General features: G+C 37.9%; 1 protein-coding gene across 1 annotated transcript; it reads right to left on the minus strand.

Moving 5' to 3' along the window:
- Positions 1-2,470: 2,470 nt before the first annotated feature.
- On the minus strand, positions 2,471-46,145 carry hs3st1l1 (heparan sulfate (glucosamine) 3-O-sulfotransferase 1-like1). The gene is made up of 2 exons (XM_053502447.1): positions 45,906-46,145; positions 2,471-3,958 (listed from the first exon to the last, which is right to left on the minus strand). Exon 2 carries the CDS (start codon positions 3,751-3,753, stop codon positions 2,824-2,826), a length of 930 nt encoding a protein of 309 aa, XP_053358422.1. The 5' UTR covers positions 3,754-3,958; positions 45,906-46,145; the 3' UTR covers positions 2,471-2,823.
- Between the last annotated feature and the right edge of the window lie 25,944 nt (positions 46,146-72,089).

Below are 72,089 nucleotides of genomic sequence, written 5' to 3' on the forward strand. Positions count from 1 at the left end.
CTGCCTCCTGGGATACAGGATAAAGAGGTATAGACGGTGAGCAAGATAATAACTGATGGTTGGCTGCAATAACCTATGGTTTCAAGACATTAATCATTTCTGTACAAGAAAGTTGCACTGCTGAGGGCCCAATTTTTCTTGCAACCTACACACAAGGCATTTGGCAAACGCACTTAACCAAAGCAATTTATATTTTCATCTCATGACATATCTGAGCAGTTGAGGGTTAAGGTCCTGGCTCAAGGGCCCAACATTGGCAACTTGGTAAAAGTGGGATTTGAACCTGAGACCTTCTGAACCGTAGTCTAAAACCTTAACCACTGAGCTACCCCTGACCCCATTATGGGCAATTTGAAAACACCAATCGGCCTCCAGCACAATAAAGTGCTGGCATAAACCAAGACGTTGAGTGAGGAAGTCATCCCAATGTCACATGCTAATACTAGCTAGATGTCATAATCTCTTGACTGTATGACCTTACGTAACACCCAGAATCTACCGCAGAGACAAATACTTTAACATTTGGATTTAAATATGCAAATAGTTAAGAGACTTTAAATAGGTAATTACTGCAGGGATGATTAATATGTTTCACCTGGCAACTATTCTTTTAACCCTGACTGATGTAGTGAGACTGATTTCTTTAACAACCACATCAAAGACGTTTTTCTATGGTCATGTACAAGATGTTACTATGTTTCAGAGGGGTTAAAGTATTGGTCTACATTATTTACTTTTAGGCATTTGGCAGACGCCCTTATCCAAAGTGACATTATTATCTAATTACATACCTGAGAAGTTGAGGGTTAAGGGCCTTGCTCAAGGGCCCAACAGTGGAAACATTGGAAGTGGGGTTTGGGGTCTTGTCTTGTCTTTGCTAGCCAGCTAACTAGACCTCTTAGTTAGCTAGTTTAGCTTCTCTGTTAATTTATGTTGTAAGTTTACGTTGCATGTAGCACCTTGGTCCTGGAGGAACGTTGTTTCATTTCACTGTGTACTAACTGTATATGGTTAAAGTGACAATAAAGCCTACTTGAAGCCTACACTAAAGTATTGGCCTACACCAAAAAGAAAACCTTGATTTAGTAAGGCTAAATTAGAAAAAAAAGCTTAAATTCACTAGGGGGCATAAAGATTGGAAAGAAATCCATGTGGAAGAACAGTGGAAGAAAGGAAGGGCATAAAGAGATATTGTAGCAGTGCATAAGGTCGTCAAAACAATACCATTTCTAATCAGAAACTTTTAGTGTGTGATTTATTATTATTATTATTATTATTATTATTATTAATTCTTTTTTTTTTCATTTTGGCCATGCATTGAATCTTGATAAGCTTAGCCAGTCTCTACTACTAGTTTTAAACAAACTGCACTGGAAGAATGAGTAGAGCATAAAAGTGCACTTGTTCATTCAGATGTGTAAATTGCTGCAGATTACAGACCTAGATTTAAAAAAAAAAAAAAAAAAAAAAAAACAGAGCAGGAATATTTTTCCTCAAAAATGTACCATGTACAGAGTGTAAATGTTGACTGCAAACTAGCAAATGGTAGTCATGACTCAAATATCTAAAAGCTTTTCCTGACCTTGGTAAATCACTGTAGCTGCAAAGATTATACAATGGCAATTTAGCATTGATATAATAATTAATAACTCTGTACTTGATCACTAGCAGGGTGCACTTGGTCTACAGAACATAATGCGCAATGTGACAATGCACAGAAAGGTAGAACTCTGATGCATACTAGGATATAAGAATTTAGTGGCATATAACATAATGGTGGTAAATGGTGTGTACCTCCATGTATAAAATATTCCCTGGATCTGAGATATGAGAGATACGGTGTTGTAGCAAATGTCTGTCATGTGACAGCCTGCTCTCCTGAGTCGACAAGCCCACAGAGCTAGAAATAGCTTGCACCATTAACACACACTTTAACTATGATGGTTACACTACACTAAAATCCCTTTTCACTCATGATAAAAAAGGGATGATCAAGATGTGTTTTTTTTTTTAACACATTCATGACACCCACAAATCCTTACATATGGAAGGTTTTTTTTTGACATTTTGAGATTTCACTTCGTTGAATCAGTCCTTTACATGTACGTGTGATTTTGGTGTTAATATTATATTTTTACTTACTAGTGCTTAAAAAATAGGTTTCTTAATATCATATAGCAACAAGCTAGGTTTGTTGCTTATCGAGTGCAGCAAGCACAGCTGTGCTGACTCTTATGATTCATATTTTGAGGCTGCAGGCACTGACTTCCACGTCTCAGCCTATTAAGGGTTCCTGTTCCTCTAAAGCATTGCTCCAGGCTACCTGTTTTGCAGAATAATTTTCATCTCCTACCCCTGGTACTTTTCAAAGTCTACCGTACCTTGTCTCTATCTCTGTCTTTTACACACACGCACACACACACGCATGCAGATAGGTATCTAAATAAACAAAATGAGAGAACACTGGATATCCAATTTCCAATTTTGGAAACAATACCATTTATTATCAAGTACAAGAATATCAAATAAAGAAAAAAAGGCCCATGAGTTCACAAAATTGTTTGCTCCCTTCAGTATCTTGCTTATGGTATAGCTGATCAAAGCTCTGGGACACTCCCACTGTGTATATTCATTTATAAATATTTTCTTAATGATTACAATTTTATCATTGCAAAGTTATTCTGCAGTCGCAATACGAGTTCAAAGGCTTCCATCTGCACTCTTGCTCATCATTACTGTTAATCAGCCAATAAATTTATTAGCTGGCAAGGAACCTTTACTACTGGCAAAGAACCTAGGAACAGGCTGAGCTATTCCCCTGCACTAGCCCCAGTTAAAAGTGCGTCCAACCAGCTGGTAGAAATTGTGGTTGTGCTGGCGGAAGTAGGAGCGAAGCTGCTCCAGGACAGTGCTGTTCACAAGAGGGTGGGGTCGCCCTTTGGACTCATGCAGGCACCTTTCTCTGCCATCGCTGCGGATGCAGTAGAAGCCCTTGGTCTGGTTGAAGTAGAAGTTGGAAGCCACTATCCGTGGCGGCAGCTCCAGGAAATGCTCCACCTTCTGCAGCTCTGACAAGGGGTTATGAATCAGCATGTCTCCATCCACAATGTGAATCTGGTCCAGTGGGAAGTGCAGGAGCCAGTTCCTCATATACACATCATAGAGACTACGCTGGATGGCCTTGTATCGGGTGTTAAGGGCCCCGTTCCGGACCAGCATGTCCTCTATGGCATGCACAGGCTTGTGGCTCTCCAGCCGGTTGAAATACACCTGCGTGTAATCTGAGATGACTCTCTCAACTGGGTCTCTCAAGATGAGCAGGAGCTTAATCGAGGAGTTCATGGCACAAATACGAGCTGGAGCTGAAGCCGAGGTGAAGTAGCCTGGCGTCTTCTCGATGGTGATCTGGTGAGGGTATGAATACGGCATGAGGTCACGGTACCACTCTAGGCCCTTGGCATAGTTTTCATCCCAGTCAAAGAAGTGAACTTCAGTAGCTGCAGCTGCAACTTCAGGGTGAATGTCAAGCATTTCCAGAAGAGCACGTGTGCCACCTTTACGGACCCCAATAATGATGCTGTGAGGGAGGTGCTTACTGGTGCCAGGTGGGGGCACCAGGGATGGCGTGACTGTCTCATTAACCAGATATCCAGGGCCTGAGGTTGGCACACTGGGCCACATCTGGATAAACTCTGGAGGGGCAGCATATGTCTGTAGGACCAGGAGGAACACAGATCCCAGCAAGGCAGCCATGGACAGGGAGAGCAGCAGGGAGAAAGGCAGCCAACAGATGGGAATGGTAATTGGTGGCGTTGTAGCAGTGCACTGGGGAAAATTCTCACGGAGATCACAGAGCCAGGGCACAGTCAGGCTGGCAGCATGGAGTGGCACTCATGGCAGGCCATCTTGGGTGGGCAGGAGAAAGAGGAGAATGGGTAACCTCTGGTCTGCAAGAAATCTGCAGTAAGACAAAAAAAATGGAAGAATACATTAGAGATACATTTTTGATCTTGTACACAAGGCCATCAGACTGGTATTTTTAAGAGTTATCTTCAAGATAAGAGAAGCACAAGTTCCATGGGAAGCATACAAAAGCCTTCCTTCATGTTTTTTCCCGTAAGAAAATATTTGGCTTCAATATACTGGAGCAGTTACAATCAGTTCCTGATAGAAAACGCCAGTGACAAAACATGGCATACTTCCAGAGCCACAAGACCAAAGCACCCCAGATGACATTACCATTTCTTTCAGATCAATACACTTTACATTTGTCCTGAAAGACATCTAAAAAAAACAGTTTTAAATAAAAGGGAAAACATGCAACCCTGTGCTCTAACCGGAGAAAACCTTTTTTTCACCTTCATTTTTTAACTTGCTCACTTAAAGAGGAATTTTATTCAGCTCGGTTCAAAACAGGGCAACATCAAAGCCTGAACTGTGGCCGAACGAAGAGAAAAAGAAAGACAGAAGTGTAGGAGAAAAAGCGTGCTGGAAGGAAATGCCTACTCGCTGGTTTAACAATCTCGAATTTGCATGTAAATATATGGATTTACCACATCTGCTTTTTATGCTTCACCAAATCCCGGACTGTGAAAAATGCAACAGTTATTCTGTTTAGACTAAACAGTCAGCACCTCCAAGTCAAAATATTCCCCTAGTTAAAGGTCACTTTCACGGTATTTTTTACTTCACACTCAAAGCTGATTAAACCCCACAGCTCCAGTGCACACTAATACTGAGCAGCTTTGTTTTCCCAGAGAAATGTCTTGATTTCAACTCTGAGCAGGAGCAGCAGGCTGTCTCAGTCATAGACATACCAGATGTTCCGTTCCTACTTTCATCAGTTTTTCGTGTGCTGGATCATTACATCCCGACTCAAATAAACCAACAATTAAGTTAATTATCTGTTCAATGGCATGCACGCTTCTTTTGAAGAGGCTGGATGCTTCACCGCCTTAAGCATGTCTTTCAGTCCTCCGCTATTGACACCTGCCTCTGCCTGGGTTACACTCAGCTGCGTCTGAGGAGGAGGACTGGAGAGATGTGTGAGGAGAGGAAGACTGTGATGCTGGGGTGATGCGCCATGACATGGATGCCTGCCTGTCAGTGTTAGAACAGCCAAGGAGTTGCCACTGCCAGTACTAACAGCCAAAAGTGGTTTAATACAGTTCATCATGGCTCTGTACACTTATCTGTCTCCAGACACTTCTTTCAGGCTGTACTATTTGTCACTCATAAAATGATATGGGAAGTGTGCTTGCATACGCACAGGAGCGAGCTATGAATCAGGAGATTAATTGCAGGTCTAGTCTTGCTGATATCAGTGTGAACTACAGCTAAACCACCAGTTAATAGTCTCTCGTTTTGATATATATGGTTATGTCACATCTGCTCCCAAAGAACATAATTAGCTAATCATTTTTGTCTTTTTACCATAACGCAACCAGGCCAGCGAATTAAAAGATATTAAGCTTAATAAATCCTGGTATCTGTTACTACAGATGGTCTAAGTGGTGCGTAAGATTGAGTAATGAATTAGCAAAGGTGTGTGTGTTAGTTGACAGCATGTACACTGAGAAAAGAGGAAAAACAGCAGATTTTTAATATTAAGTGGTTCCAGTGAAAAAAGAGATATATTCATATGGAGTGGACTTGGATTGATTTTCGTTCAATTTAATGTACAAAATTTCATAATTAGTATTTATCTTATGAATTAACGCATGCATTTTTCATTTTAAATAAAACACATACAGAACCAACATTTGTGATTAAAAAAAAAAATTACAGTATATGACCGTTAAAAAAGGTTCATAGATTGAATATAATTATTTAAACCATTTGGTAAATAAATGTGTAATTCATGAATACAAAAAAAAGAGGCATACCTCATTAAAATTGAAATTTTATTGTTATTTATTTATCCATAGCAATGTTTTCTTATCACAGTTATGTAGCTAGATTTTATAAATTCAGTTGGTCCAAATTCCAAAATCGCTTCCTATTCCCTAGGTATAATTCCCAATAAATGGGGACCGCATAATGGTGATGTAGAACAATCACAGTAAAACGGTGACTCTCATAAGTGCTTATTGCAAATGATTAACTAATTAAATGGGTTATCACTTTCATGGCGTATACTTTGATAGTTAATTAAAACACTGGTACATGATTAAAAATACAGTCCATATTGAAACTACTGGAACGGTAAGATTAATTATTTTGTTTTGTTTTTTTTTTCAGTAGAAATTACAGCTCAAACCCAAATTCTAAGACCATCGTCAGAATAAAAAAAAAAAAAAATTCTGATACATACTGTGTAAATGTGTTAGACAACTTGTTATCTTTAGTGGCAGACCAGCTTATTTTAGGTTAGCTAAGGTAGTGGGACAAATAGTATATTAAAGTAAATTACATTCCATATAAGGTAACATATCACTTGCTTGGTGACCGAATGACATCACCAAACTTTTTTTATTGCTTTAATGAGGCTTTTCCTGGCCTGTACTGCAGCATCTAAGATGTCTGTTGTCTGTTTTAGGTGTTTCTGCCTGTTGATTGTTTCCTTTTCATTAGGTGAACTAGATACACAGTTGGGTTAAGGTCAAAAGAGCCTCTGACTTATTCTTTTAATGAAGTCATGAGGTACACCATCAATAAAGATTAGTGAGCCCATTTCAGTAGCAGCCAAGCAAGGCTAAGCCATCGCACTATGCTTGATCAATGACCTCTTATGTTTAGGATCAATCTTGAGCAGATCCTTCTTTCTTCCTTCTTCATACTTTGACCTTTCCATCACTTTATCTGCTAAAGCACAGGATTGCCATGAACTGAAAGTAGTTGGAACATCAGTGTCACTGTCTTTATTCAAGCAAGTTTTACATCACTGTGAGATGAAATGCTGCTGTCCGAGAAAGAAACCTGGGATCCAAAACCGTTACCTTTAAGCTGGACTAAACTTTTTAGCTGACCACATTGACAAAGTCTTCTGATCATAAGTATGTTTGGAGGAATAATGGTTTACAACTTTAGCAGCTGTTAAGCATGGTGGTGGTAGCATCGTGCTTTGGGGCTGTTTGGACAAACTTTAATGTTTCACACATATCAAAGCTTTTTGTGAAATGGATAATGCGGGCAAACTTCTCTATTTGTGCACCATGCTTAGAACTTAGTATAAATTTAACACCAAGAAGAATTCTGCTGAAAAGAGTGCTTAAACATCCAACCTGAAATCAGAAGCTTGTTAATTGTTTCGAAAAGCATCTACTAAAGGTGATACTTGCTGTTGGACATTCAACCAAATATAATCTGTGCTGCATAAACGTATATATATACTTGACCCCCTATATGCATAATTTCTACTCTGAAAACTGGGAAAACCCTAAATGAATTACAACTTGTGCCCCAAATTCTTTGTGCTTTCTTCTGTTGAAGATACATTTTTGTACAATCGTTCTACCCTAGAAAAACAATCGCTCAAAGAAATCATTGCAAGCCCAATGTGACAGTCATGTTCATGATAAGTGTGATTCAGTGTGTGGAAAAAAACATAAGAATAGGTCTTGTTGTTCTTATACTTCACAGAGGGCACTGTACATAAAGAGACATAGTGTTTTTTCTTTAAGAGTAATAAGATTTTTATTATGAAATTTTAATGGCATCAAGCAGTCATCTTGTAAATCACATCTGCCATTAAAAACTCCTAAGATCCAACAAGCATAAAGAACTGATTATCACACTGTGTTGGAATTAAATAGAGACGCTTAGAGATTCCCACCTCTACTAGAAAAGAGCCAAATTAGGCCTCATCGAGAGACTGTTGGCATAAAACATTATTAATTCAGTCATGTAGTCAATTTACTCTCACGGTAACTTTAGAAGAAGAAGTAGAAGAAGAGAATATTAATGTCTGCACAACAGTTTATAGAACATTATTTAGGAGGAACATAGAGAAATTATAATAACGCACTGCTGAACAATGTACCGAAAATAACCATAGAATCATAAATAAAACACAATATAGAAATATCTGAAGAACATCAATTTTGTTTCCTACCAAGAACTTCAGTAATGACCAACTAAAACAGGCTCCTGGGAGCTCACACCTCACCGATCCTTCCCTGCCTCTCATCACTTATGCTCATAACGATACAGTCTCTCTTTTTTCTCCTCCTGTTTTTCCTAAATGATTGCTGTAGTTTATCTGTCGCTATACGAACAGAGAGTAAAGAACAAAACCATCCTTCTCACCAACCGAGGCTGCTATAAACTGTGTTCTCATAAACCCACGAGCCGGCGAGTTAAGCTAGACGGTCCCTTTTTGACCCTTTCTTTAACTTTTTTTTAAAATCGTAACATTTTGTCCTTCTGGCCTCTTTTTTATTCTCTCTCTGCCTCTTCCCATCATTTCTGATCAACATCTGCCCTTCACTTCAGAAGAATTTTATGCACATTTACTTCTTCAGCTGTCTTCACTTAAGTTGACTTTACCGGGGCACTCAAAGTGCACTCACATGCTTAATGCCATCATTTTCAAAATAACCCCACTCCTCAAGTTCTTATTATTCTTTAGTCCCTCAGCTTTCAGCATACTCACAAACATCATTTCTTATAATAATTTTAGCATTCACAAGTATAATGGGGGGAAAAAAATCAAGTTTGTCTATTAAAATGTACATTACAAATGCTTATATCAGACTGAAGATATAAAATGTTACTTTGGCATGGGGTGGTGGTGGTGGGGTGGAAGAGTGCACTTAAAAATGCGATAGCAGTTGAAAAGGGTTGGCCTTATCAAAAAATTTAGGTTTTGAAAGACCCTATAATCTCTAGCCATGTCCCTGTTATACAATGCGCGGAAACAGAGAAAGAAGAGCCGAGCCAAGGTTGGTCATTATCACAGGCGTAATTTACACAGACATCCACATAATGGCGACAAAGAACAATAGCTCTATCCAGACAAGATAATATTCTCTGTTTGACTGCTGTAATAAAATTTTTACACGTTTGCATTCATGATAAAAATCCTAGTCCAGACAGCAATGAATTGGGTGCTGGTTCACACATGGCCATGTTGATTTCTATGCATTAGCAATTTAATATAAAAAATATTACCAAATCATTTACTGTACAATCACACTGTATCTACTTATCAGCATCTAATATTTGTGGATGAAACTAGTAAATTTGTCTAATTTACTCAGTAAAACCTGATGGATACTGCAGCTGAATGTGGAAAAGCAGACAAAACTAACGTGGATAGATTTGAGATAGATGGGATAAGAGATTGAGGTGGTCGACATCTTCATCTTCCTAGGATCAATTGAGAACTCGGACACAGCATCCACACAAGAGAGAAACAGAAGAACAGAAACGGGAAAGTCGTCTGTGAAGTCGTGACTGTGTATTCCAGTCAAAAGATATATCAGTAGAGACTGAAATAGGACTTGATTATCACAGTAGTGACATATGGCGAAAGATTCTATGCATCCTGTGGACAGCAAGACGATAAGTCAGTTATTGAAGAGATTAAGCCACCATCAAGTCACTGAAAGCACACAAAATGAAGATGAAACTTGCATGTTTTGAACATATAACAAGGAGAGAATGATCACTAGAGAAGGATATCATGATCAGGACGATGGACTGATCAAGATGATGAGGAAGACATGCAACAAGATGCATTGACCTCAACCATGAACATGAACCTGACCTTTCTTCTCCAAAAAGATTGTTTTACATGATCGCAAAAATCGCGGGGCGCTGGTATCTTAGTGCGGTAAAGCTCAGTCATTTGAAGGTCGGAGGTTTAAGCCACAGCTCTGCTAGGTTCCTGCTGTTGGACAACTGAACAAGGCCTTTGTCTGCTCTGGGAGAGGGGGCTACAAAATGGCTAATCCCATGCTTTGCCTACTAACATAAGAATAAAGACTTTCACTGTGCAATAATCTATAAGTGACAAATTCGCCATTGAACCAATGACCACTAAGTAGCTACACATTTTCCCATTAAAATGTTTTTCTAAAAATGTAACACAAAAGTTTGTACTTTTTTTTTACATCCTTTTATTTTTGTCTTTTTTTCACTTATTAAAATGTCATGATCAAATATTTTTTTCTACATGCAAAACATACTCAGTGACTCTCACATTCATTAGTTTTATGCCCTTAAATTCTGCATAAACACTCAGACAACTTCATGATGCAGTGCACACTTAAACAGAACATCTAAGCCTCACTCCTTATCGCTTCACTGCTTCCTCTAGCTGGTCACCTCAAGTTCAAGCCCTTGACAAAAGCGTACAATGTGACTAATGAAGCTTCACCACCTACTCATCAGTGATAACACTCTTTCTCTCCCTGTTCCTTGGTGCACTTGCCACACAAAATCCAGTACATGCCTAAAAATAAAGCTCATGTTCACTAGCAGCACAATTTACAAAAACAAAATGAGCTCGATGACAGATTTTTGGATATTAATCCATGCATACTAAATAAGAAAAAAAGCAATATATTTATGAAGTATAATCTATGTACAAAACTAGTTTTCTAATGTCTAGATGTTCAACACTTTTCACTATTGATCTGTTGCTGGAAATATCCTTAGGCAAAATCTTTATCTTGTTCTCTTTACAATTTGTAGATGACATGTTTTTAGCAATGCTCCAAATAAATACAGTCTACAGATGCTAATTTTATATATGCTTCCTGACTGGAACTTGAATTTAAAGAAAGAAAGCATTTCCACATGAACAATGTGATGAGAACTCACTGAATTGGGACAAACAGCTTTGTGGAAACCACACTACAAGAAATTACATAAGAAAAAAAAAATATGTTTAATGTGTCTAATTAAAGCAAATCATTGTCGTCTGCTATGTAGTATAAAGATTGGACATTGGCGCAATGGAAAAAGGGTCACATGGTGTGATGAGTTCAGACTGACCCAGGGTAAGAAGGGAAAGTGCGTAAGAGATGGATTCATCATCAATTACGACCTCAATACAACCCTCTTAATGAAGTGTTAGAATCTGGGGTTGCTTTAGTTGGTATTGTTTAGGCTAAGCAACTCTGATCTTCAAACCCAAGATGATTAATGTTTGGTGCAAATGGCATGGTTGGAAAGGAGGGAAAATATTTCTGGAAACATTTAAAAAGAAGTCATAAAGCGAGACCACTGTTCCCAAACACATCTGCATTTCTGCTTACGCTTTGCATGAATCCCCATTACCTCGGGTAATTACTTTTTCCTACTTTAGGGGGGAAAAAAATTATAAGTAGGAATTTGAAACCCCAATTGAATTACACCCGTCAACACTGCCAGACAAAAGGTGTGCATGAGTGTGTTTGATTAGGTATAAGGGCTTATGAGGCAGGTGTGAAAACATGCTGCGCTTAAACACTAGTTTTAATCACGGCTTATTCTCTTGGGAGGAAGTTTATAGCTGTAGCACCACCTGGTGGGTGTTGGTGTAAACTTTACCCATCATATAAACCGGTGTACCCATGTTACCACTTCACTGGGCAAAATCGACAGTTCATCCATGCTCATATAATCCTATTCAATCCTATTCAGTTTTTTTTTGTCACCACTGAGTAATCCTAATAAAGGTAGTAATCGCTTCCTGGAAAAACATAAAACATTACAGGTGTGTCGGGCTTGGACTGTATTATAATGATAATCACTGTGTGCTTCAGGTTCTGTATATTTGCACACTTATCATTGTTAGCCTTGACAAAGAACATTATAAAAAAACTTCAGCACTGACGCTGAGTGCTGTTTAATGGCTCCTGGACAAAACAGGATAGCTCTGGGAAGAAGAAATGTTGAGCAAGGCAGAAGGCCAGCTCTTTGTTTTGGCTATAAAAAGCATGTAACAGTTGGTGGCAATGAGAAAAAGATTGAAATTGAACTACTCATGGAGTGTGTGAGTAAAGAAATATCCTACATAATACATAATAACAGATTTACATAAGATAAAGACACAAAAATTATAATGTAAAGTTTAATACTAATATTCTGTTTGCTGCTACAGATTATTAACACGTGGTATTGAGAACTTGCTATAGATCATTTTTAATTAAGGCCACAAACATCTTCTAAACTAGGATAATTAGCTCTCCCTTAACGTTAGGTTAATGTAATAATTTAGATAACGTACACGATTAAAATGCTCAGTACACTCTGCAAATCAGTGAAAAATCGAGTTCTGTGTCAGCACAATATAGTATATGACCATCATTAGAATCACAACCTAGGAAGCAAGCCAATTAGGAATCAGAGGAGTAGTTGATGCTTCAGTGTGCCCTTGTTGACTTTCATCGGATCAATTATCTCAACATTTAAAATACTATTAACCTAACTGGCACAAAACAATACTCAAAACAAAAGTCTTCAGTCTGGGCTGCGGTTGCCATGGACACCACCTGAAATGACTTGCTCTTTTTTAGCGATTTGCCCGATCCCAAAAAACTAAGAGGTTCTGGGAGAAGATTTTGACACTAAATGTTACAGCATGTGTGGGAGTAAGAAAGCAAGAAAGAAAGGTGTTTGGACACCTGTGATTGTATCTGCTCTGATTCACACCCGCTCTGCATGACGTATTCACGCACCCTATTGTTCTCAGCCATGCTCAGAATCCAGTGACCCAGATATCAGCGAACACTCACGACTGGCCACTTCTATTAGTTATTTAGAGAATGTGATAAATAAAAAATGCTTGTGTGTGTGGGGGGGAGTTTCAAAGCGGGTTTTTCAGAATCTAATGCTGAATTTTTCTATTTCCCAAATGTGTGTTTCAAAACACACACATACACACGAACACACACACCCATATACTAAAAAAGGACATATATATATGTGCACAAAGTGAGACACAAAATGTATACGGTTATCATCTGCATATAAGACACTTGGCCTGAATATAAAAACTACAAACACTAAAATCAGCAGACACTCCTCGCTGGTGTGGAGTAACCGAATGCTTGTAATTCATCACTGTCATTGCCAAGGCTAACTTGGCCAACAGCACCACTATGTGTATTGAGGTGCTATTGATGTCAGGGAAGTGTGCATCAAAGATAATGAAGATTTCCAATGAGGAATGTGGCCACTTATAAAATCTGGCTCAAAGATTTTGCAGAGCGCAACTTTATGCAAATGAATCATTCCCCTGCATTGTCTGACTTCAGAACATTTGCATGGGGTTTGAAAAGATTTCTAATTTGCTTATGCACTGTATACATATAAATTTTAATGCTCACTGCATCATTTAAATTATTAAAATATTTCCTAATGTTCTTAATGTGGCTAAAGAGACTGAATTAGCTGTTGAACAACTAAGGCACAATACGAACTTAGTATTGTCTACAGTTTATTCTGCATTGTCAATGCAAAGGTTTATATAACATTAAATATAAATGCTAAATAGCAACCATTAAAAACAATATTAGATTATGCACCTCATAACTTACAGTAATTTCAATAATAAAGCTCATGCAATGCAAGAAGGATCTACATGGTTTTACGTGGTCGCCGTCTTACTCATCGTCTATACAGTACCATGTTATACTGCTTACAGGGTCACGGGAGGGCCTGGAGCCTATCCCAGGAGACAAGGCGGGGTACACCCAGGACAAGGTGCCAATCCATCACAAGGCAAATGCAGACATGCGCACTCTCACACTACGGCCAATTTTGGGAACAAGAATTAGCCTAATCTGTATGTCTTTGGACTGTGGGAGGAAACCGGAGTACCCAGAGGAAACCCACCGAGCATGGGGAGAACATGCAAACTCCATGCACGCAGAGACGGGAATCTGGTGGGAACCGAACCCGGACGCTAGAGGTGCAAGGCGACATTGCTAATCACCAAGCCAGTGTGCCGCTTTATTAAGTGGTTAATAGGAAAAGAATCTAAATCTTAACATATACGAATAGAACAGTACTTCTTTATAGCAGATTTTCTATTTTATGTGCCATGTGCATACTTTTTGACTTTTGGGTTGATTTTAAACAGTAACATAATGCCATCTTATGGGATGGAACTGCAAATCTTATGTTAATAGATATCATTCTTTGTGAACAGAGGCAAAATTATACCATGTGGCTTTTAAAGAATGCGCACAATTAATCAGGAATTGTTTTTAATTGAGATAAACATCAGGCCTGTTCAACACCTGGCAACTAAATGTGTCTAGCATATGAAATTTACAAGTTTCCTGTGGGATCAGACTTTATAAAAAATGGATGTGAACAGAAACATCTGTGTTTGCTCAGCTTTTACTGTCCTTTCACTTGGTGGGCAAGCTGGCAATAGCATTAGATCTCTCTGTAGGATAAACACTGTCCTGATGTATGCAGCAGACGTATCATCCTTTAGAAAAGAAATCTCAAAAGAGGATTCGGATATTGTAGCTGCATTAAAATGAGCGCACAAATCTTTTTGATTAGATTGTGCGCTGAGCACAGTAATCAGATCAAAGGGATCAGGCGCTAAGGCAATGTTGTAGAAAGGGCTACATGGACCATGTTCAATTGGATCAGAAGCTGTATGATTGACAGCGACTTATAAAGAGCTCTACATGATGCGGAGAATAACGATACTGAAAGCTTACAAAAGCCTTATGAATAGTGCTACAGTTTACTAGTCTAATGATAAGAGCGTTAATAGTCACTGATCTGCTTTTTGTCGACACTGTTAGTCCAGTGTAACAAAATCCTTTAACACAAACACAAAAAAGAGTTTGGACAGGTGCTTCAACACTGATGTGGAAAACATGCAAAACATGGATCACTAGCAACCAGATATTTTGCTTAGGCTATTGTGGCTTCATTTGGAACATGGAGGTTTTTCCCCCAAATGTAAATGCTCTAATTTGTAATTCTGAACTCCACACAGCACAGGTAGGCAATGCATTTTTTTTTCTTGCACATCAATAGGCAATTACACAGCAGACGATGGTATTCATCTCTTTATCTATAATTAAAATAGACCCTGTGCGTTGCTCCCTCTACCTATCTGCCGTCTTTCCCCTCTTAGACTCGGGTACATCAATTATAAATGAAGTCTTCCTCAACTAAAAAACAGCTCTTTTTGTTCAGTATGGATAGGGAGATATAAACTGTTTGATGGGATCTATCCGATCATTTAGTGAGGTGATATACCGCTGCTTCTTTTTGCTGAATCAAGGACTCTCAGAGCAACCATGTGGGATTTGTTTTTTTGTTTTTTTATTTTCATATACAGGAAAATTAACCATATACCAAAGGTTATGGATAAAAGTGATCTATATGTACTATGACTCATTATGTCAGGTTTTTTTTTTTGTTTACTGTGATTATGGTACTCGATCACTGATTTCTAAAAGAGGAAAAATTAAATCCAACAAAATATTGGTTGAAGTTCAGTAAGTCTTCAATCTTTTCCAGTAAAATGTGCTTGAGAATGGAGTGAAACAGGTTGGATTTGCAAGGAACCATCTGTTAGAAATGCTAACTGTCAAGCATTGCAGTTGCTACGCACACTACAGCTGGGGACAAATCCCATACATTGCCAAAAATGTACTCTTGCCAGGGAAAGATACTGGACTCTAGCTGCAGTTAGCAGCTAACAAGGAAGCAAATACAAATATGGAAAGAAGTCCCCTTTCTTTGTCTATCTGCACCAGGGTGAAAAGAGTACTAGCAAAACAGTACAGTTCAGCATTAAAAACTGACAAATAAAACCAGAAGTGTGCACGTAACATAACTGAAACATCCTTACTTAGTGATAAGCTAAACTATCTGAACACAACACCACCCAGAGTAGTGTAGTTAGCTTTCTTCATCCTCACCAAAAACATTAAATCAACTTAGTAGGTAAAGTTCTTAGCACACTAGACTAGATGTGAGCTGAGCCGGGACATATGACTGAGCTGAAATAGCTCAGACCAGAGACTGCTCACACTCAATTGCAATAACATCCTGATTGATGTGTCCACTGATACAAAACATACAGTGGTTACAACCATCAATCAGCCAAACGGAGGTTGCAACCATCTCCCAAAGTTTCTTGTTTGTTTATTCCTCCATTCACTCACCAATTTAACTTTAGTAACTGATATATCTAGGTCAGAGTCATGGTGGACTCAAAGCCCATCTGGGAAACACATGGTGTCAGATAGAACTACATCCTGGATGGGACATTAACCTATCACAGCTCACCATGTACACACATTTGCACTTTTATTATATCTGGAGGCAATTTATCTCTGGCCATCCACTAATCAGCAGGCATCCCAGAAAACCAAACCCAGAATGACAGAACAGTTCAATTTATCCCACACACACACATGCACTCACAGTCAGGTTTTATAATATAATGCGAACTTTCCCATGCCTCTATGCCTATTAAACAACCACCTCATTGCATTCCTAATTTCTTATGTGGTAACACAGCTTGTTTCCAGATGAATATACATAAACAACTCACCCTTTAGTTTAACCAGAAAATGCAGTCTGTCTGTCTGTCTGCCTGTCTGTCGCTCTATGACTTATATCTTAATGACTGGTTCTTTTGATGTACTGGACTGTACTGTATGTGACTTAAGAGACCTTCTTTTAATTCATCTTAAAACTTTCGGGCGCTCTTCTTAAAACTAACACATACTGTAATAACCGAAGATCAGGATTAAACCAGTGACTGACTCACATCAGTGCTTTTGATCGCCAAGTTGATCTTACATTTCTTACTAGCAAAATGTCATCTTCTAGGATAAATCACAAATGACTTACTATTTACCGGGTTTTGGTCCTACATAGACTGAAGCTGAATGCCCCGTCTAGTGCCATTTATAATTTAGTCACAGTTTACCCTCATCTGATATATATTTGCACTGTACTTTACTTAAGTTTTGGCAAATTGGGTGAGGTTGGGTGTGTGAGCAGTCAATAAGAACAAGGGGTGTTTAAGTCAAACTGAGTCTTTGGATTTTGCAGAATAACAGAGCAGAGTTATAAAAGTAAAAACTACCTTTATTTCTGTATATAATCTCTTGCGCTTCACTAGTGCTTGGATACCATCAAGGTTTTCTCAGTACACCAGAGCCATGATCAGGCTGCCTGCGTCGTGTCTGAAATGCTGGCCTCTCAGAAACGTCTTTAATGACTCAAACATGTGTAAATCTCTTGGAGCGAGGTCAGGACTGTACAGGGGATGTGGCAAGAACTTCCAACCGAGTTCCTGTAACGTGCATGTGATGATGAATGACTGTGTGTACAGTTCCCACTAACAATTGGCGACAATTTATTACTAGAATTTTAATGATCAGGTGTTCCACTCTATGAATGATCTCTTCTGCATTCCAGCAGTCCAAGACACCTTGGGCGGGATAATCATTTACGAACGTATGACTTTCTTTAAGATATTTGCACCATTCAAATATTTAATTTAGTTAAATATATGCTGTGTAATATTTAATATCAGTAGTTTCTATGCTTTTTTTGCCTTTATTCATGGAAAATTTCATCATAAGTCCCAGTTTGACTTGGACCACCCCTCATGAAAGGTTTCTCATATATAGGTTAACTAAAGAGTAAACTGCCAAAGTTGTGTTTAAGGAAGCATGGCTCCTTTTTAAAAAAAAATATTATTAATGTTCCTGTGCTTACTAGTTAAATGTATAATGCAGAACATTGGCATCAAATAGAAAAGTTGTTATTTGGGATTTTGAGTAGTAATGCACTGCAAAGACCGCATGATTAAACTTAGCCGCTTTTGAGTTCACCGAATGATGTAATGAGAAAATGACACACACAGTCTGGCAGGGTAACAATTGCCCTGTGTTCGGATTTGTTGCTGATCAGTGCCAAGTTTGTTTACAGATGTTAAAGTATACAGTTCAAGTTCCACATGACTGCAAATAGTTTCCCTCTTCTCACACTTGATGCAAAATTTTAATTAAAAGGCAAAATAAGATGGTTCTACTCCCATTGAACCTGTTTGTTGTTCTTAGCACATCTGCTAAGATGCAACTGCAGTGAGCTGTGATCCCACAAAGCATGCCATGTGCATCTGTCTGTGACAGAAATATTCAGTGAGAGGTCAGATCCCAGCAGCACCTGTGTGATATTCGAGGCTGTTTACTTTGAAACATCACACACACACACACACACCGAGAAGAGACTACAATCAGAGGTAAAGTTCCTGCACCAGGCCTGTAATCTCACTGCCGAGAGAGGAGCAGATCACACCCATAGCCTTTATCTATAATGACGATCTAAAACATTATATTTCTACATCCTCTATCCTGGAGTTGTGAAAACAAGTGGAAGAATGTACGAACTGGGACAGAGACAAGGATGCAAAGAAGAGACAGAAAGTTTGGAAAGGTGGGGAGTCCGAGAGAATGTCAAATAAAGAGTGGAGAATGAATGGATGCCTTTGCTTAACAGTCTGTTAGTGCATGTTCCTGCCAGTACACATTTACATAAATGTCTGGAATGGTGCAGTGGTGCCAAAGTCACTCAAGACAGTGTTTTTAAACTCCAGATTGTATCATTTGCAGGAAAAACGGCTCAATGCTCTGTTAGTACCGGTGTTATTCTATGTAAAAAGTTGAACATCATCTTGCCTGTGAAGTGTGTACACCGCTAACATCTGTCTTATCTGAAACAACATATGAAAAATTCGTACTTTCAGGTTAATTATACTTGATTGCCAAAAGGTTTGTTGAATGGTTTGAAAAGGAGCTGAAAGGTTTGTCATACACAATTACCAGCCACTTTATTAGAAACATCAAATGACTATTATGCATACGATGGCACTAAAGAACACAGAACTTAGTCATGTTCATGAAAGCAGTTCGAAATTCCTTTTCATGCTACAAGTAGCTCTTCCTTTAGATTGGACTAGATTAGATTGGATTAGATTAAACCTTGTCATTGTGCATGTACAGAGCCAACGGAATGCAGTTAGCATCTAACCAGAAGTGCACAAGTGGCCTATTTACAGTAGCTTATCCTCTAGATTGACTGTACTGAAAAAGTGTACATGGTCAGCAACAATACTTAGATTACTCAGCAACCATACTCAGATTATTTTTCTCCTAAACTTTGTCCCTTAGATCCCACATTTGATCATTCCGGTTTTATGCCAGATGCCCTTCCTGTTGCAACCCTCCCATTTTCTAACCAGGTTTGGGACCAGACCTGCATGCAGTAGCTAGGTGGTATGGGACATACGGTTACAGATCTTGCCCAAGGAACCAAGAGTGGGTACCCAGAGGTGACGGGGCTCAAAATCCGACCCTCCAATCAGCAACGCAGAGCCTCAACTACCTGAGCCACTACTGCCCCAACAATGCTCAGAATAAAAGATCAAATATGTGCCAAGAAAACTCTCCCCACACCATTATACCACTGCCACCAGTTTGACCTGTTGGCACAAAGCAGACTAAATCCATGTATTCCTGTTGTTAACCAAATCCCACCATCTGCTTCTTGCAAAAGAAGCTGAGATTCATCAAACCAGGAGACATTTTTCCAATCTTCAACTGACCAGCCTGTGCGCTCAGATTACTGTTCTCAGATGGCTGACAGGAGTGCAATCTGATGTGATCTCCTGCTGTTGTAAAGCATCCGCCTCAAGGCCTGATGCGTTGTGCATTCTGAGATGCTTTTCGACTGATCGTGGTTGTAAAGATTGTTTTCAGGAGTTCTGTCTGACCTCTCTCATCAACTAGGTGATTGCTAGCGTCAGCAGAACTGGATGAAAATGGTGTGTGTGTGTGTGCTTTGCATAGTTCAGTATAAACTGTCGCGTGAGAATATCCCAGATCAATAGTTTCTAAAATATTCAAAGCAGGCCATCTGACACCGACAACCATGTCATGTTCAAAGTCACTGGGATCACATTTTCCCCTCATTCTCATGTTTCATATTCACATGATGCCATGTACTGTGATGCTGCCACATGATTGGCTGATTGGAAATTGCTTGATTGTTCGTTATAATGTGGCCGGGGACTGTATGCTTTATATCAGGTAGTCAAATTGATAAAGTATCAAGTATTTAAATTATACTTCAAAACGTGCTTCACAGTTTTAATCATCATCATCCATAATCTATATAATATAAGATTTTTGTGGATGATATTTTATTAATGTCAAGTGGTGTTTCATTGCTTTCTTTCTGCTTGTTGCAACATGTAATAAATCAATTTTAGCATTCTTTTATAGTAATATTTCAGAAATAATATATAAGATATAAAAGTGTCCTCTGATAAGAAATCATGGGTGACTGAAATTAATTTAATTTGACTCATAATCCAGGAATCACAAAAAAATTTGATCTTTCAGATGCAACAAGAACTTATCAAGCAAACTTGGCTTCCTGGTCCTTTCCTACATCACGCTCATTTCAGCATCTGCATGCATCAGTCATGCCATCTTCACCCCTTCCCGCAGTGCAAAGCTACCTTCATGGCCCTGTAAAAGAGACTGAAGTTTTTTATGGGAGATAAGAGCAATAGAGGTTGCCTTCCCAATAACACATTTTTATTACCCATGGTTCTCTGGCGACTTTATGATGAACACACACTGCAGCGGAATAGCTAATTAGACAGGCAAAAAGAGGCCTTTTTTGGAATGACAGGTGAGCTGAAAACAAAGACGTATGCAAATTTGTGTTCAGCCTATTCTTTAATTCCGGCGTCTAGGGGTCACTTTGGGACACGTAAGGCTTTAATATGCAGCTCCAAACATCGCCTAAACATTAAGAATGCTTTGAGTAAAAAGGAGCTGTATTTGATTTCGGCTCTCGAGCCGAAAATGTGTTCGACAAAGCCGCAGGAGGAGGAGGCGAGGAGACGGAGAGGAAACCTGAGACACGGTATTGATCTGTGAGGGCTTTACCAATCATTTCCTGTCAGTCCAACAATCGATCCTCTTAGTGTTGGGTTCAGTCTTGACCGCTGAACCTCAAACAAAAGATACATAAATCAAACCCCACAACCAGTACCTTGTGCTCGGAACACCCGTAAGATCAACCGTAAGAGGCAGAAGTGATTTAAAAATAGACATTTGCCTATTCCCTATGATAAATTCTGGCTCCTGTAAGTTGTTTTCGAACTTTGAGACCTCAATTTTAAATGGTACGCTTAATCTAGGCTATGCTGACAGATAATGTCACTTTACATTGTGAAAACTAGACATTAACGCTATTTATACTGTATACACCCGCCCCTGCTTTTATTCCCCGTACCCGCGCTCTCCTACTCTCTTCGTTTTCTAACAACCATATAATTATTTTGCATCTTTGCCTTCTCTGCGCTTCCTGTTTCCCCAGTGATGATGCACATATAATTAAAGTTTCCTAGTGCTCAGACAGCATAATGTAGCTAAACAAATACCACTTTTAGCTTAAACCGTCCTCAAACTGTTAAATCGGTAGAGTTCAAACTTCTTTAAATAAAGAAACTGGATAACAATTGTATTTCCGTTAATTTGTTCTTTTCTTTTCTTATCTTTCGAGAAAGGCCCAATCTTGTTTCTTGGGAAAAGGCATTACTGCATTACAGCTCCTGCATCAGCCACAATTAGTGCTAGCGGTACAGGCCAGAATGTTTGCACCTCTGAAAGGAGAGATGAGCCACAGCGGAAAATTGCTTTCTAAAATCAAATTATTGAGCGCGTGTTATATTTTCGCTAGCAAATTCTTCATTCCAGGATTTCTGAAGGCCCTCTACATGCGCTTCTACTCTTCTCTACTTCTGCGGCTTGGACTGAAAGGTGAGAGCAAAAGTGTTTCCTCAGAGAGCCATGAAATAGTTACTGCTTCTAGACATAATTGGCTCCAATGTAAGAAGCCCAATCGGTTCAACTTTTAATTAACTATGCCGTTTGTAAAAGCCTCAATGATAATGGGATCCCACCTCTGGCCAGTGTGTGCGTGCATGTGCGTGTGTGTGTGTGTGTGTCAGAGACAGTGTGGGAGAGGAAAAAAAAAAAAAAGAGTCTTGTGTGTATGTGTGAAAGGAAGAGAGAGAGAGAGACAAAGACTCTGACACAATTAATTACTCATTTCCCTTGATTGCATAATTTAGACTTTAAAATTAATTCAAATCTAAATGCTGCAATCTTAGTAACTTTAATAAAATAGCTGTGGCAATTACTCAAAGAGGCCAGACATGGGAGAAATCTATTGAAAAATCTTCGGAATTATTTGGATTTCTGCATTGATTTGAAATTTAAAGTCAGATTTTCTTGTGAATAAGGTGCTATAACAGGCTACGGGTTCTATCAGAGTGTTACCTAGTTAAAATAGTATAAACAAATATAATAATAATAAAAAATAACTTTTTTGATGTACTGTACCACGTGTATAAAACCACCTAAATTTTGCCCTCTTTACCAAAATGACATGAAAGAGACTAAACCCTATATAAAACCATAATGTTAAAAATGTTGATAGAGAAATAAATTGACCATTACTGCATTGTTGCACAAGGATATTTAAAATGTGACATTTTTATTTCCCAAACTCATATGGATGGCACAGTTCATCCTTGAGACTGACTCCAGGCTGCCAGGCTCAATCCTGAGCTCAGGTTACCATCTGGACAGAGTTTTGCATGTCCCTCTCTCATGCCCATATGGGTTTCCTTTGAGCTCTCCAAAGGAGAAAAAAAAAAAAAAAAGAACATTTTATGCACTGCATCTTTTAAACAAATAGTTTAAGGTACATTAGTGTGCAAACCTCTTATGCATCCTGTGTTTTTAGTACAAGCTTCGGTATCGAATTTTTAGTATATATTTTTTTCATTCAACAAAATTAAAAGTTACAGAAAAATATTTGTATGCCAGAAAAGCAGCAGCATGTTATAGAAGCGACCACTTTTTAGAGAAAAACAAAATGGAATCTGCTGTGTTTTGAATGCAAAAAAGACGTTCCAAGTCCTCACAAGTGTGGGTGGTTCTGCAGGATTCTTAGTAAAACATAGTAGCTAATTTTCTTATAAATCTGCACAAACTGTACCTGAGACTTAAAGGCCCTATGAGCGTTGACACACCAAATACTGACTTCCATCAATTACTGTTTACTGGGCTTTAAGATGTTTTTGAAGACATTCCAGCTCTACAGCATTTATTGATGGAATGCATGTGCCTAAGACGGTTACACAGTACTGTATTTTGTGAAACTCCAAGACTAAAACCTGGATAAATAGGAGAAAGGTGATGAGCTCAGTTTAGATCAGAGTTTGACATGCCTACCACATAAAATATTCTCTTAACTGTGACAGATCCTAAAATAAGTTCTCATGACCTCATAAAAATGCTGATGTGAACGAAGTAAAGATTTTAAAAAAAGAATCATTTTAAAAGACTTTCCTAAGACCTGTATTTCTGTCCATTTTAGCCAGATGGATTATTTTAAATTGAGGACATTTCCCACTCTGGCATGTGTCCAGAAGAGTGGGTGCTTTAAATTTATTAGCACAAGAACAGATGCTACAAAGAAACTTCAAAAAACAGCTACAGAACTGTTTGTACTCATGAGCAGTGTTGGGGGTCGTTACTTTTTAAAGTAACTAATTACATTACAAAAATACTGTAATTAAAACACAGTTACATTACAGCGTTACTTTCTAATAAAAGTAAATTAGTACTTTTCCATAGCAGAAAATTAAAACTCCTTTGTGATTCCTCATGCATGTTGTTTTAGTCAAGACCTTTATAATTATTCTACCATCATCACTCAGTGAAGTTTGGCCCATAATCTGTTAACTACTAATACCCCTATCTCACACACACACACACACACACACACACACACACACACTAATGGATTGGAAATCACTGCTGTCTGACTTACGGATGACATAAATTGTCTGAATAACGGATTACATTTTTGGAAAAATAACCGAGTACTTAATAGCTGACCTAAAGCGTTAGATTACTTGTTACATCAAAAAAGTAATACAGGTAGTTTAAAAAAGTACTACAAAGTATCGCATAACACCCAACACTGCTCATGAGTTGTTGTTAATAATAATAATAATAATAGCACAATGGCATAGTGGCCTCCCACCTCCAGGGTTGAGGGTTCGATTCCCACCTCGGGTCTGTTTGCATAGAGTTTGCATGTTCTTCCTGTACCTGGTGGGTTTCCTCCGGGTATTCCCGTTTCCTCCCAAAGTCCAAAGACATGCAAAATAGTTTAACTGGTGTTCCCAAATTGTGTGTCTATAGATGTATGGTCTTTGTGCCAGGAGATGGCCTCCTGCAACCCTCTACAGGATAAGCAACATATAAATTGAATGAATAATAATAATAATAATAATAATATGAGGCCTGTACTAAAAATAATGCAAAAGTAGGCACAATTTGTTTTTAATAACTGTATTATCACCAACGTTGGATCCAACTCTCGAATCCTTGTTGAAAATCCCCTTTGTCACAGTTCATGGTCTCCCACTGTACTGTGTGTACAGAAGGTTTATGGAGATGACTCCCCTGACAAGAGCACTGTGCACAGATGGATGAAGAAGTTTAAAGAAGGGGAAACCAGCACTGAAGACAAACCAAGCAGGGGGAGACCAACCACTGTGACAAAGGAAATTTAAAAGGATTTGAGGGTTCAACGATGACGCAAATGCATTTTTTGTGATGGAGAGTATGTTGAGTAATTACAGTTTTTTGTTGTGTTTTTACTATACATATCTGTGAAACAATACTTGAATCTTTTTTTTTTACCATACATCTCTATGTAACCATACTTTATTCTGTGTTAAATCCAGACATTGGAGAAAACACATTACTGTCTACCTGTACCGTCTAATACAGTCTACCTGTATCAAATAGCTCAGCTGTGGAGCGTGGGGAGGGAAGTATTATCCTGTTTGACAGCTTGGTTGCCTCACGGTCTGGGCAGCCTATAATAATTAAGGGACCAAGAAATATCAAGCTGTATCAAAAGAGGTCCAAAACTCAGAAACAATAACAAAGCAACTTAAGTAGAAATGCAACTTATACTTAGTTATCAAACGTATAACATATATGTAGTTATTGAAACGCAGGCAAAAATTATGCCAAATCATTTCTATTACAAATAAATATTTAACCTAATGCCACATTCAAGTAGGAAGCACTACTAAAAATGCTATTACAATTTCATTTGCATACTTTCAAATGGTGACATTTATGCCATTTACTTTTTATCTTCAACAAAATAGTCTTTTATGCTCTTACTCTCCATTCCTTGCTATTCATAGCCATGACCTTTTCATTATACAGCTATTAAATTCAAGCTTTCTCCCTAATCTTGTTTGTCGGTGTGGATGAGTGATTCCATCTAAGGTGAGAATCAAGTGCACTTCTGAGACAGACCAGTATTTGGAGACCACAATCATAGCCTGATGGATCACATGAAGGGGCTTACGTTCCATTTACTATTGACTCGTTTATTTACCGAAGCTCAGCTTGTTGCTAAATTGTTCACCTTTATTAAAAAAAACAAAAAAAAAAAAAAAACAAAAAAAAAAATAAAAAAAAAAATATATATATATATATATATATATATATATATATATATATATATATATATATATATAATTTGAACTGCTTAAGGCAAAGAGTATCAATACTAACAGTAAGACCCAAAACAACCCCTATAAGAGCTTGTTAGTCATAGTCAACAGCTGTGAGTTCAATGTTATTCATTTTTCTTCTTTTTTTTTTGGAGGGGTTGCACACATTCTAAACATTATAACAAAGCTGAGAACACTTAAAATATGAAGATAGCATGATGCAACCTTACTTTTTTTTTTTTTTTAGTTTTCGCGACTTTAGCTCGGCCAACCTGAATAATTTTGTGTTTCATGGAAAATTGTGGTGAAACAAAAGCATTTGCATTCTCATTTGGAGAGTGTGAGTTCTAATCCCGGCAGAGCAGATAGGCTCTACTTTAAGTGGGCACTGGGTGGTATATTTGCATCTTCACGCTGATCATCGCAACACTAGCCAATCATGGGTGTAAATTTGTGTGGGCGAATAGTGTTGTTGACAAAAGAATTATCTGAAATTGTTCTTGTTTGTGACTAACAATGAGAAGTTAAGTAATGTTAACAAAAACTATTCAAGTTGGCTAAATCTAGGAATTTGAGTTAGATGATCATTTCACAAGTAGCCTTCCAACGTAACACAGTATCAATGGCTATGATTTTAAATTGAGAATACTCAAAAATCTATTCCATCACATCCCCTTACTGTTTTGAGGTCTCAACTTTTCTTTGCGCCAGTGTGGATTTTGAAACACCAAAAATCAATTGTATTTCAAAAGTTGAAATCAAAGATTAAGAACAATTCAATTTTACAAATAAAATTGCTATAAATTAGCATACTCAAACGTATATAATTAATTTCCCTCTTGTCTAGCACAGATAACATGAGCTGCTCCTGAAGCATGAAATGCATTTTTAAGAATACAAAACACTCCAGTGGTCAAGCCATTGTCAACCAATATTTTATTTCCCAAAGCATAAACCTAAGGACAAACTTATTTCAAATGCATGACAATCCTTGATAAATATGGTAATGGTAGTAGATTAGTCTCAGTCATGTGCAGGCTTGCGGTAGGAAAACACAGTAGCTGTGATGCAGGCTTGACTCAGATGAGTCATGCAGGTCTGGCAGGAGCAGCCTAGCCGTCCACAGGTCTGACCACAAACACACAGAGCCTGGGATTGCTTCAGCTTTGCCTGGTGCGCAGTTTCTTCTCAAGCTAAGAGTAAATTGATTAGAGCACCGGTTTCTACACAACAAAGCCGAGTCATTTCTTATTAATGGGAACAAAAGCAAGCGAAATTTACACCGCTGAACAGTTTCACTAACAGATCTATAAACAGATTAAATTGCATTAGAATTAGGATTGATAAGTAATAGTATTAATGCCACTTCTAGTAAAAAAACAAAAAGATCTCTTCACAAGATTTCTCCCAGATCATAAGACATAAACCAACCAAGAGCTATCACGTTTATTTTAACTAATATGTAGAAAAGACATAATCTCCTTGCTTTTCGATACACTTTCTTCACTTGTTAACAAGCTTTCGTATTCGCTCAAAAAAATGTTTAAGGCTGAGCTCCGAGCCACGAATGCACCACTGTCTTCACTTCTTCGTCCAAAGTGAATCTTTATCCTCGTAGGGCTGATTTCAGGGGTCCAAATAGGTGAAAGGTGAAATGGAGCAGGATCAGGACTATAAGAAGGATGCTTTAACTACCTCAAACAACTTTCTTCACCTTCCTTAGAGTATAGATGCAAATGTTATTTTTATGTAGCTATCCATAGCTTCTGTTTATGCTTTTCTGTGAGTTGTTTCTGTGCCGGGTACACCCTCAGACAACAAAAAAACTATTCGCTGCGCGCTGATCTTTTTTTGTGCAAATCACAAGCGGAGTATCCATTTTTTCTCTGACCACAGATACAAATGAACGGACGTGACATGTTCACACCTGCACAGCAGTGAGGAGACAGCAGCCTTGAACGGAAAGTGCGGACAATTTTTGACTCACCCTCGTACATAAGCGCACAACTGGCTAGAGTTGCTGTAATAGAATGCTAACCCTCCAACCCATAAAGCACGACCAATTTGCTGCCTCGGCTACAGACCGCTGTGGTATAATCAGGGTTCGAAATATCAATCTTCTGACCACAGAACAAATGGCATGATATATGTGTGTGTGTATACAGTATCAGTAAAATATTATATTTCTTCATATGCTTTATCAATACAACTTACTTTTGTTCAACGATAAACACATGCATTTGTCTGTAACTGTTTTATGTACAGTAAAATATAATTTATAAACATGTTACCCTTTAAAAAAAATCTTCCATTTATAAAGAAAAGATCCAATATCAACCCTAAAGAAAGCAAACAGATATGTCCATGGCATCCGTACTCTCCTGACTGCAGATCCAAACATGATTTCATTAAATTGCCTTCAAGCCTCATATTTCACAATAACTGTTCTGAAATCAAAAGCATGAGATTGGAAGTGAAACTGAACAGCTGTGTGAAGGACTACAGTAAGCTACAGAACGAGCCATCTGTGGGTCACAGTGTGTACTAACCCGAGATGAGGTCAAGCGGTGCTGCAGCCAGCCTCTACATCATCAAAGGCACACAAGCAGCTCAGCAGTGCTAATCTTATTTCACTTTTTCACTCTCGGTGCAGTAGCTGCTGGTTATTGCTCAATTATGGAAAAAAGGTAGATGAGGTTTACGCAACCACAAACTTGATTAAAAGGAGCCTCAAAAGTTTCAAATTTCTTCACGATAGAATCATACATGCTTACAAAAAAGGTTCCTTGGAGGTTCTTTGGATGGTTAACGCTTCTACTTTCTAGATCGCTATAGGGAATCTATTATTTGGAACGTTCTTAAAGAGCAGATACTGATGTTTTGCTGAATGTACTTCTATTTACTAACAAAGAAAAAATGGTACCTGTTGTATAGTGTGTAGAAATGTATTTAGAAAATATCAATAGGACAAATGTATTACAAGATTTTTGGTGCATGGTTGCCATGATTGATTTTGACTGTTTAAAATTTTATAACAGCATATGCATGCAAAAATTGAGGCATGTAATATATAAAGATATTTTCTAGCTGATGTTTTTTAATTCATTCTGATACATCAAGATAACTTTTAAAAGTCATGTAAAACATCAGTTTTATGCACCATGGTAAATTTTAACTATGAATCTAAAAGATGAATATAAATATTAAATATTGCAAAATTCAAACTATAAATAAAATATATCATTCTAGGTTAGATGGATTAAATAGACTCATTTTTAACAGACTGATCTTCGAGGTTCCACACATGTTTCATAGGTGTTTTACCAATAATTTTATTATTGTGTGTTTCAGAATATGCTATTAACTTTGGTCAAATTATTTCAAGTTAATCTAAACTTTTACATATTTTACAATATCTTTTAGAATACTGGAATGAGTGTGCATCTATAATAGGAATGTTTGCTCTTTTAGCTCATAACATGCACCTCTAACTCAAACCCAGTCAAATAAACTTAAATATTTAAGGGTATGGACTGGAAGAATATGGATGAAACTTTAGCAGATTATACCCATGCAGAGAGTTTAGAAAAAGATAAATCTGAAATATTGAATATGCTTACAGCCAAAACAGTATTAGTATATATATATATATATATATATATAATATATATATATATATATATATATATATATATATATATATATATATATATATATATATATAGTCTATCAAATACAGTAAATGTGTGCGCCAAAGACGATACTTCTAAAGTTTATGCAACATGACCAATCTTGCCTCCCTTAAAACTTCATGTTGGAGATTATTTAATATGTGCCCCAAAAATGGCCATTTTTCAGAGTTTTACTGTCTCACTTTAAACTATAATAATTTAAAATGTTGATTATTCATATTTTTATTAGTATTGATACTAAAATTGGTCTAGAAGCATATGACCTGTAAAAACCATTGCTTAATTTAAAAGATAAAATAAATAAAATAAATCTTCGATAGCAAAAAATCTGTAGTGTCCGTAACCATGTCAAAATATTACACCATCTTAACAATTATGCATTTTAGGATAAAACGCTTTTTCAGGTTTGTGTCTTTTCATGTGAAATCTCAATTTTCCAAGTTTCATCTGAATGACAATTGAGATCATTGAAAGATTTGAATAAAAAAAAAAAAAAAAGTAACACTACATAAAAGGGTATGAAATTACATTCAACAAATGTGTTTCTTTTTACCTTATATAAATAACCATGTATGCATATTCATGAAAAATAAAGCAAGGATCGGGAGGTAAGAAGCATTAAGCATTATGAAAAATAGTGTTATATGATCATATCTGAAAATTCACTTTTTTTTCTAGGTGAGAATTTTTAGCACCCATAGTGTATTTTGGCCGTTACTATGTGAAAAGTACAGTCCATAATTTGTTCGATTTTTCAGCCTCATGAGTACTTGAAGCATGTACAGCATTCAAACACCCAGAGTGAGGCTTTTTTGGTGCAGTACTACCACCTCACTGAATAAAACAGCTGGCAAACATCTGCATCCACTCGTCTTCCATCTCTACAGAACCAGCAATAGCTCTTATACCATAAAAGCAAGCCTCATCTAACAGTCCAACAAGAGCTCCGGTTCAGCTGCAGGCTCTCTACACTCTACACTAATGCTAAAGCTTACTGCTAAACATGGCTCTGGCTGCTATTAGCAGGCTGCAATCTATCGGATTACACTAATCAACACCTATGCAGCACATGTCAGGGCTTTTCCTTATTCATGCATTATAGAAACAGATGTGTAAGTGCTGGACTGGCATTATAACAAGCTCTGCTATGTATTGGAACATAGAATGTGACAACCTGTGAAACAAAGTGCTAAGAATTTAGTGCCAAGACATCTCCAGGCATAAACAAGGCCATTTTTCATTGCGTTTAATGATTGCCACATGAACTGCAGCTAAAGAAGAGCACTGGCTTGAAGAATAATTTGATTTTGTACGCTGTTTATGCCTACTGGTTAAAGCTTGGCACATTAAATGAAAAAAAAAAAAAAAAACTCTTTTCTGTTTGCACATTAAACAAATGGTCACGGCTGAATTATGATACTTCGCTTTCTGTTCGTGTTCATTTCTGAAAAGTGTCAATATTTTCTTTATTTTTCCAATTTAGAAAATTCATACCTGAAACGCAAAATACAGCCGCATAGGATTATTTATTTAACTTGCATCAGGCTAGATGGAAGCTAAGGCTGGTGTGTACAAACCCAAAAACTGGTCTAAGAAATGGGGTGCTTTAGTGTGAAACCAACTCTTGAGGGTTTTGTGCCTTTTCAGCAATTCTGTGCTAAAGAAAAGTTGCAAACATCAAACACCTGTCAATCAGCACAATACCACAAAAAAAAAAACCCAAAAAATCCAATCCAGCAAGAGCAGTTAACGTAGGCTCTTAACTATTTAGCAACAATAAGCCTCAAATTAGTGATTAACCTTTGTAATCCTGTGAGCATTCGGAAAAATAGTGCACCCAGCATCCACGCCTCTGCAAAAGATACGCATTATCATTGCTGGGAAATTGAGGGACTTGGCGGCAAATGAGCAAGCATTATCGGTGCTAAGCAGCTGCTATCATAATGAAGACGCATCTCTAGAATTGAGAGAGCTTTTAAATAATGATTTGGAGACCAGGACTTTTCTGGAATTGCATGTTTTAATCAAATCCGTCTGGGCACACATGCGTCGTAAGCCACCTTCTGCCTATGATTGAACCTGTTATCTCGCGAAATGGAGCAACATCTGGTGATGAGCACGAGCCATTGTTTATGATGTGGCATTATAGGATAATCGGACATCAAATGAGTCATTTCTGTGCATTTAACTCCGACTGGGGAGCTGATGGTTTAATTTGCTGGGCAATGAATTTTAAGTGTGTGTTGCTTAAAATTCTGCCAGTGCAGTTGAAGTCACCACAAATTAAACAGATGGGAAAGTTCTGTGTCTTCTCGTCAATACATTAATAAGAAAAACTGCACCCAGTTCTTTATAAATCAAGGTTTTCTTAAAAAAAAAGGATGTTGCATACACTAGTACATGGCAATACAGGGATTTGGTTGGTGAACATATTAAATTATATATATTTATTTATTTCATTATTTTTTTTCCTTTTTTAGGGCTTTTATTAAAAAAATAAATAAATCACACTGCGATTATTTTGGCACATATTGCTGTTGTGATATATTGCTATTGTGATTTAAACAACAACATTTTACTATTAAATGTACCCGTTATATGAGCAGCTCAGTTTAAAGTTTAGTGTGTGTTATGTATGAGCCCTACTGCAGGGCTTAGTGGGGAGCGGGGTGGCAGCAGACTGCGGGAGTGATTGTGCACACTTCCAGGAAGACTCTTCCCATCCGGATCTCGTCAAACAAGAAAAAGAAAAAAAATTACTTCTTTTCCTTTGATAACCAACAAAAATCATAGTTCACTTTTAACAAAAAAAAAATCCTCTTTTTTTTTTTTTCTGTTTTTGTTTTAGCACTTCTTTTTTCTCATTTGGCTTTTCACTTTTCTTTTGACTTTCCCTTTTTTTTTTTTTTTTTTTATACCGGAGCGACATAGATCCACTCTCATAACAGCTGTACTGCAGAGTCTAGGAGGCCTATATAGGCGTGCGCCCAGGTGTCGCACATCTCCATAGATTACCTCTACGGCGGTGTTGCATAGTAACCACATACGAAAAATCCGGAAATCGGTGGTGCAATACCATTTAGTATTCTTATGTAGTATACTTTTTTTATATAGACTTAAAGTAAAAAAAGCAGTTGTATGAAGGCAATGTATAGTTCTGGTCTCGTGAGTTTATTAGTTTCTGAAATCCGTCTTGTGAATTCTGTGATTTCCCTGTCACATTGAAGTTCTCCTTTAAAAACTTTACATTAATTATTTATTTAATATTAAAAAAGCACCAAATTAGTCTTTTCTGCTCACCAAAGCCACACACACACACAAACCAAGATTGCACTGTTGAATGAGGCGGTTTGGTGGGACAGTTTTAGGGTGAGTCTATAGGTCATGTTCTGTATACTTCAGCTACTCTGCAAAACTCCACATAAATTACTGACTATGCACTCAATACCTGTAATAAACTGCATCTCTTTGTGATTACATAATTGCACAGGTTATTGTTGAGATGTTGATTTCTTTGTGATTCTTTGTGCTGCAGTAAGTTTGAATGACAGCAATGTTTGCCTTTTTTCTACAATTAAAATTTCTGTCTTGACTGCATGTTGAAATATTGCTTACAATTTATTATCCTCCATTATATACTATTAACCTTATTATGCATTATCTTCTACAACAATTTAGTTAATTAATCTTTGTAAACACTTGATGTTTCTTTTTGATATACTTGATACAAAATTTGCATGCATCTCTGTGGGGTAAACCTTAAAGTATAACTGTACAATAAAATGTGTCCATATCAAAGCAGATAAAAAAAAAAGAAAATTGGAATGCTAAGATCTCCAAGCTAATTAAAAGGGGAAAAAAGGCTGCTGAGATGACAAAATAATGACTATCCTGCACCCTTGATTGCCATAGACAAATGTATACTTCCCAAACTGGTATGCAAGAGGTAGAGCAAGACAATGTATAAACATGATTTACTCATTTATCTTCAGTAACCAATATATCCTGGTCAGGGTTGCAATGCATCCAGGGTCTATCATGAAAACTCTGGGCATGAGGTGGGCATACATGCTGGATGGAATACCCGTCCATTTCAGTGCACAATTCACACACTCGTTCCCACCTAGCATGAAATCATCATTGCCAATTCTCCTACTCCAAATGTTTTTCGGACGGGAAAGCCAAAACCAAAGAACACACAGACAATGACACAGGCTCAAGATCAAACCAAGAACCCTGAAGCTCTAAGGAGCCAAGGCTTCCTGCTGTGCCGCTGTGTAGTCTCTATATACAAAACAGTTTCACTTCATTTATATTTTTTCCATGTCTTGCTTCAGCAGTCGACTTCAGATCCACCAGGGAACACAAAGCATTGAATTGCTAAAACGACTGAAATGCATGACTCCAATTACCCTTTATTCAGGAGATCATTATCCTAGAGGTTTACATCCTCTCTTCCTCAATGACCTTGACTGTTTAGAAACGCACCATATTTTGCATAAAGCAATGTAAAAAATACTATGTGCATGTAAAAACAATGCAGTTTTTATGACACTCATAAAGCTTGCATTATAGGAGACACACAAACAACAAATATATTGCTTCAACTTGACCGCAAGTACTGACTCTGATTTGTCACTATGAAGCTGCTTCCATTTAAGAAAGTGAAAAATTCCATTGTGTTGTCTGAGAATCAGCTCTGCAGGTGAAAAACATAGACAGATGCCAATTTGTTCTGTGGCTGTACAATGCAGCGGTTCACCCACAGCGTCTCCTCATCTCCCTGTGGCATGATAGAATTACAGAAGAAGGCAAAACTTGCAGAAGGCATGTTTAAATGTGATAAGAATCCTTGCCGCAAACAACCTGGACTGGCAACGGCACTAATGCAATTACCTTTGTTCTTTGCACTTCTTAAACAACCACATCTAAAAATGTATATTGTGGTTGTGAAAAGAAATGTTACTGCCTTCCTGCAGGTGTGAATTACAGTATAGAGATTGCTAAAATAACTGGTAAAGCTGTGGGAAAAAAAATATATGTCTTACACAAAATGTGATGAGGATTGGGACTAAACAGCTATGTGGCAATAAGAAAACCACCTGTTAGTGAGGCTTTAATTTGCTAGGGAGCATAAAGACTAAAGGCGTCAGAGCAATGGAAAATGCTTTTGTGGTCTGATGATTCCAGATTGACCCTGTTCCACAGTGATGGGTACGGTTCCACGGCGATCAGAGTGAAAAGGAACTATGCACCCGTGAAGTCAGCTGACTACCTGAAATGTTCTGAATGACCAGGCTAACGCTTCAATAGGTTTTTACTTCCCTGATGGCACATTCCAGGATAACAATGACAAGGTTCATCAGGCACAAATTATGAAGGAGTGGTTCAAGGAGCATGCAGGATGATTTTCACACATGAATTGGCCACCATGGGGTCCAGACCTTAGCTCAATTGAAAGTCTTCGGAATGTGCTGGAATAGATGTTATGGAAAATAGAATAAAAGATAAAATTATGGAAATCAAAATGGTAATGTTGCATGTTGTGAAAACAATGCCATTGTAATTATGGGCATATAGTCAAAGCTCAAAGTAGTCCAATAAGATATTAGTTTGTGTAAAGTGTTTTTAGCCAGGCACTGAGTCACCCACTTACTCACTTATCATCTATTCCGCTTTATCCTGTATACAGGGTTGCAGGGTGGGGGTGGGGAGCTTGTCCCGGGAGACTTGTCCAGGCAGGGTACACCCTGAACAAATCGCAGGGCACACACACTCACACACTACGGGTAGTTTGGGAACAGCAATTAGCCTAATCTGCATGGCTTTGGACTGCGGGAAAAAAAAAACTGAGTCCCCGGAGGAAACCCACTGAGGATGGACAATGAGGTCGAAATCGAACAGGCAGTGTATATTGTACATAAAAACAATTGACTGTATTATGTTTATCAATAATAATAATCAGTAAAATAAGTAATAAAGCATAATGGCATATGCTGTAATATTAAAAAGAAAAAAAATCTACAGTGTTTTATTTCCCTAATACCATGACAATTCCACTCGTTTCAAACAACTGCAAAACACAACTTTCTTTTCACTCCTAGAAAAACGTGCGCCTGGAGCTATGCAAATGCACATGCGTGTCCGAGATGCCGGAGTTTAAGTATATATTTTTTTAAGTATCCTGTATATTTTGGCGAATACTGCAACTCAACCATTCAAGCTACAGTGTAAGTTGTTACTACAAAAAAGTAACATATTAAAACAAGCATTATATATATATATATATATATATATATATATATATATATATATATATATATATATAAATAAATATATATATATATATATATTCATATATAATCAGAATCACAATATATAATCAGAATATATACTGTATATAAAGCTAGGACAACTGGAATAGAAAATTGTGTGACCAATAAAACACACAAAAACACAACTCCATTGGAATATACAGCAGTATGAGATTTTAAGTCCTTGCATGCTACTTATTGGCAGTGCTTAAAGGTGAAGGAGCTACTAGGATATTGTAGCTACAACAAGTGATGCTGCTGCACAACACAGATATCACAAGTGCATATCTAGTCAAGTCAAATGTCTCATTTCTCCACGGTTTTCAGATTTCCAGCTGATGAATAGTGCATGCGGGCGTCTCAGATTTGGCAATGATGCCTGTGCTCAGCATTGTAATCTGTGTGAAGGGAACAAAAACCTTGCGAAAGACAGAATCGAGCTCTGTTGTGTAACTAGACAGAACAGTCCCTATTCAGTGCAGTCTCGGTTTAAAATTATATAATAAGAAGAACAATAAACAAAGACATGCAGCACTCATGCATTAGATTACATTTGGGATCAAATTACCAGACAGTTCATTAAAATAAGTTCTCTTTGCTGCCTACTTCACATAAAAAATAAAAAGTTTGAGTTTGACTCTAATTTATAGATTGTTTTAAATTCTGTTTTGAGCTCGTAAAGTGGAAGTTACAAATCAACATTTCAGACAGGTTGGTCTTTGTTTTTGCTACTTTATTAGTATACAAAAGGCTTGATCGCCATTTAATGAAGGCTTTCACCGGTTGCTATGACACCATTTGATATGCATAATGTGTGCACATAAAAGCAGTCCGGGGCCACTTCCTCATCACCTCGTCTAGGTGCCAGACAAATGACTGCCCTCATTATCTTAATATCTCCTTGGAGTTTTTTAAATAAAGTGTTTGTGAATAGTCTCATAGCACTGGAATACATTTGAATTAAAATAAGTTCATGAATTATTTCACAAATAAATTCGATTTGGAGGCCCTTAAAACTAAATATTACCATAAACATGAAACTAGGCATAAATGATGTTTCAGGAGGAGGAAAAAAAACTGAAATGAATGACAGAAAAAAGAATACACACACCCAAAATGCTGCCCCAAGGGAGTAACAGACAAAAGAAACACACACGGAAAGGCCTGCATGGAGACATGGGGTGTGAAACAAGACAGCAATCATCCCGAGATAGACACTTTAGCTAAAACGTAAAAGAAACAAAAATCCGTGAATAAATAATTGCCAATCATTAAGTGTGAAGACAAATTCACAACATCATTTCGCAAAATAATGGCACGTACAGTACTACCTCTGTATCTGTAATTGAGGGGAAAAAAAGTCGCTTTGAAATCTCTTAAATTAGGTGTCAGAAGACTCCTTGTCACTATCCAATCATCATCTTTCTCCCGGCTTCTCCCAAACTCCACCACCTCCCCATTACCGCAAAATGACAGAACAGCTTGGAGTCCTGTTGCACACAGGCTGAACCAGATCAGAATTTACGACGTTGTAATGAGTCGTCGTCGTCGTCGTCTTCCTACCACGGCAAAAATGGGTCAGCTGATGCTACGGGTTAATTGCAGGCATTGCAAGCTGAAAAATAAAATAAAAAAATAAAAAAAATCAACAGGAACACCTAGTTAACTATGTGGGTTCATCTCCACTGCAGGATTAGGGAGCCACTGCTTAAATAATGTAGCATGAATATGCAAAATCTCTGCCCCTGCACTCTAAGTCACAGTGACTTGTCTATTAGATCCAGAAGCCTGGTTTGTGTGGCAAAAAAAAAAAAAAAAAAAAAAAAAGAGGCTCTGGAAGCTAACTTTATACACTTCACAGCACTAAAAAGGTTGGGGAAGGGGGAGTAGCTTCAAAATACTAATGCTGGCGATGCTAATAAATGAGATCTCGGGAGACTTACTGAATTAGCTATGGGTTCTCAGTTAGAGCTCTAAGCTATTAAGGACGCTGATGTCTACGTTTGGCCGGTCTGGGAGATTGACAGAATAGAGGCAAAGCACTGCATCTAATCTACTTACTTTCCTTAAAGGGCTAATCAGAAATTTGGTCAGTTTGATCCCATCAATCCAAATATGAGTTAGTTTAATAGATAGAGCTCATCAGAAATCTCTACGGGCATGAACAGTTCCAAATCTAGGCCAGTGTTTGAAAAAAAAAAAACATCTGTCTATCTTTGTATGTATGTATGTATGTATGTACTGTATGTATGTAGGTATGTATGTAGGTGTATTCATTAATTGTCACATAGGACTGGGTGGTACACTGACTTTATAAGGTACATATACAGTATGTATACACATTAACAATACTGTTAATATTGATATAGTTTGATGTTGCAGGTGGCATAGTGATATAATGCTTAGCACTGTGGCCTCGCAGCTCTAGGGTCAAGGGTTAAATTCCTGCTTCGGTTTGTCCCGCATGTTCTCCCCGTGCTGGGTACTTTTCAAGTGGGTACTTTCATTTCCTTCCACAGTCCAAAGACATACAGGTTGATTGACATTCCCAATTTGCCCATAGTGTTTGTGTACCCAGCACTGGACTGCCACCCTGTCTAGGCTGCACCCCGCCTCCTGCCAGGGCCCCCCGCGAACCTGTACAGAATAAGTGGTATAGATGGTGAAGATAGTTTGATGTTGCATTAGATGACCCATTTTATCCATAAATCCATGCCAGTGTTTGCATCTCTGTCTCTCTCTCTGCGTCTGCACGTAAATCTGGTGTTTATGACTCACACTGCCTTATTGAAATATGCTAGGTTGTTAGCACAAACAGATTGAGTTATGTAGAAAAGTCAAAAAGTCATGATGGAAATTCGATGTGTAAACTATTCTCTGGCCTGGCAATATCAGCACTGCAAACTGCAATGCAAAGAGAGTGTTATACTTTTGTATCGCTAAGGAGTCGCAGGACCAAAAAAAAGAAAGCGTGTTCAACATGTCCTCAATATGTATTTATTCTCTCTATGACAACTCCAGGAGCTACACAGTCTACAGCAGAATAAACTACTTCATCAGAACAAGTCATTGGTGCAAGTTTTGTTCAGTTTACATCTTTGGTTTAATATACCTCTATTTTAAATCATTCTATTGTTGTTGCTGCTAAGAACAGCCACGAACGGTCTTGTTTTATAAATATATAAAAAAAAATAGGGAGAAAAAAAATACATATATGCACACACATTTACGCACACTAATTAATATATATATATATATATATATATATATATATATATATATACACGAAAATTTTCATGTTTTAAATGTGATTACAGCCTGGTCACAATTTTGATCACAGTGTTTTAATAAAATTGGTTGTGACCTCTTGCATGTGTATTTAACCTACTTCTAACTATCATACCCACTTTCTAGGAAAAAGAAAAAGAAAAAGTGACATATACTTATTCAGTCTAAGACCTACTCCTAATCCTGGGCCTATCCCGGACAGACTGGGTTTCAGGTGAATGACAAGGCAAAAAATAAATACAGTAAATAAATATAAAAGATATACTACCCATCAGTGACTTGCAGTTACTACTGTGAAACCATTAGATTTGAGCCCTATAGGACACTCATGCACAGGAACACAGTGACAGAAAACAGGTAGGCACTACCATTCCTGATTGCTTTTTTATCCCCTTAAAATCAATTGTTTCAAGTCATGCTGTGACTACTGCATAATCACGCCGTGTCTCTTCTGAATAGTAAGCACGGTCAACAGAATAAGCTGTGCTTGCTGTTAGCCAGCACTTTTAGTCAAACCGCAGAATTTACTGTTCTGCCATCAATTTGTGTCATTTGTACTCTGAGTGGACAACGTGTACTTAGTCTATTTCTTTCTCGTTTCTCCTTCAAAGGCACTTTGCGAAAAGCAAGAATTGAGAAAATAATCTCAGGTCTTTTTTTATTCATGATTTCTGCTGCTGGTATTGTGTTTTTTTCTCAATCACTGCTGATGACATACAGTATTATGGATTTAACAGGATTTAAAAATGTATCCCAATGCAAATATTTAGCTTGAAAAGCCTATCATTGACTTTTGTGTAAATATACAGTCTGGGATGAAAAAAATAAATTCAAAAATCCTTGCATTCGATTCTGCAAATTCTTTTGGTTAGAACCTTTGGGGGTGCTATTGCCTTTGGTTACTTTATTACTTTGAAACAGAGAGAAGGCTTAGTCATTCTAGCATATACTGTATACACTAGCCAGAGCTTAAGAATAGTACAATGTTAAAACCTAAACCCGCCATTATGCACATACTCAGCTGTTTATCATTGTAACCCCAAATCTCCTGCGGACTCGACGTTAAAGTGCAAAGATCAAATGAGGGCAACGTTATAATTGTAGCCTCGAGAATTCTGAGTCACTCACTGTGAGGAAAAATTGCTTCAGCTGGCCTAAACTCTTATGACACATGACCACTTTAATCAAAGATTAAAAACACAGCATGACTCTTACCCAGGTGGTTCTGGGTTCTATGTCTGTATGTGCTTTCCATACTGTCATTGTGTTCATAACCAGACCAAATGTCGAATCTAAAACATTATACTGCATACCTAGTTCACTACACCAAGACAAGCATGGCTTTACTAGTATCCCAAAACAACCTCCACATGCAGTTCAAATTTAAAATCACTATAGTTGACATTTAAATTTCTCATTTAAAGCTCTGCTATAGTCGAGATTATACAGGTTGCTAACACAAAGTAGCACTCCACACGGTTCCTTTAACAAGCACGTTCTAACAAAACTGGATGTACCATATGCAGCAGCAAAATGTAGTCAAAGTGCATTGATTCCATGAGATATATACAGTACTTGTCAAATCTGCCTCAAATAAGCATCTCTCAACCTCCCATGCTGAAGCATCACAGACTTAGAGATCCCGCAGCACATTCGAGCAGTCCAAGTCTATTGCCTATTGAGATTCAATTAAGCATTTGTCCAATACCTTTGACTTTATTTACCAAAAGTGGTGATGAGGGTACATAGGACAAAACAACATGCATTAGCTTGACCTATCAATCGAGTCCTCGTTTTGTGTACTGTTATTAAGAGCTAGTTTGCACGTACTGATTTTAGACCATCGCACTGTACTGTACTGATGTGACGTTAATGCATTTACATAGGCACACTTCATTTTTCGGCTCACGCAGCGTTTCAGTTCTTATCGCTGTACTTGCTATATACGACGCTTAATTCTCGTCACCAGCAGGAGAATATTAATTAACTGTAGATATTATGGGCCGGAGATTGAATCTGGCACACATTAGAGCTGAACGTGTCAGAGCTTTCATGATAGTTTCTCAACAGCCTGAGGGGAAAATCGTCTACTACCCCACCAACACGCACACTTAAAAAAAAAAAAAAAAAAAAAAAAAAAAAGGAATACATCTACATATTTTAAAATGTGTCATTCCTTCATGCACTCTTTTCCTTTAATAACATAAAAAAATGAATATAATAGCTTCCTCATGTTTTCTCTAATTGAAGTCTGATTCAAGTTACTTGATAAAAGATTGTTTAATGATGTGCTACGAATATAAATCTTTGTCTTCTTCACTGCGAGACACCCATGACAGAATGTTTTCCTTCACATAACACACGCTATGAGTCCACTGCTGATGAGTTGGTTATGGATTCATGGTGATGAAGGACTTCCAACTGCTGATGTCTAGGCAATTTTATAAGGACAGAAAAATCCTCTCCTGGCTTTTTATATGCACACAAACACAAAATCTTTTTTACTTTATAGTAATATTCATGTCTTACTGTATTCTAACAGGTAAACCATGGATGCAACATTTAAAATGTGGTTCCCTTCCACTTTTCCCCCTTCAACAATTTCTGCCTAGATGTACTTTCCCAGTTCTGTAAATAAGTGCCTTTAAATACCATATTTTCCCCAGACACCCAGCATTTGTGCAAACCAATTTAAAACTACATTTAAAAAATATTGTCCTCCTAAAATCTTAAAGTGGACTTGGATAATTTTAGAGTTCAGCATGTATTAAACCTAGCTCTATTTAGCAGAAACACTTTAGTTTCCCTTTGTTTTTGTTTTTTTTATTGATCACTATGATAGATTTTTTATGATAGACTTATAAGCTTTTGTGAAAGGGGAAAACTCACTTTTCAACCGCATCATTTGTCTAAAATGAAAACCTTGAGAAACATTTGCTTGGGTTTCTACTGATTATAACTATATATACATAACTATGACTTCTGCCACCCTGTGGAGCGAATATTTCATTGGCAATTATTAGGGTAAAGAGGATGTTTTAGTTTACATAAGCTTTTACAGATACCAGGCCTTTTTGAAATTGAGCACATACATTTTTTTTATGTCCATTTAGAAAGGCTGACATACACCCAACCATATATAACACATGGGCCCAAACACTGTTTCCCCTGCCACCTGTTGCCTACCTGAGTTCAAGCATAATCAGAGGCTTATAAACCTAAAAATATATATATATATTTCTGCTATAGCATAGTTACTGTAGCAGGTGTCTTGAGAAACTGAGTTTTCTAAGACCTCATTTCTCCAAATTATTCACTTCCACAAAGCTACGCCGTCTCTCCATTTAAACCAATTAAACCCTGCATGGGTTGACCGGTGATGTGTGTTTTCACTGTGAATAAAAGATAAACCAAACAGGGAAAACCACATTAACATGAACTAGTCAGGTAGTATCAGCCAAAACAAATATATTCATTCGCACTTCTTCTCCTGCAAGACGTTAAGGCCTGGGCTCTCATTTATGTCACGCGTTTAATAGTGTGTAAACAAAAATATGTGCAAAATTCAAGGAAAGGTTTGCTTAGATTTGTGCATATATTACTCGCAGCTCACAGATTTCTGGCATACACAAGTCATGTAACACTTAAAAATAAACGCGCAAGTGAAATATGCTAGCTCGAGACCTCTTATTCGGTTAATCAGAGATCTAAAATTTTTAATACCTATGAAATACATTACTACTTTTCAATGAAATGTGGTTAATAGTAAATTACAACTATTGTAATTTACTATTAACTGTCTGGATGTAAGGATGGTGTGACCACTCCCAAACATATTTTTTAAAATAAATATTTCAGTCATAAATCAAATTTATGAGCCAGGCTGGACAGGGAAATTAAGCTGAATACATGAATACACACCAAGGTCCAAGTTCCTCTAACATAGTGTTTTGGCTACAGGCACATTTCAGATAGATATTGGGAAAATGGAGGATATTTTCCAGCCATCATTATGTAGGCCTGCACATGCAATTCTGGATATGACAATTAGTTCAATTTATTTAATTCCCCTATAACACTGTGCAATAGTCAGGGGATTTTCATGCAATTGCTAGTTTTGCGTACATCAATAGCCTGACCGTGTTCTTGCTAAAGTTATCTGAAAATTAACTCAGCTTCATTCATCTTAATTACGTAAACCTTCAGCTGGCATAGGACATGATTTTATTGTTCGGCATTTCCAATGAAAGGAAAAAACAACAACAACAGCACGGCTTAATATTTTGATCATGATCAAAATCTATACTTTAATATGAGGTTCTTTTCTAGTGCAATTTTTATTGACACTTACAAAAATGCATGGTGGCACAGGGTAGGTGCAAAGTCTCAGATTAGATCCTGAGATCAGGGATTTTTTGTGTTTGTGGAGTTTAAAATGTGTCTGTGTTAGTTCTTTTGGGTTGTCCATCACCTCCTAAAAGTGTTGCAGTAGGTGAACTGGCCATGCTGAATGGTCCCTGATGTACTTGTGTAAATTGTATATGTATATATAATATATGTGTGCGTGTGTGTTCCTCATCTACCGCAATGTTGACCAGAATACAGCATTGTATTCTTAATAAGAGGCAAACAAAATGTTACTCTGCCTTTTTTAGGCATCATTTAAAACTATGCCTTTTTCAGTATTTATCACGCCTGTATGTTTCAATTAAAGCGCAGGAGCACTTATTTCCATGGCGATAAATTATTTTCTTTCAAAGCCTGACCCTTTTAACTTTTATCAAATACGAGTAGTATTAATAAGAATTTCCAACATATATTTTATATCACAAGCCTCCCTGTCAGTTATTCTACATAGGCAAACCACAGGAGAAAAGAAAATGTATTGTACAGTATAGGCAATATTTCATATGATGGTTTAGTTAGAAGCAGTTTTGTTAGCACCACAAAGAAGTGAAAATTCATTTCCCAGCATAAAGAAACTTCTTTACGATTTAAACATTCATGGTATGAAATAATTCTTTTAGCATGAATCCACCAAAGACGGTAAAAGTACCATGCATCAAAAGGCTCTTTAAGGACCTGAAAAATAATTCTTCTACCCAATCGCTCTAAAGAACCTCTTCTGGCACCTTTATTTTCAAGAGTATATGAACAAACTCCCCTCCAGTGTTATAGCTATAGTCAGGAGGATTTAATAAAAAACAGTTTTATTGCTCCTGGTAGTAAAGTCATAGTACTTCATTGAACACCAATGGTCTGTGACTAGTGATATGTGTTATGCGTCACCACGCAAAACAGATCAGTTAAAATAATTATTTGAAGATATTCTAAAAACAGAACATTATCCTGTTTGCAAAATAGCCATTAAGTCATTCTTTGAGTCAAGTTAAAAAATAAAAAACAACACCCCCTACAAACATATTTCTAATTAAATGTGACTCAATAAGCCTATAGCAAAAAGGTTCAACTCCAAACTGCTCAGCTGCTCTGAAGCGGCCAGCTTAACTCAAGCTGGCATCAAATCCTACACAACTGCTGCAGTTCTACATTGGCAAACTACACTGATAAGATGGATATTCTGCTTCTTCTTCAAATTGCTAATATTGAAATCTTTGTCTTGGTTCAATTGTTTTCGTTGATTTATACCTACAGCAGGTTAATCTACTTAACTAGGACAAAAAGCTCTGACCTCACTGAAAGGAGCTCCAAATGGATATTGACACGATGACGATTGGCTTTAGTCACATAATGAATTGGCAGGCACAAAAGAACTGGTTCAACACAGGTGTGTGGATCCCTCATGCCTCATGTAGCCTGACCTGGCTGTGTCTATTCTTCCACAATGCTACAGACCTTAAGACCACATTGACCAACTGTTCCTCTGGAAGCCAGGATTGTTTGCTGATTTGTTCCCTGCCATATTTGATTTAACCATTGAGTTAGTGCCCAGACTAAGATGTGTTTTAACAGGGAAATCACAGGTTTTTTTCTGGACTCTAGACCTTCAAGACTTAAGTATCTTCGACTCACTGGAGCATAAGCCTGGATCCTTTCGCATCACCCGCAGCACACAGCGCTGTTTCAATTACACGCTCATTAACTTGTGCACCGCTAATAAGGAGAATCAGGCAGGATACCCCTCTAAGAGAGCTTAACAGGCACTTGAAACCAAAGAAAGTCAAGAGTGTGGTGTCCACAGCATATGGGACCAAGTTCTCAGATCTAATGTAGAATTACTGCTTCTTAGGGAAATGGACTTACATACATCAATCATTCACTTAGTATAATTCAGTTCTAAGATAAGGGTCGAGATTTTTTTTTGTACATTTGCATTGTATCATAAAGAGGGAAATGTGTGTATATAAGATATATCTGATCATTAAAGCAGTTATGCTTACTTTGCTTGTTGTTGTTTTTTTTTGCCAGTGAAAAAGCAGAAGACACATGAGGATTACTGAAAACCTAAAGCCTGCCTAATTGCATTACATAATATAAGAGTTGGGATAGAAACAACATTAAATTAGGCAAGCGGTAAAACAAGACCGTTTAATGCAGACTGTACTGTACACTGCTGACACCTTTGGAAGGAGGATTCCCACCTCCTAAATCCCAGTTTAAGTCTTCATATAAGTATTGCAGTCTCTCACCAATAAACCTATTAATACCAGACTTACTGATAGTGGAAATCCCACGCAATGCACTTTTACTAAAAGAATTTCGATATTGCCCCGGGCACATGGTTTATTGCCTACAAATAAATCCCTTCGGATAATCCGTGCAATAGCCGGGAAAGTTTGCCAATTCGAATACACGTTTATCAATTCTAATCCGTTGTGAAACCACGTAGCCATTTAAGACTGACAATATAAACAAAACCTACAGGTATTTCTCAAGCACAACAACAAATAAACAATGCACATAGTAATCATGCGCTCTGATGTGAGGATGTCATCTTTCTAGGTTACAAAATAAAAGAAAAAGATCAAACGCTTAACGCTGGCAGAGCACAAATACGCACGCGATCTCTATCTCTCATATATAAAATACCTTGCATGCAGTCGGCTTTGGGAGCCGGAATCATCGCTGCACCCTCGGCAGAGTCGTTCAAGAAGGATCGCCCTGAGAACCGCAGGAAAACCCACACTCTCAGCTCTGCTTTCCCCGGTACGTGAAGGAGAAGTGCGGCGGCGTCGGCATCTGTTTCTCTCTCAGTCTCATCACTTTTTTAGACTGTGTGAATGAGCGAGCGAGCGAGAGAGCGAACGGACGGACGGGCGGGCGGGCGGGAGGAAACGGAGCTCCCCTCCCCTCAAAGTGCTCGCGCGGACACGCTTCCCGTTGTGCGCTGCGCGCGGAAAGTGTGCGCTGCTGTCTGTGAGTGTGTGTGCGCGCGCGCGCGTTCTAAACTGCGCGTCTGGCAGAGGGCGCGCGGAAACGGCGCGAGAGGAGGAGGCGCGTCAGGTGATCAGATAAAGCGGGACTCGTGCTGGAGGTGGGAGTGAACAGTGATCAGGCTGTCAGTGAGGTCCAGAAGCAGGATAAGAAAGCCTGATTATTAGCAAATGGCACCAACTGATGGAAAACTTGCTCCCAAGATCATTTGCATTATTATCTGTTGGGGTTAGGGGTTTTTAGAATAGGGTAAAGAAATCCATCTATCTATCTATCCATTCTACCGCTTCTCCTGTGTAGAGGGCCTGAAGGCTATCCCAGGCAACTTAGGGCACAAAGCAGGGGTGGCAACCATTATATAACAAGCACGCACACATTCACACACTACAGGACTTTTTTCGGCTTCTCATTTTATCCAGGCTTTGGACCGCCACTACATGCATCGGCTGGGTAGTATGGTGCACGGCAACCCACCAACAGCATGGCTCGAACCCGGAGCCCCAAATCAACAACCTAGAGCCTTGGCCGCCTGGTCCACCATTCCCCTCAATCACACGCTACAGGAAATGATTAAATTTTAATCAACCTACATCGCATGTCTCTGGACTTCGGGAGGAAACCAACTAATCACAGGGAGAACATGCAAATGTCATGCACACAAAGCAAAGGCAAGGTAGGAACCTTCAACTTTACAAACGTGCTAACCGCTGAGCCACCATGCCCCCAACATATTCAATTATTTGCAGTAATCTGCCTGAGTGGTCAGCATCATCCGGGGTTAAAAGTTTATATCGCCTCTGTTCTCTCTCTCTCTCTATCTCTCTGTGTTGTGTGTGTGTGTGTGTGTGTTTGCATATACTCTAATTTCCTCCCACAGTCCAAAGACATGCATAATAGGCTGATTGAGGTTTCCAAATAGCCCATATTATAAGTAGGCGTGTGCTTGTGCCCTGCAAATATCCATCCATCCAGGGAAGCATAAGCCTAACCCATGGTACAATGCAGGCTACATCCTGAATAGGATGCCAACCATTACATGACAAGCTTATACATGTTCATACAATCAATCACGAAATTTCAATCTAACTAGGTCGCATGTCTTTGTACCAACCTAGAACAGAGAAAACACTCTGCAAATCTCATGCACACAGAGCAAAGGCAAGGTAGGAACCTTCAGCCCTTTAAACTTGCTAAACGCTGAGCCAACTTAAATTATTTGCAGTAATCCACCTGAGTGGTCAGGTCCACCTGAATGATCCAGGGTTAAAAGTTTATGTGTGGTGGTATTTGCCTGTACTCTAGTTTTCTCCCACAGTCCAAAGATATGCATAATAGGCTGATTGAGGTTTCCAAATTGCCCATAGTATAATGTATGAGTGGGCATATGCTTGTGCCCTGAAATGCGTTGACAACCAATCTAGTGACATCCCCCTTACCTGCCCCTATACAGTACATACACCTTGTGCCTTGATTTCCCTGTGATAAGCTCCAGGACCACTGTGACCCTACACAGGATAAGCATTATGGAAAATGAATGAATTTGATACAGTTTTCATTCCGTTGATGCGAGTCACAGACCCGCTAATTTGTTGTTTGCATTACATGCTACGCCGCATTTCTTTTTTGAAATAGCACGTCTCTCACGTTTTTCCAGCAGTGTTGTTTACATTCGTTAAAACAATGAGAGAGCAGCTAGTCATTCAGGTTTCTCTAAATATTATTCCTTTATTTATATGAGTTGTTATATGAGTTATATATAACCTAGGTATTTTCCTTATCTATGTATGTTACAGACTGCAAATATAATCAGTAAACCATAAACATAGGAGGAGTACAGTAGTATTAAAGGGGATGCTGAAGTGTAGGTACAAGTTGTTCTCTCGGTCAGGGACTAAGAATACTATTGAGTCAAACCTATTGGAGGAGGTTATTACAGAGATAGACAGGTCTTCAATCTTCATTTGAAGACATACTGTGACTCAGCTGTTTGGACAGGCAGTGGAAGTTCATTCTACCACCTGTAGATAGGACAGATGATGGTCCATTCTAATGTTTTTGAGGCTAAAATGAAATGTGGTGTCAAATTATTGATCGTATCTCCATGTTGTTGAGAAAAATAGCAAAAAGATGACGACATGAACATGTCCAGGAGAAAACAAATAGAATGTGCTGAGTTCCTGATAGATACCTAGGCAAGAGCCCACTAGGTTGCTGGTACTATGAGTAAAACAAAGAACATCATCTTGGCTGAGAGAGACATTATCTATCCACTTCCAGGAAACAAGGAAAACAGTTGCAAAAGACAGAAGAGACAACTATGGTCTGTCCTTTTAAAAAGGTAAGATAGTCGTCCCTTTAACAAATGATTGTTTACTATTCTACCGTTCTATTATTATTTTAAGAAATTAGAATAGGAGAAATTAATTGCAATAAACAAAACAGTTATATTTCAACATGACCTTATACATATGTAACTATAGAAACAAAACAGTAGAAATAAAAAGACTATGTGCATAAATATATGAAAATTAGAATCAGCATTGTATGCAATCCACAAGTATTTCACTCGTTCATGTTCCCTAGGTGCTAACCCGGTGGTCACGCCATGCAGGGCATCATGCACACACACACACCCAACTTCAAGGGGTAATTTTAGAAGGTCTCATAGGTTGCTTAAAATGTGTTTGTTAATCCTCAAGCTATAATATCTCACATATAATGCACTTTGTTTCATCTCAAACTTCCTCTGTTTCACTTCTCGTCCAAATGTGCTATTTTAGTGTCTATGTAAATGAGCTACTGCCAAGCCATGCACTTGAGAACAGCAGAGCTAAGCACCGCTTGGTGAAGCTGAGCAAAAAGCCAGGGGGTATCTTTTTACACCCATGAGGTCACTTTAGGGGGGAAATCTAATTAGCTTGTTTAAACCCCCTCTGATGCGCAAATAGTGAAAAGACAAATTGCAGGGAATGTTTTCAATGCAGCATGATGCAGCATGATGGGTAATTGGAAAGTAATCAGCCCAGGGAGCACAGACTGTAACCCAAGTTAAGGCTCAATCCAGGGAATAAGAAACTGTTCGGCAGGAACATTACCTGCCAAACCACCATGCCATCCTGTACAAGGAAGAAACACCATAGAAGTTTAAAATAATGTTCCATACATTTTATATATAAATGTACAACTGATTTCGAACCACAATGTAATAAAAGTTACTGTTTATCTTTTGTTTAAAGTTTTGCTTCAAATTGGAAATGGTCAATGTTTTTCCAAGTAAATATTTTCACGCCAAGATGATTTCAGGATAAAATGGAAAACACCACCTTTATTCTTCGCTGTATCTGTGGTAAAATTGATTTGGGGGTGTAATCCAAGCCTATTTAATTTTCACAGATTTCTACCTGCTAGTCAGAAAATCATGGTGGTGCAATAGCAGTAAAGAAAAAAAAAAGTGGCACTATGTGGGAAATGGTGTAAAAAAAAACATTTGTAAATGTACAATGCAAAACCCATACTCATAAAAATATTTAAATGCCACAGTATGTGTGGCATGCTGGCTTAGTGCTTAGCAATGTTGACTTGCACTTTCAGTGTTGAGGGTTCAAATATTGCCTCTGGTGTGTGCTGTTCGATAAGATTAAAGCGGTAAACATCTGGAGCTTTTCATCCACTAAAGAGATTGTTCATTTTTTTAAGTTGACATCATATAAAAACATAACAATAGGCTTTGGTCGTTATAACTTTTCATGCTCTGCACACTAACCGTGAAGTTTGCACCCAGTATGTGAGCACAATGCAAGTAATCATAGCCAAAATCAACAGCGCCTTATTCTGTGCAAAAATGCATTCCAAAGTTACGCTGACCTTCTAAAGAAGCTTTTCCAGTCCCTCAGAGATAAATCACATTGGTATCTTGTATTAAGTACAAATTTGGTGGATTACTTTCCTCGGAAATAACTGTATGGCTAGTTCAGGTTAGCCATATGCCTAGTTTTGGTTAGCCATATGGCTAGCTCCGGTTAGCCATACAGTGCGCAAAGCAGAACAATTTATTATGAACCTATGGGGGCAACACCTTTGGGGGCAGCACAGTGGCTTAGTGATTAGCACTGTCGCCTTGCACCTTCAGGTCCTGGGCTCGATTTCTGTCTGTGTGAATAAAGTTTGCATGTTCTTCCTACTGTATGCTTGGTGGGTTTCCTCTGGATTCCCCGGTTTCCTCCCACAGTCCAAAAACATGCACATTAGGCTAAATGGTGTTCCAAAATTTCCCATACTGCGCGAATGTTGAGTGGACGTAAATACAATGGACACCATTGGCCTCCACAGGCCCTAGTTGGACTACTGAGGTTCAAAGGTGGACGGATGGAAGGCCTATTGTAAAGTACTGTACTCAATTTTGATGTATTCTTATATTTTCCCATAGTGACATTGGGTAAATGACTATGATATATAAAATGTCTTAATGGCTCAACTTAAGTGACGCTTGAGAAAATAATCATCATATTGTATTGGCTACCTTGTTAGTTATTCCACACAGGCTATTCAATTCTAAAAAGCTGTAGTGTTTTGCAACTAAACAGAGCGGTGTCTTACTGATCAATAGTTCATCAGCAGAAGACACAAATCTAAGACATCACATTACATTGATAACACACCTGCATGCACACTTTCAGCCTCGCAAAGATTTATCCATATAATCAGGGTTTTAAAGTCTATTTTATGGCACTGCAACTGTCTGAGTAATAAAAATGTATTCACTTCAATCAATACCTAAATGACTTCTCAACTGCGACTACAAAATTATAAACTGGCTACAATACCTCAAGAAGCCTACTGTATATTATTAAGAAAATCACTAGAACCATTCATTTCTTTCCCTTTTTTTTTTACCTATTCTCATATTAACATCCAAACTGTGTCATTTGGTTAACATTACTGTAATTGATATTAAATATATAATTTTCCTACTTTCTGTTACTTTCTTTCTTTAAGCTCATGCCACACAATGCTTGAAAACTAACATTAATTTTTTTGTGTGTATTCATGCATTTTAGTACATTTTTTAAACAGAGTTTAGAGAACAGAGCTTATGATGTATTAAATTTTGCTGCAAAAAATAGAAAGGGTATAAATGGTTTGATATTTTTAGGAGAGAATTAATAAATGGACAGCTGTTGTAAAATAGCACTTAAAACAAGCCCAGGGACCTTTTCTATACGTCTACCACCAACTGGGTCATCTACAACAGCCAGGTAAGGTAAAATATCCACAACGACACTCTCCCTGCTTACTGTACCACTGCTTTGCTGCTGCGTACCTTGATGATGTACTCATCTATGCCAACACCTAGAGTAACCATCCACACCATCTCAGAAATGTCATCAGGCCGAACTCATTGCCAACCCACAGAACTGTCATCTGGTCCTGACAGAGGCATATTACCTGGTGTACCACTTTAGCAGAGGATTGCTGAAGCCGCAAAAAACTAAGGTAGACTGTCAGAGTGTGCCAATACCCCACCACCAAGCGAAAGGTGTGTGCAATTCTGTGGTTGGCCAGATATTACTGAAGATATGTTCCTTACTTCTTCTGCCTCTCCATTGTCAAAGCTCATGAAGGGCCTACCAGAGTAACTGGGCCGAGGCCACCGAGCAGGCATTCCAGGCCCATTAAGCAGTTGCATGCTTCCCTGTGCTGAAGAATGCAGACATTGACTGCCCTGTTACTGTGAAAATGGATGCATCTAAGACAGGCCTGGATACTGTGCTGCCACAAGAATTTGATGGTGAAGAACTTCCCATATTGTTTGTAAGTTGCACACTCACCCCCATAGAAAATAAATAAATAAATATGTGGCTGTGTAGCATGAAGCCCTGGCCATTAAATGGACAGATAAAAACCTCAAATATTACTGCCACAGTGGTGCTAAAATGACAGAGATGCTTCAGCAATAAACATTCTTACAAATCTTGATGGCAAGCTGTCACCTCAACCCCTATCACATGCTGGCACTCGACTTCACACGACTGCCTTGGTGGTGCTAAAAGGACAGCACCGCTTCAGCAATAAACCTTTTCACAAATCAGGATGGCAGGCCAGCCGTCTCAACCCCTATCACATCCTGGCACGGCTTCAGCACTACTGGTGTTTTTATACCAATGACACATGGCTACTGGGCAGGGTCTGGTGTGGCATAATGATCAGCATGCCTCACCATCTCCGAGAGGAATAGACAACATAAAAGAGGGCCAAGAGTGACAGAAGCCAAGTAAGTTGATGGGCTGTTACACTCATGCTGATGCATGTTTTCCTTCTCTGTGCAGACATTACGGACAAGAAATTGGGGCTCACACTAGCCAGCTGAACTCTCTGCCTAGAAAAAGGCCCTCCAGATTTTCCCCACTGTGCCTTCCAGATGACACCCTCTATGCCGGCCTACTGTCTGAGCTTTGAGACCCGACTTTTCAGCATGACTGCCCCATCTACACTGACTCTCTCCTTCTATCTCACTCCTCGTTTTCCTAGTTCCCAAACCAAGAAAATAAAAAGAGCAAAACGCATTTCCTCTAGGCCATGTGTCTGTATTCCACCATTGTTGCAAGTTCTGAAGTCAATGTAACATCTTTCAGGACCTTTCACCAACTAGTCATCAGTATACCATGTGGCAATAATAATAATAATAATAATAATAATATAGAAAAAAAGAAAAATCTGTGACACCTCATGGCATACGGCATAAGATTCCTCAGTGTTTAAATCAAATATAGTATCTAAACATGAATTTACTTGACAGTTATGCTGCAGTGTATAATGCAGCGAGTGATAAACTTTAATTGCCCACTGATAAGCATAAAAATGTCTTCACTAAGCTAATGCCGAACACCTTCCATCTTTCTCTGTAAAGGCCCACGCTTGTTAAGCAAGCATTTGCAATTCACCTTGCCACAAGTGTGATGTTAGATAAGTTGTTCTGTTTTTCCTTTCTTTCTCTTTCTCACCATCTCCCACTGTCTTTGGCTCAGTCTGTTTTCAAAGCTATCTGTATTGAAAGGGAAAACCCATTGCGTGTGAGCGAGATGCCGATAACGATTGTCAGGCATAATCTCCACCTTGCCTGGTCGACCCAGCAGGAGTAGATGTCTGACCTGACTCATGCCAATACTCTATTTTAACAGTGTGTTCTTTATTAGAACCATAAAACTTTCTAGTCTCGGATTTTTCTTCTCACAAAACTTTTAGGTCATAATAATAATTTTATTATTTGTAGGACAATATTTATAAAAATTACTGAGGTATAGATTAAATCGATTTCAAAAGGCCCAGTAAGGATATGCTGGTTTGTGAGTTACACCACTTCGATGACATTAGTCACATTTACATGAACCCTAAATGTTCCACTTATAATAACAGCCCAATCTGAAACACCTCGATCTGAACATTCAGACCTGACCTTGATTGAAATGAATTTTCAATCAGATTGAGTGGAGTGGAGTAAAAAGTCTGTTCATCTGTAATATGACATTATATAACGTTTTGCGAGTCCAGATCTTAATCCTAACAAACATCTTGTGGAACGACTTTTATATTACCATGCTACTCCATTATTGTGTCTTGTTTCTGGAAGAAATAGAGAAAAACTGTACTTTGGTCTCATCATATACATTATACCCACACACAAATAACACCAGATATTGTAGAGAGGTTGTTGTCCCATACAGGGAGTGATCAGTATTTGCCAGATGTTCCTGCAGCCACTTTTCTATTACCACAGGCTTCTTGGCAGCTCCCCTGATATACAGTAGTAAGTCTTTTTCAACTTTTTATATCAACTGCAAAATGGCAGAAAATGCCACTAAACAAGATCTTTGTGTAGGCAATAACTGTTCTACAGCAGAGGCTCCACTTTAGATGTAAAGATATATAAGGGCGATTTCAGTGTTATGGGAAACAAACAAAAAAAACATTGAGAGACGAAAAGGATGGACAAGCTTAGTGTGAGTGAATGAATTTCCATACCTTTACATTTACATTTAATGTAATCTTTGCATACGAAACAAAAAAATCCATAAAATTCATAAAATTCATGCAGGTGTTATATCAGTGAAGGTTTTCTACAAACCAGCTTTACTTTAAGGACTATTGCAGAAAGCATTACACTTGTACCATAAAAGAGATTATACTGTATGCAAAAAAAGTGTATGACAAAACTGATTCAAATTATATAAAGAACATCCTGGAATATTAAAGGTTAACATAAAATATTTCAAACAGTAATTATATATTTTTTAAAATTATTAAACCAACAATTTTTTAAAATGCTGACTTTTTTAATGCTCATTCCCTCGGTTTCTTTTCCTCTCTTTTTCTATGTAATTGCCATCATTTTTGTGCCTCTTTGTGGTTTTTGATGCTCAGCTTTGGACTTTATTGTTTAATTTACAAGTAAAAGTTCAGGCAATATAAGCAGTGGACAGTGTTTTTAGTGTATCAGTATGGTTGGGTAGGATCCCTATGAATTATGCCTACTTTTTGTTTCCCATGATAAGGTTGACCTTTGCATGGAATTGCCCATCATTATCAGCAAAATGAATAATAGTAGTGCAAAGCCTACAGCCATTAAAATAAGCGTATTTGCTCTGCATTCTCGCAGTCAGATATTTAACACACACACACACACACACACACACACAGTATATAAATGCAGAACAGTCTGTTCAGCTAGGGCTTATAAATATAAGTAGACAACCTTACCCTCATGGCTGCCATAAAATGTGATTAGAATTGAGGGAGCACTTGTAATTCCTAAAATTCCCATTCTTTATTAGTTTGTGAGCAGCAAATCTGCTTTAAAATATGTGCCCAATTAAAAGGCAATTAAAAATAGATGTGGCACATGACCATGGTGAACTTTTATCTCGAGGGTCTTCACAAATAACAGTTGGCGTTTAATGTTTATTTAATGGATTATATTTGGAGTTCAAAGTACCACAGAGAGATCTGCTTCTGCTTCAGATTCTCCCCACTGCAGCAAACAGAAATCTCTCGAAATTGAAGAAGAGGAATATTACCATTCCTCCAGGATCAATGATACCAGTGTCACTGTAATAACTAAAATTGTGTACCGAAACACTTCCTGGGCACCCCTGACAGGCTAGCATCGATCTATTCGTGTGATCATTTTTTTAATTATGTTCTATCATATCAAGAAAACCTGAGCTTTTTATAATAATTTCCATTATAGGAATTACAGCCAAATTCGTAACCGTGACCTTGAAGATTCATTCAGTACACACATTGAAAAAAAATTGTGTGCCGTTTTTGAGTTCATTATGTGAATGTTTTCTCTCTGAAAGCAAGCATTGATTTTAGACTGCGAATGTCCATATCGATTAACAAGATTCCTCAAGTTTAGAAATCAGATGGGACACTGTATTTTCACACTTCACATCCAAGTTAGTCACCATGACAACATGATGTCTAAGTCCTCCTATAAATGCTGAAACATTTCTTTTCGGAAGGAAGAGTTGGGGATTTTTTCATCTGACTCCTTGGGTAGTGGAATAATAACTAAGTTCTAATCATGTTGCTGTTCTTGCATTAGATTGGCACTGGGTGCAGGGTGTACCCCACCTTGTGCTAAAAGTCTCCTGGGATAGGTTCCATCCCTCGTGACCCTGTATATAGTATAAAGCGGTATTGACGATGAGTGAGAGTGATGTTGCTGTTCAGAGATTACCCTGACTTTATGAATCCTACTCTTATGAATGCTTAAGCACTGAAATTATATCAAGAAATACATGTTTTATATTGCTGATTACAATATGATTACTTTGGTCAAATACACAGATTTGCATGATGCACAAGGTGAAGGCATACTAAAAAAATGAATAAACAAATCATTGCTCACTAGGAAATGTCCAAAGCAACAATAAAACAAAAACCAAGCAAATCAAAATATATTGGTGCAGCAAAAAAGGGTCAGTAAAAACAAATATCAGTGCTGAAGTAAGACTTCACATAGCCTTAGTACATCGTTTATATAGGTGAGTCTTTGACAGGCTGCAGGTGATTGTAATCAGTATGATGACCTTGTTCATGAAGAAGTTGATTGAGAGTCTTGAAATTGTGGAAAAAGCAGTTTCATTTGCATTTTTTTCACATAAACCCTTTTTATAACCCTGCAATATTACCCTGTCATTTTTCGGGTGCACATGAACATTATATTTATTAAAGGTGAAAAAAAAAAAATGTCAAACAGAATGAACAGAAAATGACTTCAAAGTAGATAAAAATACAGGCTTACTAGAAAAGTTCACCTGGTTAAAACTAGAGGTAACATGAGAGCCCTGTAACCAGAGGTGGGTAGTAACGAGTTACATTTACTCCATGACCACACACAAACTGGTTGCATAGCGGGGAAAAAATCTTCACAGCGAATGAAACATAAAAAATAGCAGAGGAATCTGTCTCAAATGCTACAACAGAAGAGAATGAACACCCCTGGCCTGTCAATAATTTGTACATTATTTTATCATTTTGTTGAAAAAAAGTTGGCAAAAGTTCAAGAATGTTAAACACATGTTAGCGTTATTGTTATTGTTTGACTGAGCAGCTCCAGTACCAGTAACAACTTTGGACACATCAATTCATTTAATGTATTCATTCATTCTACCGTGGTTCTACAAATGGGAATAAATACAATGGTCACCTTTAGCCTCCATGATCTCTAGTTTAACTACAGAGGTTCCTAGATGGATGGATGAATTAATTTACTATTAACTATTTTCTACGAATTAACAAAATTAAGGAGATAAACACCATGAAACAACACATATGGAATCATGTAGTAAACAAAAACAACACCAACAAAAAAAATACATTTCATGTTTAAGTCTGGCCACCATTTACAGTAGGACCTTCTTTAAGACTGTTGGAATATCATTTCGGGCTATTACCACATAAAGCTGGATGAGAGAGTGCCGATAGTGCATGGACGCCATCCCTTAAATGCTATGTCTGTCCAGATTTTTTGACTGGTACTGTACATTTATGAGGTATGAATGTCTAATGAATTAGTTCCAGTGTTTAACCAGCATTGCTATTTTATACACTCACAGCTACTGTATATGAATGGGGAATCTGAGGAAGTGTTTTTGGTTTGGCCAAACCTTTTCAATGATTGAATTTAGGTTTTGCAATCAGGCCCAAGACATCTTGGACAATGCTATGCTTCCAACTTTGTGGTTTTAGAAAGACCCTTTTCTATTTCGACATGACGATGCCCCAGTGCACAAAACATGACAATTAAGACATGGTTTGATGAGTTCGGGGTGGAAGAACTTGACTGCCTCACACAGAGCCCTAACCTCAACCCCATCAAGCACCTTTTGATTAACCTGAAACAGAGATTGCGAGCCAGGCCTTCTCGTCCAACAACAGTTCCTAACATCATAAATGTTCTACAGAATGAAAGTGAACAAATTCCCACAGAAACACTTCAAAATATTTTAAGAAGAGTGGAAGCTCTTAAAGATGCAAAACAGGGGCCAACTCCATATTAAAGTAGGGATATGTTTTTGAACACAGTGTTATTGCAGGTTTGGTCAAACACTTTTGTCCATATATTGCATCTAACATACTAGTAACTAAAATAAATTCAGATCCAGACTAACTTGACAATGTGTAAGTCCAAGACAATTCTGTGACAAAGTAGATAACACCTGAAATAGTGCATATTTGCGCTCCTTTGCGCATATTTCTCCTGAAGAATAAGAGTGACAGCTTGGCCTCCAGCTCACTATGTTTGATTTTTTTTTTAATCTTCATAAATTTTCAGAGCAGTTTCTGATGTGAGGCTTTCCTGAAAGTAAATTTTACCCTCCAATGAAACATTTCTTTAGCCACTGTCGAGTTACTTCATTTAAGCATAAGGTAGACTGGTAAAATGAAAAATACTAGAATTTCATTTACATGTCTTGCTGCTTGTCATTTTCAGACTTTTTTATATAACTTATTTTTATCGATTTTCATTTTATCAGAAACTATTGCAAGCAGTTCATGTGGTAAATATTATGTATTAATATATACTGCTCTAAAAGAAATTAAGGGAACACTTAGTCCTGGTTTGACTTGAATGCCCCTCATTTGTGTATGTAATGTTCAAGTCAAACCAGGACTAAGTGTTCCCTTAATTTTTTTTGTGCAGTATATTATTTATTTACGCTTTGGGAGCAAACTATCAGCCCAAAAATGTATGGCCCGGATGAAGCAAAGGAAAAGTTAATGTTATTAACATTTGGTTAATAACTATCCACAGTATTATTAATAAAATTAGACAGATAGTGACCAACTGTCAACTTTCTGGAAGAAACAGGGTCAGTACAAAAATCATGAATGGAGACCACCTTTATTAATTATTATTATTATTATTATTATTATTATTATTATTAATAATAATAATAATAATAATAATAATAATAATAATAATTAATAAAGGTGGTCTCCAATCATGATCATTCATGATTTTTTTTTATAATAATAATAATATAAATACATAAAGATTTCTCTAGTCACTAGCTAGATAATATAGCTGTACAGTATACCAGGGCTACACAAGTATTACAGAGAGCAAAAACAGTCACATCATACTGTATGCGGTGCATACCGCAAGAATAGCACTGATGCATAACAAAGAGTTAACTTTCTTTGCATAAAAAAAACTTGAGTTTTAGCTATCTACTTAAAATGACTTGACTAGCTCACTTTGAACGCTCAAGGCAAGCACAGTTCAGGTTGAGTTCATCTATGAGGTCAGATCATAGCTTTCAGCTCTTGCTGTAGGCGAAAGAATTAGCTTGTTGAACTGTTATTGACTTGTGACTAGATGCGCAGTAATGGTTCTCATCCTCAAAATGCCTCTGTAATACTGGTGATGTCAGCTAATAATTATAACTCCAGAGTTTGAGAAATAATGTATTATATTATATTCTCAAGAATAATTGTTTGACATCCCAAACTACTCACTCATCATCTATACCACTTTGTCACGTATACAGGGTCAGAGGAGCATATCCCAGGAGACTTAGGACACGAGGCGGGTGCCAATCCATTGCAGGGCACACACATTACAGGCAATTTGGGAAGACCAATTAGCATAATCTGCATGTCTCTGGACTGTCTGGGGAAACCGGAGTACACGGGAGAAACCCGCCAAGCACAGGACGGAACATGCAAACTCCATGTACACAGACCCAAGATGGGAATAAAACCCAGGCTCTGGAGGTGCAAAGCAACAGTGCTAACCACTACGCCACTGTGCCAGCCATCCCAAAATACTTACTAACATATTAGTAGCCAGACGGCACAGTGGTGTAGTGGTTAGCACTGTCGCCTTGCACCTCCAGGGTCCGGGTTCGATTCCCGGCCAGGCTAGATTCCTGTCTCTGTGTGCATGGAGTTTGCATGTTCTTCCCGTGCTTGGTGGGTTTTTCCGGGTACTCTGGTTTCCTCCCACAAAGACATGTAGGTTAGGTTGATTGGCGTTCCCAAATTGCCTGTAGTGTGTAAGTGAGTGTGTATATGTGTGTGTGCCTCTTGGGATAGGCTCCAGGTCCCCTGAATACAGGATAACGCGGTATAATAGATGAGTGAGAGTGAGTATTAGTAGCCCGTTGCTTTAACCACTGAGCCAGCACTGCCACAGGTTAGAGGGCTAATAACCTCCAAACTCACAAAACACACATTCAGCAGTTTGAAATGCTCAGTATATCAATTGAGATTGAGTATGCCTGTTCGTTGAAGGCTGAGAATGACAAAAGAGAAAAAAGTCGAGGGAATGATCCAGTAAACACTGTGTGAAACTTATTCCAAATGAAGCCTGTGTGAATTCCAGCTCTCGCTTCATGCTGGGTTCTTGTTTTCAGAGCCCTTAAGCTCTGGACGAGGGTCATTTCGTTCAGAAATGGCATCTGTCTAGAGACTCATTTACTGCCTTTTCTCCTAGCTCAGACTTAGAGAATTGTCCTCTTGAATGAAAGAGAGGGTAGCCCCCCCCCTCCCTTTTTCCAGCAATGTCCACCACTTGCTTTCACGCTGTTATAATTTGATTCATTAGTCTCTTGATCTCTTTCCATTGCAGTCGCTAAACAAGTAAAGATGCATTTAAATTAGAGTTTGATGGAAAACATTTATGAACATAAGAAGCCTTATTACTTATTATAAACATTTGTGATTCTTGAAAGGAGTATGGTAGAGGTAGAAAATCTAATTAATCTAATATCCCTTTACCACTGCTATAATCACACTTAACAAAAAGTAGCTATTGCAAAATTCTTCAAGCCAGCCTCTTAATCCCGACCTCCTGCACAATCTTCTGACCATGCAACTGTACAAACTTCATCCAAGACACCGAAGTACAATCGCCACAGCTACAGTACCATAAACCCGAAGAATGTACAAGGTTTCAAAATCTGCATGATCAACAGCTTAGTCCAAAAGTCTGGACCCACAACTGTGATTTTCTTACTTAATCACAGTAAAACACCAGTAGCCATGCGAATAACAGATATCACTAGATCCATGTCAGTATATCTCCTTGATCCCTTTCTTCAGTGCTTGAAACCTGTGTGTAAATGGCAGAAAAACTATAATCACAATAACAGACAAAATTGAATGTGGTGCCCAAAATCATATGAAATATCCCTGTGGTTTTCAGACAATGAAAATGGCTGACTGTGGTGTGAAAATATTATATTGGAAAAAAATATTCAAAAGCCTACATTTCACTGTGTGCCAGATCAAGGAAGATGAAGAATGGAAACAGATCTACCTACAAAACAGTACAGAAATCAATGAACTGTACTTTATACAATTTTATAAGGCTACAGAATGACTGAATTTATTGCATAACTGACATTCTCCACTATGTTACCTCACTAATTACCTTAGTATCTCCAACCCCAAACTACATCTCCCTAATCCACAAAAAAAATAAATAATCTGAAGCAGCAATGTTCTGAAAGCAATAGAGATTTCCTGATGTCAGGATGGCTGGGTGACATGGATAATTACCTGTCAAACAGAGGCAAAGCTGGATTAGCCTCATTTTCTTGTCATCTAAATCTTTTTGATCTCTCTAGCTCTGGAAAGTGACACTGCAGTGCCTGTCTAGGTAAGAAATGTATACTGAGCCAGATTAGGGCCCAATGTATTGTTGCATCTACGCTGGTTTCAGTCGTCTGGGTTTTTTTTTTACACAGTGGGCCTGTATCCAAATTAACACATTAACACATTTGCAGTGACCAACCACAGCATTAAAACCATTAGTTTTACTGAAAAAAACACCTAGGACTTTGGGTTGCCTTTGTGCCACTGGGGTGTTTCTGGCCCCTCAAGGGTGGCTCTGCAGAACCTTCGGGTGGGTGTTGTGATGTCTGGCGCCATCTCTGGCAGCGGATCCTCTGTGTGCTGTGGGTTGCATGGTAGGTCAGTTCGGCACATTCCATTTGTGATTGATCTGGTTGAAATCCGAGAAGTTTGGAAGTCAGGTCAGCAGCCTTAGGCTCTTTGCCTGGCAGGGCTTCTGTGTGGTTGGATGTGGTGCACTGAATGCTCTGACACCTTTCTATCATAATCAGCGTTGACATTTTCCTGTGATTTGTGCTGCGTTGGCTTGTCTGTAGGATTGGACTTAACAGGCTGGCTTTGGTCCCCACAGGCATGGGTAAGCCTTAGATGCGCATCATCCTGTCATCCTGTTTGTTGGTGTATAGTTGGTGATCAGTGTTGTTCAGTTCACCTGTCAGTGGTGTTGATGTTATTTCATATAGGTGTATATTGAACTCCGGCACAATCTAACAAAGAATCTTAAATCTTGAATTTGGTTCCAAGTTGAAGGAAGTCTGGATGTTAGTTTAATATCTGGCTGAAATGAAATACAGAAGCAGTTTAAACTAAATTCTCTTCTAGCACCCAGCCTCATGCAGTTATTTACAAATATATTTTACTGGCAAATATGAATCCATGTATACATTTTTACAATAAAATGTGTATTGTCGAATTAAGCTTTTAGTTCACCCTTTATAAACAAACCACCTCCAAGCCTCCACTTCTTGTTATTGCGGCTATTATTGAAGCAGAATCAGCATAAGTTCAACAATAATGCTTATGAGCTCTGTGATCCCAGGTCCAATTTTAGTTTAAGTCATCTAAGGACATCTCCACTGGTATACCCTAGCTGGTAAAGCACAGCGATCCAATAGGTTGCATTTTCACCTTACTGATCCTGACATCTTGGTTCAATATTGAGTGCAGGTTAATGTCCCACATCTATGTGGGTTTTCTGGGTTGTTCATGTTCTTCTTACCTCTCAAAATTATGCTGGTAAAAGGTTTTGCTATGCTAAGCCAGCCTGTGTATGACTGTGTGTGGGACTGTGTGTGCATAGAGCCCTGCAATGGACTGGCATCCCATTTAGTGTCTATTTCTGTTTTGTGCCCAGTGTTCCTTGCAGTTGGCTCCAAATCCACCCTGGCTGTGACGAGGATAAGCCAGTTCCCGTAAAAATGAACGACTAAATAAATCTAATAAGGTTCTTTTTCTAAAACAGTTTCTGCAATTGTTTTATAGATGCATATTCAGTCATTCATATCTGCTTGATACAAATTTCAGTACTTTTTCTTAATTCATAACTGCCATCTTATCTGTCCCAAACATGCTGGCAAGGCTCCTTATGGATTTTTCTCCTTCCATTCTGGATACTTTATTTGGGTTGTAACTCACTGTTGGCACTGGTGGTACGGAAACTTATATATACTCCTGCTTCCCCAAGAAAAATGAGTAACAGTCCAAAGACATAATCCGATCCCTCTTTCCTTCTCCATCAAGCTGTAGCATCTTCCAACCTGTGCACTCAAGCCATAATAAATGTGTCATGTGTTTAGCTTTTTTTCACCCCTGTAATGTAAGTTTTGATCGTACATAAGCATCCTTTTAATAACATGAATCAATCAATCTGAGATTTCAGACTTGGCATTCGTAAACCACCCTGCTTATGGCAGCTTTAAATATTAGTAATTGAGAAAGTGGGTCAGGATCAAGAAATGTGGATAGAGTATTAAGCTCCTTAAGTATGCTTCAAAATTGAAATTCATATGTGGAGTAGAAGCACAGGAGAAGTGAAAAGCATGCCAAATATGCAAATGTATGTAAATGCATTGAAGTTGAGTTCACCCACTTGCTGCAGAAAGAGTAAACAAGGCCTTATGGGAATGTGTGCACTTAACTTTGGTTGTTTTAGTGTAGGGTGTGCAGTCACTACTGTACCCTTTGGTAGATATTTGTTTGATAGCCTAACAATCAAGCCTACAGAACCTTGTATAATATCATTATTAAAATTTTAGCTTGCTTTAATTAAGATTTTTCCAGGAAGCTTCTCTTCTGCTGAATTCTGCAGTAATTGCCAATTAATTCTTGTATCTGTTTTTGCTTTCAAGTAACAGGCTAGTTAGTAGTGACTTACTGACAGTCTTGGCATAATATCAAAGCAAGACCACATTTTCAAGCTGTAATTGTTTACGGCTTTTTAAAAAAAAATCTTAATGTAACCTAGAGTATATATTTTTTTACACCCCACATTTAAAGCAATAGGACACTGTATAAATTTTACAGTTAATGTTAATTGCAATGAACTGAAAAACCTTTTATCCCTTTTCCAACCACTCCACAAGACATGCTAGATATCTCAAATAGTCATGAATTTTAACTATTAGCTATTAACACATCTGATTTAATCCCAAAGAAAAGTCAGGTGGGCAGGATGATAATTAGGAATATGATGAGGCCGGATAAAGAGTTGGCTAAGCTAATTGTAAAGCTGACTTGACATTTGGGTTTTGTATCACAAATAAGGACTTTTAATATGTTGACATGGGGTAAGGTCAACCTAAACGTCTCTCAAAATTTTAAACATAATCTACTTAGAGACAGATGGAAATGAGCCCAGATGTTTGCTCAGCATCAGGCTGGGTTATTTGGTACTAAAGTCAATACTTGTACAGTAAGTAGTCTTATAAGAAAGTAGGAGAGCAACTATCTCAAGGGTTATCTGTTAGAATTTCTTTTCCTGATCATAGACTATGGCATCATACCAATTTCTGAAAGTTCATATAAATAATAAAAGCCATTTGTTCTAATAAGCAAGGGGCAGTCTTCTGAGACGGGATGAAAAAGTCGGTGACAAGCTGGGGATTTCTTCTCGCTGTCTCTGATGTACAACATTAACAGTAAATAAAACTCCCACACAGAACACAGATTAATAATTATGGCACTCTTCTATAAAATATGATAGGGCTTTTTAGTAATCCACATCCTCTGTGATGAATGTCTAAAAAATCTAATCATAGACAGGCCAGTCTGGGTGAGCAGCATCTTACTAAAGGTATAGCACAAAAAAAAACATCCATACCCAATATGAATTAGATTTTTATTTATCCAGATGGAGATGCCCATTGCTTTGTCTTATTTTGGATACAAAGGCAAATAGTCCCGACCCCAAAAGCTTTATGTGTAATGAAGTGGAATAAAAGCACTTCGTAATAAAGTGCTAAGTAAGTATTCAAGACTGTTCAAATTGGATTAGGATTGAGTTCACTGAATGGTCTTAACATTATAGTGGATGATATGCATCCTAATGTAGATTGCTAAGCCAAGCTTATTGGTTCAAAAAATTCTCAAATGTCCTGCATCCAGTTTAAAAAAACAACATGATTGACGCCACCTAAACTTGTCGTTTTCAGTAACATTAAAGGCACACGACAGAGACTGGAAGGCCTTCACTGCCTGTTCTCTCAAACCAGCCTTTTAGATTTTGCAGCACATATCAGGTGTGATACAATTAATGATCATCCACAGACATATTTCACAACTCATTGCCAACCATAAAATAATGTGTTGTTTACTTGCCCCATACTGTTTTAAACAAAATTCTTGAAAGCTGGGAGGCCATAATTATTTTCAGTTTTGAGACTAATTCTTGCTCTCAAAAGCTTAATTTATCACAACATAGAAAAATATTTTCTTACTGGAATATGGTGTGCAGTGGTGCATATACACTTAAATGTGGAGAGTCAGGCAGATTGCAAACCTAAGATTATGAAGCTTGTGGCCAGAAAATATAAACGATATCAGATGCTCTGCGGTCTGTTGGTTGTGCATCTAGAGCAGGCAGGCTGAGACTACTCACTATGCAACTCGATGGACACGAAATATTGTGTGTTTTGTAGCAGACCTCATATTCCTGAGAAGAGACAGGGGAATTGCTTTCTATTTCTCTTTGCTAAATTACACAAATAACAACAATCCAACCCCTTTGCTGTTTACTGTCACATCTGAACATTCTGCATGCAAACTTTCATAGCACCCTAGCTTTCAACTTTTAACTTTTGTATCAGATCACATACAGTATGGCATTATGATTACTGAGAGGTGAGGTGAATATCACTGAAAACTGAAAACGACACCCAACACAACACAGCCTGCCGAATACGGGACCCAGTAGACAAAAAGCACAAAGTCACTGACTGGGCCTCCAAATTCCCCAGATCCTAATCCAATCAACACCACCAGAGGCCATGTGGAGCCATGCACCTTGAAGACATATAGATGGTAATAACGTTAATGTCTTTAACATTATGGTTAATTGGTGCACACACATACACCTTTCTTGGAGACAAGTAAGGAATTACACATGTATCAAGAACCCTTACACTTTGCCCATGGCAGAGCTCTTACATATAGCCTGCTATTCTGCATCCTCCTTGGTCACAGTTTTGGGATGGTCTTGGATGGACCCAAGATGATTTGGATGGACCCAAGATGGTATGGAAGGCCAGATTAAAATAGAAGCATGCTTATTTTTTTGCATTGATTTCTACAAACTTACAAGTCATCATGGCCAACTCAATCATCTACTCTAATTATTCTTCTTTGGCAACAGACCACAAAAGCATGCTCCCATTTCACTCCGGCCTTTCATATCTTCATGACCCTCAAGTCAGTTGCTTTAAATGGGCTCACCGCTTTCCAACATCTTTTCCAAATGATATTAAATTTATTCTCTATTTTTTATTGCCTCTAGGAACCCATCTTCTACTATTACTACCTCTGGACTTGAGACATACACCCCCAACCCAGAGAAGTTCAGAATAGCATAATCATTATAAAGGAACCTTAGGCTGTTAGGTACCATAAGAGACAGTCGATTCAAAAGTTGAACTCTTTTTGTATAGAAGGTGAATCAGCAATTTCAGCTCTGGAACCCTATTCTTACAAACTGGAGGCTTGTTCCTCCCAGTAGTCTCATCCAGTGCTAAGCCGTAGGGCATGTACTTTCTCTACATCTATCTCTTTTAATGCGTACAGAGCATTCCAATACACAACTTTCACATATTTCACATCTTTACCAGTTTTATTCATTTAATTCAAATGCAGCTATGCATTCTAGGGAGTCTGTATTACCATACCATAAAAATACAGGGGTGTTTTATACATAGTGGTCAAATGAGAAAAAAATCCTTCAAGTTACATGAACAACTTTCTCCATCTGTGTAAATAACAAGCCGAAAATATATGACAGAGCATAAGTTTACATTTAAAAGTTAAAACTCTAGACGGAATTCTTTCCTAGACGGAAAGGATAGTGCGTACCAATTCCAGGACTCGGTTATTAAATTCATATTTGTATATGTCTTTTTTTTTCTTGGTCAATGTTTTCCTTTGTCTAAATAAAATTCCTGTTTAAATTATAGAAGCAAGGCATGCGTCTCCATCTCATATATTTTCAATATAGCAAACACCTAATTTGTCATTGCCATCATTTGTTTAGCGAGTCAGTTTTTTTATCTGCATCAGCTATTAAACATAAAATGTACTTACCTACTAGGCTTTGCTATATAACGCATATATCTTAGAGTTAAACATGGAAAAGTCAGAACTTAAGTCTGGCAATTGAATTGAAAAAAACTAATATTTGCATCCATCCATGAATTGGAAAAAAACTAATATTTGCATCCATCCATGTCTACTTGTTTAATACTGAATGAAAAATTGAGTTGACAGCTCTCTCAGAAGTGCAGTTTTGCATCAGAGCTCTTTTATTACAGTACTTCAAAAAGAGGCACCTGGGCTCCTGAACGGCAGCGTGTCATTCTCGGAATGGGTGGCAAAGAATAGTGACTTAATGGTTATTATTCAAAGTGATACTAGCCAGTGTCTGACTACTGGGCATTATTGCTCTCATTCAAGTTCATAAAGCGCGCTACCTACTGTACTTTGTGAACGGCAGACTTCAAACATAAAGAAATTTATTAATTTCAAATATAGATAAGCCTATCCCTTATCTTTTCTGGTTTAATAAAGAAGAAGAAGAAAAAAATTTCTGGGCCCAAACACCTAGCTACTGTTCACAATATTGCCCCCCGGAGCATAGAAGTCAAACCGAGACTTGTGATTAAATTTCTTGTGAATGAAGGCGTACAACTTATTGACATTTACAGAACACTTCGAACACAGCAAGGTGATGAGACTCTTAGCTGCGGTAAAACATTAGAGTGGTGCAAAGGTTTTAAATAAGCCTATATGTCTATGAATGATGATCCTGGCTGAGGTGGTTTAAAGCTGATTGCAGCCATTTCCATGAACATTTAGCAAGTGCAATGCTTTCAGGATCAAATTGCCTGGTCTGATCACCAAGGGTGTTCTGTTCATGCAGGACGTCATACTGCCCACCTCAGCACTTATACACGTTGCAGGAACTTGGCTGGGAGTTATTGCAAAATCCCCAATCCAGTCCTGACCTTGCTCTTAGTGATTTCCATACTGTATGTTTGGGAGTTCCTGGGAGGCCAGGGTTTCACGTGTGATCATTGCTACTGCTTACTGAGAAAACGTTCTACCATGATGCTATTCAAGCACTAGTGAAAAACGGGATGAGTGCATTAGTGAATCAAAGGTACAGTACAGGAAAACAAAGGGATGTTGTATTCTGCTATTATACATATTCAAAAGTAACAGTTTGACTTGAAGATCCTCCTGTTACTTGCTAAAAACATAATCTAAGCTAAAGGCCAGAATGAACTACCTGAATCTTGTGACTCTGTTCATGGGGGTTATTTAGACTTTCGCTTGACAGCAGGCCATCATGCTTTAGTGCTTTTATATGTTTATAAGACTAGGTCTGAACTGTAGGAACTGGATGCGAATGATATCCCTGTTGTTTTGAATTGTCCTAACTTTCCGTCGAGGTTCCATCTGCCCTAATGATAAACAGTATCTCAGGCCTGCATGTGAAACATGCTACTTATTACATTGCACAGCTCAGGTTTTAAATACGTCTTGATAAGCTGCAACAAGGGACTTCTTGCCACTAATGATAAAAGAAAAAAGAAAAAAAAAACTTAAGAATGTTTCTTTGTAGTGTTTAAAAATTGCTTGGACTAAATTTATTTTCAGATCCTTCCTCACTACTTTCCTTCATGCCTTCCTTCCTCTCTCCCTCCTGATGGTGCTTCCCTGCTGTCTTTCCTTTCTTTGCCTCTGCAGTAATCCCTGATCCTACTCAGTACCCTGTTTAGGTAAATTTTCAGTTTTTACTCATTATATCCACTCTTTGTACTGATTTACACACAAATATTTGGAATATTGTTCTCTGCTTTTCCTACACTCAGGTTCTCTGACTGGTCACAGGTTCCATGCATTATGAGAAAGCTTCCTACATCTCCTGCAGCATTTTGCCCGCTTTATTTTGTATGCTGTGTGTACTTTGTGAGCACAGGCTTCTGGTTTATTTGATGCTATCTTCTGTTTGAGCAGTTTCTGTATCGAGGGTGTATCTATATATGTTTTCTTTGTTTCAGCATTTTCAGGTCTTATCAGTACTTGTTGTTTTGGAACACTTCGTCTGACCCGGGTTAGTGTTTTCGCTGGCGTCAGGTCTGGGTCCAGCTTTATCTTTTATGAGATCTAGATATCTCGAAAGCCCACTCCTACATGATCTCTTATCATCTCTACCAGGAAATGCTATATTGGTGGGGTTTGTGAATAAGAGTATTACAAGGTGTCTCAAAAGTGAGAGTCATAGTGTAGCAGGAAACGCAAAAGCACAATGATCATTTATTGGAACACATTCAAAGTGTGATTACATATTAACACCAGATGTGTTAACACTAGTTTATCATCAGTGTGTGTTTACTAAGACAGGGTAATTTTGTAAAAAATGGTTTGTAAACAAAGGTACACATTGCTGAAAAGGTAATGTACCAAAAAAACAAAAAAGATTTTGGGACTTCCTGTGTATCTATGATCTCTATAGATCGTCTAGAATATTGCGCAATAGGACACCCAGTATAAACTAATACTGGTGAGGGGAAAAAATACACTTGATAAAGGCCAGTGAAGGTGCAGTAACTTTAAAAAGCATGAACATTAATTAATTTATATTACACAATAAATTTAATTACAATTTGTTTAAATTACAAAAAGCAGCAATTTATGATCTTAATTGTTTCAACCCATAAATAGACAGCTAACTGAAAACCCTCAGGACAACATACTTGTATAAGCACTTTCATTTTTTCCCCCAGAACATATTTATGCATTGCTTGTTTAAAACATTTAATTGAATTATATTTTTCTAGAATGTCGTATCCAGGGTTTTTGATTAATTCCTATTGATTACAGATTCATTAAGGGAGGATGACACTCTTATAAGGAGTCAGTGTTATGTATTTCTACATTGGTATGCTTTGCTTCCTCTCTAATTAGATATTTTTAATTACAAAAAAAAAAAAAATGGTACCCCCCAGTAGGCTTTGTTGTTAGGGTTAACATTTGTCTGTGCTTAAAATGAGAATAACCTACTGACTATATCTAGAATTTCTGTTCATGGGCTATACAGTATAAGATCGTGCAACAAGTGGTGGAGTCTAACTCTGTAATTGTTCTGTTTGGATTATTCATTGTGTTAACGAGCAGCTACAGTTATGGAGTAAAAATTAAAGTTAAATTCAATCAGCCTACAAATCTGAGTGTGAGAGGAAAATCTGCCATTTCATGATCAGAGACACAAGATGCACAGTGTGCGACTGCACTTAAACAAAAAAAGATGTACTTTCTTGCCGACAGATTATCTTGTTAAACCTTGGGCTCATCCAGATGGGCTTTGATAAATGCTTAATTGCGCTGGATATTCTGGTAAACTGATATATCGCCAAATAAAAAAAAAACAGAACATATTCCTTTTTTACTAGCTTTTTTTTGCTCCCATCTTCTTTCTTGAGGAAACACTGATGTCCATGATAAGTTTTTGATGTCAGAGTGGCAATCTCCATGCTGAGTGTGTAACGACCTGACAGAGAAACGAGAAGATCTGAGCAGCATCATATATCTGTTGAATGGAATGAAATCTTAAAAAAAAAAAAACGGAAGTATACTCATATACATAAGGATTGCCAGGGGTAGCTCAGTGGTTAAGGCATTGGACTACGGTTCGGAAGATCTCAGGTTCAAACCCCACAACCACTAAGTCGTCACTGTTGGGCCCTTGAGCAAGGCCCTTAACCCTCAACTGCTCAGATGTGTAATGAGATAAAAAAAAAAAAAAATGTCAGTCGCTCTGAATAAGAGCGTCTGCCTAAATGATTGCCATAATTTTTTCTTTTGTATACATTTGGTTACACCCACATTTCCATGACTATTGCCATAATGCTGCTCTGAAAGGCAGTAAACATTAGGATTGGAACGACAATTACTTCTTAGCCTGCATTATTGATTTGTGACTATGGCACTATGAATTAAAATAAAACTTGATGGAGTTCAAGTCGTGAAAACTTACAGTGGTTTAGAGAATTTTCTGGTCCTTGCATTATAGCGAGGCCAAAACAGTACATTCGTGGTGGTCTGGACAAACAGGCAAGAAATACAAAAACAAATCTCAATCTAAAATTGAGTTTTTCTTCCTGTAACACTGTAACTTTAACACCTCTTAAGAAATCAAACTTTAAGAAATCATATACTGAGCATTTTCCTAAATGCTATATATATATATATATATATATATATATATATATATATATATATATATATATATATATATATAGTAATGCGTTAAAATTTCAAGATTAATCACATGCTTATTTTTTTTACGCAAATTAATCATATGACCAAGTTTGGCCCCTATGGCTTCCCCTAATTACAGCACAGGTACTCGGCTGTGTGTGATAATGGCATGTTAATTGATTGTCAGCACTAATGGCGACGTTCCATAGTGAAATGGACACATGCTCATTAACTCATTTAAAAAGTTTTCAAACTCTATAATGCTATCTATAGTTAGGGTTTATGGGGAAAAAAATATATTTAAAAAATTCTATCCACTAGCAGCAGCCTGAACTGTTGATACAAGGCAGTATGGATCCATGCTTTCATGTTGTTTATGGGGAAATTTATCATCTACAATCTTATATTGTCCAATTTGGGTGAGCCCATGCAAGTTTTAGCCTCAGTTTCCTGTTTCTATCTGACAGGAGTGCCACTTGGTGTGGTCTTCTGCTGCTGTAGCCCATCAGCTTTAAGGTTCAATGTGCTATGCCTGGTTTCGTGGGTTGTATTGGTTGTAACAAGATCTTGTTTGAGTCACTGTTGCCTTTCCTTCAGCTCTGGCCATTCTCCTCTGACCTCTGGAGTCAACAAGGTATTTTCATCCAGAGAACCACCACTCACTGGATATTTTCTCTTTTTCAGACCATTCTTTGTAAACCCTAGTGATGGTTGTGTTAAAAAAAA

Source organism: Clarias gariepinus, chromosome 8, assembly GCF_024256425.1.
Source record: "Clarias gariepinus isolate MV-2021 ecotype Netherlands chromosome 8, CGAR_prim_01v2, whole genome shotgun sequence".
Taxonomy (NCBI): domain Eukaryota; kingdom Metazoa; phylum Chordata; class Actinopteri; order Siluriformes; family Clariidae; genus Clarias; species Clarias gariepinus.

Coding starts and splice junctions, on each gene's coding strand:
- hs3st1l1 (XM_053502447.1), bottom strand. CDS start 3,753: ATGGCTGCCTTGCTGGGATCTGTGTTCCTCCTGGTCCTACAGACATAT.